The 62328-nt window shown below is 33.1% G+C and overlaps 3 protein-coding genes across 3 annotated transcripts; 2 read left to right on the forward strand and 1 right to left on the reverse strand.

The window, feature by feature from the left end:
• Positions 1 to 22532: 22532 nt before the first annotated feature.
• LOC133186077 (ganglioside GM2 activator-like) lies at positions 22533 to 27613 on the forward strand. Its single transcript, XM_061321358.1, has 4 exons — positions 22533 to 22609; positions 25531 to 25735; positions 25851 to 26028; positions 27469 to 27613. Exons 1-4 carry the CDS (start codon positions 22537 to 22539, stop codon positions 27580 to 27582), a joined length of 570 nt encoding a protein of 189 aa, XP_061177342.1. The 5' UTR covers positions 22533 to 22536; the 3' UTR covers positions 27583 to 27613.
• Positions 27614 to 31307: 3694 nt separating this feature from the next.
• Positions 31308 to 33461, reverse strand: LOC133185622 (toll-like receptor 4). The gene has a single exon (XM_061320934.1). It carries the CDS (start codon positions 33459 to 33461, stop codon positions 31308 to 31310), a length of 2154 nt encoding a protein of 717 aa, XP_061176918.1.
• Positions 33462 to 39391: 5930 nt separating this feature from the next.
• Positions 39392 to 47285, forward strand: LOC133185488 (low density lipoprotein receptor adapter protein 1-B-like). Its single transcript, XM_061320745.1, has 9 exons — positions 39392 to 39535; positions 40598 to 40755; positions 40885 to 40997; positions 42965 to 43079; positions 44146 to 44238; positions 45081 to 45150; positions 45667 to 45746; positions 46339 to 46385; positions 46849 to 47285. The coding sequence occupies exons 1-9, from the start codon at positions 39472 to 39474 to the stop codon at positions 47000 to 47002; spliced, it is 894 nt and encodes a 297-aa protein (XP_061176729.1). The 5' UTR covers positions 39392 to 39471; the 3' UTR covers positions 47003 to 47285.
• Positions 47286 to 62328: the final 15043 nt, after the last annotated feature.

Raw genomic sequence — 62328 nt, forward strand, 5'->3', positions numbered from 1 at the left:
AATGACTGCACTGAACCATAAACTTTGCTTAATTTCAGAAATATTTGATTTAAAATATATATAAAAAAAAATTCTGAGGAATTGTCAGAGAATGTACATGTACCATGATAGATTAATTTTGCTGGGAAATGAAAACAAAGACCAAAGGGCAAGGATTTTATTTTACAAACTAGATGTGTGTGGTAACACCACAAATGCCCCCGCAGACAGCCAAAATTTTAAATTGCAAATTGTAAATTGCACATTTGTAGCCAAGATAATGATTAGAAATTGCAAACTTGACCTGCATATTCCTATGACGTATCCATATATCAAATTTGAGTTGAATGTGTACAACTGTTGCCGAGATAATGAACAGAAATTCAATGATGACGGAATGACAGAATGACGGAACAGGGTAACACTATATGCCCCCCCCCAACCATTTTATGGCGGGGGCATAAAAATTCTGAAGATTAAGGGGTACCTATATTCTCCTACATTTTAGATGACAAGGAAAGTATTTCTATTCTGCTAAGGCAAATTTTCAAACTTCTAAAAAAAAAAAAAACAAGTTCAAGCTATAGAAGTGTTGCAATTATGACTTGGCAATCCATTATTATAATTTTTATTTGCATTTCACACAATAGAATTTGCATCAAAATCAAAGAATGTCTTGATCCCTTTCCTTTAGTGAGAGCAGAAAAAATTAAAATAAGACCCAACTAGATCGCAATGTGTAGCAACCTTGTTGGAGCGGAATAAAGATCTAATTTTAGTTAGACTGAATTTATTAATTTGTTAAATTTTTGTGCGATTTATTGAAGGATAATGACTAGTGCATATTATTGATCTTTGCAATCAATCAGAGTTCAGCTTATTGTATAAAAGACAAGAGACAAAATGTACATAAAATTAAACCACAGGTGCTTCGAGGGAACAGGAACACAACCCACCCCAACCCTCTAAAATTTTGGGCTTCCTAAATTATTTTTTGATCTATTTTTTTAAGCATATATGTTGATGTATAATGCACTATAAAAATTCACAATTAATGCATTAATAAGCTATGTATAAAAATATACCAATGATATAAATAGAGAGGTTATTTATATTTTTTTTTGGGGGGGGGGGGATACATCGGATACCAGAGACATATATATCTCTGGATACATATACATGTATAGCTTATTCATTTGCATCAATTGTGAATTTTTATAGTGCATTATACATCAACAAATGCTTTAAAAAAATCATGAAAAATATAATTCAGAGAGCCATTAATGTTTTTTGGAGAAGTTGCTATCCCCCCCCCCCTTTCGCCTTTTGAAATCGTTGCAACGGGCCTGATTGGGGGGGGGGGGGGGGGGGTCCCCAAGGACCTGGCATTAAACCGTGAGTATCTGAACATAATGGGGCTAATTGTAGAATTGCTGGTGGTTGGCAGTAATAAAATAAATGGGAGCAAATCTCCCCACTTTTCCCCCACAAAACAACATTAATTACGCCCAATAGAAATATTCAGCAAAAGTTCACTGTTCAACGGATTAGACCCCCCACCCGATTTCTCCAACTTGATTTCGACGAGGATGTTAATTAAAGTAGTCTTTAAATTTGACCTATTTTAAAATATAACTTAAATAAATATGACAAGTAATTCAGTGTTGTATAGATTTAAAATTAGAAACAGCTGATTATTTCAAAAGCTGAGAAAATTCGGTCCATCGCAGTTGAGATTATTGTCATCTCCCTCGGGAGATGACACATTAAGTTTGAATCACCGGAAGTAAAGTCCTAGTGTAAGCTGCCATTGATAAGCTGGCAAAGGGACTGACGATGACACGATTTCTAAATATAGAGATGTAAACCAAATTGACCAAAGTCTTCTTATTATTATTAAACAAAATGGTCCATCTTAAAGTTAAAGTAAAACTACACCAGTGTTCATTAAGAGTAATAGAGGTAGGATCACTTGGGTGGTGGTGGGTCTTCATTAACGGTTTATATACATAAACATTGCATCTAGGCTATTGCGTAAAACGATGGTCAGCGCGCGGGGATCAAAATACACAAAGCATGGCATATTGAATGTATAAGCCAAGGCGTGGATCCAAGATTTACTGACGAAAGAAAACAGTGAAAACATTGAAATAACAACTCACATTAAATGCATAAATACAATGGCAAAAACTTTACTTTTATGTGCACTTTAGTCAATCGATAATTAATGCCGTATATATGAAAAATAAAACAGAACTTATTCAAAAAAAAAAATAATAATTATTATAATAAAGTTCGAAGAAAAGAAATTTTGCCTAAAAACACAATTTAGGCAGAAACATAAATGCCTCTGATTTAAGTAACTCAGTGCTGCAGGCATTGGAATAAAGATCATAAAGAATCATTATATCATTTTATTTAAATTTACCGGCCCCTGTAGAAAAGTATTAGGAAAACATACAGTTTTCTTTACCTGGCTCGGATTTTAAGAGTTAATAAACAAAGCAACTGTTATCATTTTCTTTATGCAATTCTAATTTGCGTTTTTTGTCAATGAGAAAAGGTAAAAAAAAAAATCACTCCTCGTATTCTTGAAATAAAGCCAAAACAGCTGAAACAGCCTATAAAATCGATGTTGGTAGATTGGGGTTCTTTTCGATGTGTTAATACTTAATTTTAAATGGTAACGTTTCAATTTTATTACCTTTCTATGCATGATTTTTTTCCCAGGAGCCTATACATGTACATGTACTTATATTATACACAATATAGCGTTAACACATGAATCTGCATATTGGCAGCAGAAGGACATGATGCAGGAGTGTCTCAATTTTCCCCTTGATATTCAAAGTGGCTCGATAATCAATCAAATCCCAGTGGCTCGATGGCCAAGTCACTTCAGACGATACGATTAAGGAAAATAAGGAAAGTCTTGGAATTAATTCAGGTTCAGATTAATTTAAGTTGGCGCTTTAAAACTTCTTTGCTGCCGTAGTAGGCGGCTAAGAACTAAAGTCAAAAGGAACGCTAAGTTTATATCCATCTTCTTTCGGAATAATTGTTAAAGCTATATATGGCGTATCTGAGCTAAAAAATAAAAATACGAGATTGGGTGTAGCTAAACATGATATATGTTATTTACGTTGAAATTAAATTTTTCACCGATTTTGAATTTGAATAACCTCATGTTTCCATAGTTCGACTGATTAAAAAAAAAATTAAACTGTGTCTGTTAATTAAAATCTGAATCGGTAAATAAATCGGTTTTTGCTTTAAATTTCTAATATCTTTGAAACGTGATTGATTTAAATTGTGTAATTTACAGGAAAGTCCTATTTTTATATAAAGTAATAAAACAAATAGAAAGATCTTTTTAACTTAGGTAGTCTGAACTTATTTTTTTTTTTAAAAAAAACCGTAATATATGACTTTAAATAATTCTTACGAATATTTCTCAGTGGTTAGAATTTTTTACAGACATGATACAAAATATATTTAACCTGAATAAAGCATATTTACAACAGGTAAAATAATACAGGCACATAGCACCAGGAGGGCCGTCCCCTTCAACTTTTTTCCCCAAACATTGAAAAGGCGCACCCTTGACCCCTCTTCCACCTTTTGTTGCAGTATGGTACGTCAAATCATCCCATGAGAATGTATTATAATATAAAATATGTTTGTCGGAAAAGTTGTAATCCCTCCTTCCAAGAAAAAAAATGTTGAGTTTGGATAGCCCCCTTTTCTCCTTGTCAAAGATTGTTCAGCTAAATCGTCGATTTTTTTTTTTTGTCCTCCACCCCCCATTTTTTCAAAAGCGATACTACTGCTTGTAATAGCTGAGAAAATAATATAACATTCCACTGTTTATTCTGTGACATTAATGAAGCCAAAGAGATGACATTTCAGGCTTTCTGGAAAGCCAAACTTGTTGCTAGCCTACTTTCGCTTTCCTGAATATAAAGACTTTAGCATGTTTATCAACAAAGTAGTCATTATACTTTTGTTGTTTTAAACAAGGGATTTAGAATTTCTTTCTACATACTTCATTCTGGGATTGGGCATGCTGAATCTATTCCAGAGGCAGAGATCTACCGTATATATGATCATCAAACATTACACTTCCTGCCATGTGGTGTCTAGCCTCGCTTTCGTATTATAAGGGAGGAATAATTATTTCATTTTAAGGATAACTTGAAAAGAGATATCTCTTTCATTAAGAGAGATATCTCTTTAACTTAGAAAGATATCTCTTTTTGAAAATCTAAAGAGATATCTCTCTAACTTAGAAAGATATCTCTTTTAACCTTGTTAAAGAGATATCTCTCTAACTTTAAGAGATATCTCTCTCGCTTTAAGAGATATCTCTCTAGCTTTAAAAGATATCTCTCTAGGTTATAAAGATATCTCTTTTAGTCAAAGAGATATCTCTTTTAGTTAAAGAGATATCTTTATAGGCTAAAGAGATATCTCTCTAAGCTAAAGAGATATCTCTCTTATTGAAGGAAAAAATTATTTTACGAATAAATAGTAAAAGGGCTTGCCATAATTGTCCTTGAGATATTATGTAAATACTGCATGTAGTAGAATGTAACATTGAAAATTTTCACCCCTCGAAAACCATTGTTTACCCAAGTGCAGCCGAAGTTGACAATGGCTTTCGAGGGTAAAATTTTCAATGTTAATTTCTGCTACATGCAATATTTATTATATTATACTAAATGTTTTCTACATATACATATTACAGTGAACCTTGCGCGAATAATATCTGCGCAGGCAATATTTTTTGGAATATCATCTGCCGTCAATCAATGTTGACTGTTGCTACGTTTGAGGGTGTGAATTCATTATTCAGCGGGTAATAGTTTTTTTTATTAAAAATATTTCCCAAAGAATCAGATTCAACAAATTTACATGAAAATATAATATAAGTTAATATAATGTGATGTCATATTCGTAAAGTACATTATTTAAAAATGTTTTATTGTGCAACGAACTGTTTCATACTTTATAAGAATTCGAAAATAAAAAAACAGAAACTGTTTGTGGTAATATGTGGTACTCACGGCATTTTCCACAGAATCGTTGACACATCTCTGAGAAACAGGCATCACTACAGACATCTATTGTGTTGTTCAATCCTTTGCAAGCATTAGTATTTACATCATCACATGAATCAGCAGCACCGGCTAATGCCAACAAAATAATAAAAAAGCTCGGAATGTATGTGGAAATCATCTGCAAATAGATTGACATTAAAATAAAGAAATCGCCTTGAGAATCAGAAGGTCAAACAATGTTCAGATGCCATATTCAGAAATGGCGTATGCTGTGAGATGCTTTTTCCCATTTTGACCCTGAAAAAAACTCTGGTACTTCAGTCTTTTAAAATCTTACTTATATGAACTGAAAAAAAAACGGATGCACTGAGATATTAGATATATACAATAGGAATACATTAAGATTTACCTATTATTTTCAAATATCTATAATAAATGGGGAAAGAGTAAATAAGTACGCTATACTTTGGCCTTCTGATATAAAACCTTCTTGAATATTAAACGTTATAAGCAAATTAAAATAAGCTATAATAAATACAATTTTGAATGTCAGTGAAACATTAAAGTTACAATCCCCTCCCCCGCCCAAAAATTGTTTCCAAAAGATAGTCTGTGTACATGTTTATTTGATAAAATGAATATTAAAAACCCTTATACTGATTTCGCAACCAACCGTTAATATAAATATGCAGATTTATCTTACTGAAGTACACTACATCAATGATTTTATATATACCAATTATACCTGAATACCTCTGCTTTGTGTAATGGATCCTAGATTTTGTCTGCTAAACAACATTAACACGCCATTATATGTTGCCGAACTATAAAAATATAAGGTACAGGAATTCAGGTAAAATCCTTTTCTTATCTAAAACTACAAGCTACTATCGTTCTATTTTGGATTATACCAGGAAAGGTTATACATGTAAGTGTTGTTACCTATCCTATCCATAAAGATACGTAATTTTAGTTTATAGCAGGTTTATCTAAAGTGCAGACATCTTTTAGCATGCTAAACACAAATTGGTCACTTATGATATGTTGGATTCAAAAATTATAAAATGTTTCTGGAACCATATAAAATAATTCATCACTAAATTCTTAATAATTTATAAAATTCACATAATCGCTACGTGGAAACTGTATAATATGACCAATACACTGTGTTTTGTTTGTTTGACTGATTGATTGATTGTATGTTGTTTTACGTCTCATTCAATTTTGTTTTACTTATACAGAGACGTCACCATATACCAATGAAGGGCTTCAAATTTTGACCTTTACTCGGTACTTAGGGACATAAAGCAGGAAGGCTTCTTTATCGCGCCAAAACCTACCTGACAGATTAAGAGGACTTCGATTGTTTTTTAGGTTACGTCCAAAAGACCCGTTACTTTTACTTTTAGTGTCGGGCAGTTGACGAAGAAACAGTCACTATACCAATGTTTACGTCTTAGGTTTTACGCGGCGCCGGGTTCAAGAATCGAACCTGTGAACCCCCCTCCACCCCCACCGGCTACCGCGTGTGTTTTGTTTGACTGTATACATGTAATTTCAAAGACAACTCACCTCTTTTGTGTTAGGATGTGATATTGTGGCAATCTTGTAGTCTTTTAAATAGAAAAGAGCTTTAAAGAACGGATTTGAACACCATATGTAATTCTGTGTAGCCAATCATTTTTAAATAAAATACACCGCACAGCACAAGGTGATCACCACCATATGATATGGTAAATGAAATACAATAAGTGTTACGGTGAAATATACCTTATGAAAGTTTTGCATTGCCAAAAAAAAAAAGATCAAAATGACTGCCTTAATTGAGATCCATCTGTGTGGAAGCACAATTTTGTCAAACATAATTATTTTTCTTATCCCTTTAAATATACAAATAAATTCATCGTGTAACTTACTTTCACCAAAGTTTGGCGATTGCTAGTATTAATTTTCTACCATCAACCAGATAAACTGTGTTTTCTTTGTACCTCGATAATTCTAAACATTCCAGTCATTTATTTTCTAAAACAAAATACTAAAACGTATTAGAGGTATATATATATATATACATATTTACAACACTTTAGAAGAGTAAAAATTATAACTATTGAAGAAAACAATGTCTTAAATTTTGGTAATACATGCATAGAGCTTTCTTAAAAATGCAAGATCGTTACAAAATTTTGTAGCCTCTGGGAGCAAATAACATTTTTAGAAACCTTTTCTCCCAAATATTACACATTACATTGCATTCAAATCAGGTAGAGAAGGTATTGAAATTCATCTCCAATTTGATCATTATTTCATGAATAAGATTCTTCAATTCTTTGACCATTATTCCATCTAGCCTCCTTTACTGTAAGGCGGTGGTTACTAGTTCTAAAATTTCATTGTTACCTTGAGTCAGTGAGAAAAAGCACTTATTTACATGTATTTGATATCATTATTTATTAATACTTTTATGATCAAAATTAAGTATAAGTCTCTGTAAAAATCATGCAAAATGTGTCTCATTTATTTTGAGTTCAAGTGGCTATCTCGAATCAACGAGGGAATTAAAATGAATTTTGTTGATTGATAAAATTGTCGACATATCTAAATATATCCTCGCAATACCAGGGGTCCTGAGTCAATACGTTGCCTGAGACCCCTGGCCAATTTCATTCAATATGTCAAGGGTTGACAGTAGCGACGTCTTTCGGGAAAATTTCAAATCTTGACTGCTTTTCTTATTTCTCAACCAATCACATTAAGCCATGTAGCAACCGCTAATGATAAAACGCCGCTTAATGATAGAAATATCATTAAGCGTTGCAATGCAACGCTTAATAGCATAATTTTTTGCATTAATTGTTGACATTCTCAACCGCTTATTTAATGATATACATGTAATTCTTTCATTAAGCGTCGATTTGACATTAGCAGTTGAGAATGTCAACAATTAATGTAATAATGTATGGCATTAAGCTTTGCAATTGCAACGCTTAATAATATTTCTATTATTAAGCGGCATTTTATCATTTTCGGGTGCTACAAAGCCATTCTATGATAAACAACTTGTAACACGTGTATTTGACATCCCCTGCCGTGAGCTCTATGCATAGATTCGTAGTCAAATTCAGTAATAAAAGCAAAGGCCTAACAATTGGTATGATATACGTCAGGCAACATACAGCCCAAAGACAGGTTATATTTTCTAACAAGGTCATTATAACGACAATAGAATTTACGAAATGCTGACTTTAAACGAGGTTGCTGAAATCCCTGTAACATCAACTTATCTATCAGTAGCCTGCTTCGGTTTAAAAATTGATCGTACTCAGAGCATGCCCCTGAGTATTGGATAATTAGGAGAAGTAAACACAATAAGCAGGTGATAGGGGAATATTACTACATAAATAGGAAAGTTGATTTTGGAAAAGCTGAGGTCATCTCGTTTGTCATACGATTGAGTTGTTAGTTTGCCTTTATCGTCTATATATTTAGTAAAATATCCAAATATTAAACAGATGTGGTAGACTCTGTGATGTCTTTTATATCAAGTTCACTGGGATATATCGAGTCGACATACGTTATAATACGTAGTCGGTATATCAAAATGTTGATGTTAAACGGTGCAGTAAGTGTTTTCTTCTTCTCGTGTAAAAGATTTTGATAAATTTTGTTTCATAGGAATATAAAATCAAGTCTTCTAATAAAGGAGCACAATTAGTGCCCATCGAAATTCCAACAGTTATTGGAAGAACTCGTTTCCGAAGACTACATAAATGTGTCGATGAGGAACTCCAGCATCCTTTTAATATCTTTAATATAATTATGTTCAGAATCAGAGTGATTTTAACAAAGTAATTTTGTTGATGAATCACAAGATATCGCAAGATATTGCATCAATCGTCTTCTGAATTCTTTAACTCCTTCTCTTTTCTCTCTATCTTTTCACACGACAACTTGGTTTTTCTTTAGGATCCAAATTGCTCACAAGATGTTTACCTTTTGTGACTATCTTCTCTTCTTTTGGCCTAGTTACATTCTTACTCTCATCAGTGTTCTTGATTGTCATTAACATTTCCACGTCAACTGGTATTAACCCGAGGTTGTCATATTACCCGATGTTGACATGTTTAACTTTTATCTCATGTTCATTTCATTTCTGTCGAGACACGGTCACTCTTTTGTGGGGAGGTCATGTTGCACGATTAATTTCAAATCTTGTGATGTCGTTCATTGTTCAAGGAACAACAAAATCAAAATAAATATAGTTTAACAGCCTTTTACTCTTTTCAAATTTTGGCTTGCATTCTTTATGAAGAATTAAACAATAAAGGGATTATCAGCTTATATTGATTTGGAGATTTTTTAAAGTACTTTGATGCCTTTTTGCTTGAAACTATTTTTTACATAGAACTTGTACACCAGTGAATGTTTCAGCCGTTCCTTGAATTGTCTGCTTCTTCCACATACCATCATATTTGTTCGTCACTTCATATACTAGGACGACTTCAACCTCTTTTGGGTGCTATTTTATACATCAAGTGAATGTTCTATGCCTTTCAAATATGTAATTTTACAATCAAGTATACTATACTTACATTAACAAATATTGGCGTATTTTAATGTGTTCTTTTTTAAAGTTTACCTTTTCCTTACTGTGCCAACTTTCATTATACTTTTAAAGAGAAATACCTTCGGAATCCTCGTGAAACAGGAAAACTATAATTTTTATATGGATAGTTATATATACAGAGTATATTATATATATATATATATATATATATATATATATATATATATATATATATATATATATATATATATATATATATATATATATATATATATATATATATATATATATATATATATATATATATATATATATATATATATAAGGGATGTCATAATGTTTATATTCTTTAGTGGAATCTTCGATTGCATTATTCGAACGAAAGTCGAATATATAGTTAAAACTGCCATAGCGACCCACTGTATTAAGCGACTCACTGTCATATGTATATATAATATAAAAGCATTTAGAGTTGAGCAGTACCTATAAAATACATTCCACATACACGTGTAATATTTTCAGCATTGTATATTTGAACACTGCTGATAAATAATCAACCTGTATTAAGAGACCACCTGTCATATGTGACCTTTTTTCCTTTCTCCGTTGGAGGGTCTCTTAATACAGGTTTGACCGTATTCGAAACATTTTGGAAAATAAAATTTAATCTCAAACTTCATTCGTACATGACGTATCTAACCCCAAAACCCCTTTTCTCAAATTTATTGAAAAATAACAACAAATTTTTCACACAGAATTTATTAAAAAGTAACAACAGATGTTCTACACAGATGTTCACAAGCACCTAAAATGCAGATAGTGTGTTTATATTAACTAAATATAGACCGCTAATTTCTCCAAAAGTGTATTATTTCCCCGTCAACTATGTCCATAAATCGGTCTGTAAAGACGTTTTTCTAGTAAGCATAAACAATGACAGTACTATATACAAAAGTTCCTTGACAAGTCAATCTCTGTAATATTTTCTACTCCGAATAGAGGTCCGATAAACTGGTAAATGATATTATCCTGTAGGAATAATCGTCGAATCTTGTTTTCATGAATACCAAAGGCGGAAGCTCTAAAGAAAATTCTGCTAGAGTTGAGGTATAAAGTGTGCAGATTTGGTGGAGCAGAATATGTTACATTAAAGTGGTGTGATGGTTTAGTATTTGACTTTACACTTTGCAGGCAAGAGGAGTAAATTCTTCTTTGTCGAAATTTTCCCTACAGCTCGACACTGATTCATAAAAATGAGGTGGGTGGTTCCTTAGGCATGCATTGATTACTTGCACGTTTTCCAGGGTGTGGAACTCATATTCAACAGAACTCAACAGAAAAAAAATAATATATCGATCGAATCTAGTTTGAAGGCCAAGGTATTTATACATTTTGAGATATGAGGCGAAAAGTGAGGTCCTTGGTACCGTGGGACAGACTATAGAGTATTATGTAATACAAATGTATCAAATAAAATAACATGTGAATATACAAATGTATAATGTTTGTAATTTACAAACACCAATACCGTCTATTATAGTGAGTCTTAACTTAAAAAAACCCCGAAATTATGACTTACATAATTATGATAATAAAATGTATAAAATGTAAAACTTTCAGAATTAGGAGAAGGTTGTAATGAAAACAAAGAGGCTGTTAGAGATGGAATCACCTTTTACATGAAATATCTTGGATCCACCCTTGTGGAGGAGGCAGAGGAGAGTCAGAGTTATGGAGACGGAGTCATCACCAAGGCATTACAAAGCATCATCACTATGGTAACATCTATTCCCTATTAAGCTATTGATATGAGCTAAGCAATAATGATGGGTTTTTTAATGATGATGATGATGAAAAATTATGATTACCCGAAAAAATGATAATTACAAAGAAAATACCTGGTTGGCTACAGACAAAATCATCTGGAAAGAAATTAAAAAGGGTTGCATTGACAGGTTCTCCAAAGGGGATCCAGATAACTGATATGGCAAATAACCAGCTGATTGAAAAAATCTCAATATACAAGTTAGTCCTCCATGCTGTCAACATTTGTGAAAGCTTTTCTAAACTTACCTTTACATGTACAGTCAAATCTCGTTATGTCGAACTCGTTTGGACCGAGAAAAAACTTCTAGATATCCAAGGGTTTGAGATAACAAGGGTAAATACTTATAAAATACGAGGTTAGGACTTCCCAATCACTTCGACATATCCATGGTATTCGAGATATCCGTGTTCGAGGTACTGAAGTTACGGGTTCGAATCCCACTGTGGGACGTGGAGACCGGTCCTTCGGATGAGACCGTATAAACCGAGGTCCCGTGTCGCAGTAGGTGCTGGCACGAAAAAGATCCCTTACTGCTCAATGGCCGTAAGTGCCGAGTATAGGACAAAATTTGAAGCTCTCCACCGACAAGTGGTGGCGTCTCCATAGAGGTGAAAAATTTTCGAGAGGGATGTTAAACAACAAACAAACAAAAACAATGAGTGTTGTGTCCTTGGAGAAAAGACAACTTATTTTTGTCTGCCATTGTAGCAAATAATAGTTGCTTCTCCCTGTCTGTTTGTCTGTGATTCTGTGACTCATTACTTTGCTTCAGGAATACTTCATTATTGGTCAGGCAGCATGAATAAGTAATCTGTCTTAAGATGAGACAATGCATGTAGATAGGTACAGCTTTAACCCATATGAAAATTGTCAGTGGAGAGAGAGAGAGAGAAAGAAACCTTTACTAGTTTTCCAGTTGTTTACAGTTTCGTTTATGTCTATGAAATGTTTTGACAAAAAAAATGTTGTTTTAAGATTATGAAATTGAACTTTTTTTGAAAAGAAAAAAATTAATTTCCATCTTAATGAATCCGAAGATAAGAGTAATCTGTTTTTATTATCTATATATATGTACATACAATTAGCTGTTATCTCCAACTTGTTTGCCTTTTCTACTCAACATAATTTCATGTCACTTAAAATACCACGTGCATTTGAGACAATGAGAGTTCTGTGGAGTAGAATTTTAAATGAAACACAAACCTAAATATTCTTATTTTGAATCCTTTGTTTTGATCATTTATGATGTATTTATTAATAGATATGTTTTACACTTCCTGTTGAATTCTAAAAAGAACTTGAAAAATAAGTGTTTGAAGAATTTTGTAAGTAAAGTTAACTATAGTTTGTTTGTTTGTTGTTAGACGTCCTCTCGAGAATTTTTCACTTATATGGAGACGCCACCACTTGCCGGTGGAGAGTTGCAAATTTTGACCTTAACTCGGCATTCAGTGCCATTGAGCAGTGAGGAATCTTTTTCGCGCCAACATCTACTGGGACACGAGACCCCGGTTTATACGGTCTCATCCCAAGGACCGGTCTCCATGTCCCACAGTGGGATTCGAACCCGCGACATAAGGATCAACTCCTTACTCCGCGACTCTAGAGCGCTCTACCACTGCGCCACGCGGGCGACAGTTAACAGTAAACTATAGTTGACTATTAGTACAATATAGTAAACTATAGTTAACTATGAAATATGAAGATAACAAACAATATTCAATCCAAAGAAAAGATACAAATCTGGAGCAGACCTCAAAATTTAGAGGTGGGATCAGGTACCATGGAGGAGTGAGCATCCCCTGCCGACCGGTCACACCCGCCGTGTGCTCCTTGTCATATTCGGAAAAAACCCGAAAAAATCCATAGACAGTTCAGTGTATAAATAGTGGCCTAACAATTAGTATGAAAAATATCAGTCAGCATTTGACTCAATGATATGTTGTATGTGCTGACAAAACCATTGTACCGACCGTAAAACTTGCGAAACTGGTACACATGGGAATTCCAACAGATTGTTTGAAGACCTGATCTCCAAAAACTACATAAATATTGTCAATCAGAAACTCAAGCATCTTTTTAATATCAACTTCAGAGTACTTGTGTGTACAATCAGAATAGATTTTAACAAAATAATTTTGCAAATGACCAATGACAAGGTAAGTATATTTACGAGTTCCATTTTTATTGAAAAAGCATCTGTCTATGATGTCAAAAAGCCTGGACTTCAGTTTAGGGGAATGGTTGTATAAAGTGTTGAAAAGTCGTACTTTTTCGTTATTGATTTTAGTAAAATTTTGTGATTTCAAATTTTCTAAAAGTTCTTTGGAGTTTTTACGTATCCACTTCTGATTTACACCACTTCTCGAATATACTGTTGTACAGTACTCCTGAAGTTTCTCCATTACAGTAAATATTTTAGTGAGGAGTAAAGAAAGAGGCTTGGTAGAACATTTACTGGAACCCGCTATGTATCTTTGTTTGTAAGGATTTTTATGAAGTTTAGGAACCCTGTAAAGGTATGTAATTCAAATTCATTTTGATTGTTGGGAATATTAAGAATATCTAAAACGGACATATGATTTTGAAGAATTTTCTCCTTTGAAAGGGAGCTCCGGGTTTAAGTTGGATTTCCACCTGCAGAATTAAATCCTAGTTCCTCTTAAATACAATTCAAATAATCAGCCTTACAAACAAAGACTATGTTGTTACAAGCTGGAACCAGTACATACTGATCGTGTAATCTATCTAATTCCTTTTTCACTTCTGAATTATTAAAGACAGAAGGATAAATAGTTTTCACACAACCCTCAATAGCTTAATGCGAGATTTCAACATCCATCTGATGCTCTTAATTCATTCTGACAAGGTCTTCTTTTTCGTGTTTGGCCCATCGCCTGTCGTAATCTCCCACAGAATTCATAATATTTATAAAATTATGACGCCAGTTGAAAGAACGGGGTTCCTAAATTTCGGCCCTTTTAAAATAAGGGATTTAAGGTCGTCATGATTAACTATGTTTATATCACCAGTAATGATGTGTTCAGCAGGACTATAGTTGTAGGGTTAAGAAGAACATGAACACGTAGGAGGATTATGTATCAGATGTCCGATATCTAGGCTTTGTAAATTTTTTTTTCAATTAAAAAGTTTGGAAGCAATAGTCGATGTATATTTATAAGAAATACAAGGTGTGGTATTCAACTTGAAATATGGTGGAATACAAGACCGGACCCTTTTGTGATTAAGAATATTACTAATATTAACTGCGTCGATTCCTTTGTTTGCAAAGTAAAGTTTAAGGGGTAAACGGGTTGTTGAAGCAGTATTATCTTCCGTAAAACGTGGCGGTTTAAAAAGCCGATGATTTGCTATATCCATAATCACAGATCCAAGCCTGTATCCTGGTGTCGGAGAATCCAAATATGGACTCTCCTTGACCTTTGTTAAATAGACCATATAGACCTTTCAAAGGGACAGAGTAAAGTTTGGTGCGAATGCGATGGAGACCTAACTGTTTATTTTCAGTAAGGTAGTAGTGAATCAAAAGAAACATCGTGTATACATGTAATAGGTTTCTTGTATGACCGATGTAGATGACTACGCTTACGTCTCTGAGTATTGTTAAAAAGTCCCATCACATTCATATTACTACACTGTGGACTTGAAAGATTCCCAATACTATCGACATTGCCATTGCTTCCATATGGAAAGGCTGTGCCCAGTTTCCTAATCCAGTATTCTTCTCGTTGTCTGCGGAAAGGTGTACTCAATGATGGACTATTAGTATGATGGTAAATCTTTTCTAGAATTCTAACCTTCATTGATATATAGAATGATCAAGTAAATTCAAGTTCTTGTAGAGAAGCTGCTGGCCGCCAATGTTTATTTGAAATCCGTGACCCGATATTCTTTTATGAAGTGAACCCTTGGTTTCACCAACACAAATAAGCTCACAAAGGTTACATTCTATTCCGTAGACAACATCTGCAGATTTGCAGTTCAGATTTTCCCAAGTTTTGGTATAGAAGCTATGTCTTGTCAAATTGCTTGTAAAAGAACAGTTTGTAATTTAAGCAGAACATTTTGAAATAGATGCCATTGGAACGGAAAAGGGTTCATCAAATACATCATTAAGAGAAACTTTACATTCCTTCTATTTTGTATACGGACTGTTGTTTTTATACCAAAACTTGGAGTCCAAAGATTGTATAAAGTTCAAATTTTTAATATCCCTAAGTATTATAGTCGATTGTAGATTGAAGTCGATGTATTTGTTTTTATAGGGCAGGAATGAAAATCAAAGATGGAACATGTATAAAGCACATGGATTAATTGCACTGTATATCTGCATGATCAAGTTTTTTTTTTAAGCCATTCCTTTGCGGTTTTCTGGTGTTTAATGGATGTTAAAATTGCTTGTATCTCCACTTTTATTTGCCGTATACAATAGATAATTAAATGTACTCAATGATGGACTATTAGTATGATGGTAAATCTTTTCTAAAATTCTAACCTTCATTGATAAAATAGAATGATCAGGTAAATTAAAGTTCTTGTGATGAGTACATGAATAATTACAACTGCAAATAAGTAGGATAAGAAGCATCTTAGGCCAAGAAAGCAACAAAATGGGAAATATCACTTAATTAGTCAAGTACTCATTGGCAATTGAGAATTGTTAATTAATGAAAGACAGATAGACATTATAAATAATTCTCTCTCTCTGATATATATATTTTTAAAAATCTTCTTAAAAACAATGATGCATTTGTCAAATCAAAATGTAAGCATTTCCACATAATGTAGATTGAAGTCGATTGATACTGTCAACTTATCATAAAAGATAGAATTTTTTTTTCGAAAGATTTAATGAGACCAACATATCCCTGTATCTTCATTTTACGTATACCTCAGGTGAGCATTTTGGTCTACAAACCTTTTGATTTATAATTCTTTTCAATCAAAAAGAAAAATACATATATATCCCTAACAAAATCTATAAGGGGTCTTTAATCTATGGGGGTCATTTTTCTTCAAGAAGGATATGCAAATTTTAAGGATAATGCCACTTTTTCTACAGGCAAAAGGGCCACTTTTCGACGTCGACAAATGACCCCCGGTCATTATTTTATGGAAGTCATGACTCGTCTTTACAAAAAGCAATAAATAGGTGATCACACTTAGATTTATTTGCATTTGTAACGATGCTATAAAGAAGGCGACACAATAGTTCCTTGCAACATTCTAATAAGGCATAATGTAATAATTAAGGTTGTGTTTCCTTTAATGTCTACTCATGAAAAACAAGGTGAAGGAAAAGTGTGTATATTGAGTGATATTAATTAACCATATGGTGGCACGAGAGATTACATAGACGTACGTTATGTCTACATAGACACTTAGAGGGGTAATACGGAAACATATGGGTCCTTGAAAAAAATTGGACAATATCATGTCAATAGGCAGCACGGTGTACAGTATTCTTCTCGACCAATGAAATTTTCAAGATTTTTATCAGAGGCAGGATAAGATATGAATTCTCGTGCTATCGATCTTACTATCACGTGTAATCTATATGGTTACACTAAAGTAACAGACCTGCCCTGCCTGCACATCAGTAATATCATCAAAGAGTATGATAAATCTGAAGAATTCATTTATTTTACAAAATAAACTGTAAACAATTAGAATTCCCAAAAATTTTCAATTGAGAGAACTACCATTCTCATTCCTTAATGTAGAGGAAGCCGTTCACAAAAAAATACGACTATTTAGAAAATACATAAAAAAATATATATCCATTTTAAAAATAAAAAGAGCTAGAACATAGCAGATGTAGCTTGTATACTTCACAAAAAACTTTTATCACTTTTTTTCAGCTTTGTGCTCTTTGGAATGATAAGTTATTAAATGATACAAATAATTAACCTTTAGTCTGGTTCTGAGTTTCAAAAAGAAGGCTAGAAGCAGTTTTAACGGCAAAAAAATTATAATGATTATTTGGTCCAACATAGTTTTTAAACCTTATTCGAGTACTCTGAATGTGAAAAAAAGGTATGCTGGTAATCTTGAAAATGGCGTTAATTGGGTCAAAATGGCGATTTAAAATGGTAAACATATGAATTTATCAAAATACTTATACGACTTAATTCTGAGTCGTTTACGGAAAAGAAAAGAAAACAAACAACTGTTTATGTTTTAAAATGAAGAAAGTGATGATTAAATTTTCAATTTATCCATTTTACATATTGTTACAGACATATTTTTTTACGACACGAATCTTTGTTTTATGAATTCTATGACCAACTTTTGACGACATCTATCAGAAAACTAAACCCATTACCCATGCCACCATGCTTCTGAGTGTACAATCATTGATGTTTTTGATGTCAATACGATGACTTAGCTATATGTAGAGTACAATATTCACCGAGCCCGAACTGCTACTAAGATATCTTTTTGATGTCAATACGATGACTTAGCTATATGTAGAGTACAATATTCACCGAACCCGAACTGCTACTAAGATATCTTTTAGTAAAGTACAAACCATTTTCGTGTCATTATGTTTCTGGGCATACAAAATATTAATATTATACAATTTTTACTGTTTTAGAGGTCAATGCGATGATTTAGCTACCTGACTAGTACAATAGCCAAACAACGAGGTGAATAGTGTACTCCTCAGGTAGCTAAATTATTGTCCTTAAAAAGAGTAATAATTGGTTTACTGTTTGATTCAATGATTAAATGATACAAATTCGATAAACAAACCTTGTCATCTTTTTTGGTGTTTATATTTTTTGAAGTCCTAATCCAACACAGTGAGAGAAGTGGGAATACAGTGTATTACTAGTATATTGGAATGTCTTGATCTATTTTTAGTTCGATTAGGGAAAAAAAATAAATGCTACATTTACCTGGAAGTCAGGTGCTGGTGAAAAAAAAAAACTTTTCTAAGCCAATTGTAACAATGTGAAATTTCTCGGTCCATTTTTAGTCTATTGTAGAAAAAATAAATGTTAAAGTTCACCTGGAAGGACTAATGCAGGTGACATACTTTACTATGGTTTCTAGCATGTTGGATCTCAACGACACAGCGAGTTAAATATTATTAAATCATATGAAAAAAAAATTGAATGTAATATCTATGAATACAATTAATGACTATCAAAACCTATATAATATACATTAAGCATAAATATTCTTGACTGGAAAGCTCATAAAATCACTGCCCAGCTCTCTGATTTTGCGTCCCTGCATTTTGTTATTCATATCCAACAAAAATGTGAATCATTCAAAAATATGGAATGATGTTATAAAGAGACAGACATACATTGCTGGATCTAAATTCGTGCAACTACAGAATGTCCTGTTTAAGGAATGAATATTGTCCTATTTCAAAACAGTTTTGATGGTCATACATGAATTTGGACTTGGTGACTTTTCTTTTGGAATTCACAAAATCAGAAAGAGATTAAAAAAAAATCCTTGCTGATTGTCACAAGTTGCCTTGTGAGGTTCTTAAAGAGTTCCGACAAGGAAATGTTGTTGTTAAGGGAAGTGTTTGAACAATTAAATTCAGATCAAAGTCAAGAATGGCTGAACACTACAGGTAAAAATGTCGAGTAATTGGAATCACGAGGACTCAGTAGGGTCTCCTTCCTATAATTCAAGATTGCATATTCAAGTTTACTTGACAAAAATGCGCATGATGTGATTCCAAATGATAAAGTTTGAGAAATAAGTTGCTGATGCAATGAAAAGTGAGCTTTCTTACAAAAAAGATAAACTAATCAACATGATCAAAAAAGAAAAATTTCTGGTCTTATAAGAGATTTATTCTTCACTCAGCGCATTGGTTACACAGACAGTTGAGGGTTTGCTACAGATCGTCTAATTGAAAACTAAGAAATAGGTATCCTAAAACCTCCTTTATATTATTGTTTGGGGAAAAAACTGTCCATTAATACTTGAACACGTATGTGTTGTTCCTTAAGCTGTTAAGAAATTAGCGATTGAACTGAAACATATTGCATATAAAGCTGGAATGGGGGTGGTTGTGGGGTAAAAACTGAGCTCCTATCAGGGCTTATATCAATAGCTTGTACATTGTAGACTGAAAAGAAATCAGTTATGTTGGGTGGTGTGCTGAGGGATGTTGATGTTGTGTTCTTGAGTATCCGCTTGCACCTCAGCTGTCCTCTTAGCTTCTTATATCGATGTATCATTGCTACTACTAGAAGGTAGGTGGAACCTTTCTAAAGCCTGCAATTATTCCTTTTTATATTATTGTGGTGGAACATTTCTCTTTTCCAGAGATTCAGACACATTTGATTACACTTCACGCATTGATATGATGTGACACTACATGTGCATGTGACCTGTATATCACTCAAGGTGTACAGAGACAACTATGAGCTTATAGAGGGTTAAGGAAGAGGAAAAATTAACTTATCAAACATACAGAATTTAAGTTGTATTACCAAGACACACTATCTTAGACGCTTCGAAAAGTATTATTTATGAAATCAAAAAGCCCTGAGAAGTAAAGATTTTATATGCATACTAAGCGAGCAAAATATAAACATTAATATGGAGATTGACAATAGTGGCAGGTCCACAATATAACGTTCAACTGAGAAGGGATGGAAGTTGAATAATGGTCGTTTGGCAAAGCCATTCCAGAAGTTTGCCTAGATTCTATAATTTTCAACAGCACCATCACTTGTAGAAAAGTGAGGTGTGAATGAAAACATGCCAATCTGCAGTGTATGGACATTTTCAAATGTAAAATCCTTAGGAAAGAAGAATATAGGAATACTAGGTAGGGGAAAAAGGAGAAAATTCCCATTTCTGTTGGGAAATACCAAATTTTTGAAGCAAAGTAATGATTTAAGTATTCCCTTATCATTTGTTCGCTGCATTGTTGTCATTAAAATTATTCATGAAATTTTTCTCCCATGTTTGCTTGAAATTGACCCAGTAATTCTGGAGAAGAAGATGAAATTGTGAAAAGTTTACAACGACGACGACAACGACAGACAACGGACAAATTTTAATCAGAAAAGCTCACTTGAGCCTTTGGCTCAGGTGAGCTAAAAATTGATTGTCAAAGATTTTGAATCGCCATTTTGACCTATTCAAAGCCATTTTCATGAAGACAAGCATATTTTTCGGACTGAGCATACTCAAATTAGGTTGTAAAAAGCACACTGGACCAAAAACTAATTATTTTCCGTTAAAGTATTATTCTGTAAATCCGACCAGACTATTTAGTTTAAATAAGTCTAGTTTATGTACCAGTAATTTTATTGAGTCGATACGTATGTATTGCGTGTTTGTACATGTAATATGTGTTTAAATGAATTTACTGTAGCTTGTGAAACTTGAAAAAAAAGAACTCACTATTTCAGATTAAATTTTCTCATATTATTTTCCACTAACAAAGTATTACTTAGTATTTTAAGAATGAAAAGTTGATTTTGAATGATTTTAATGGTCCCTTGATACATTTTGGTTAGTTACAGATTACCATAAGATGTACTCATATTGAATCTAATAAAGACGTTCAGGAAAGGTAATGCTTTGAAAATAATTTTGCAATTTTGTTGTCATTGGAAAAAAAATAAATAAAAAGCGGGATGAAATATTTATTACTCATTTAAACAGCACTTCGTCTGAGCCACCCCACCTCCTCTCACACACACCCTCTCACATTCCTAACCAACCCACCCACCCACACATATAAAATTCAAATTTTCAAAGTCTCACTATTCAATACAATCTTGAAATAACGTTTTTTCCCTCTTCAGTCATTATGTCTAACTTTGTTTGAAACTTAAATGTTACTGCAAAAATAATTACAATACATCTGAAAAAGATGCCTGTGACAAAACGCATATTTCGATTGAGAGATAGGGTTAAGCGGCATAGTGTACCAGGAAGAAACTCTCCAATAACTTTTGAGAAGAGAAATTGTGTTTGGAAATAAATGGTGAGAAAACATATTCTCAATGTATTTCAAAGAAGTGTTATTTTTGGTTAAAAAAAAATAAATACAGTAAAACTCGTTTAGTACGAACACGGCTTTTTCGAATTCACGGATATAGCGTTATCTTGGATCCCCAGCTATACTGCCAGTAAATTTAACGATTTCCTTATACGGATATAATGAATTACGGATATAGCGAAGTAAGAACTACGCACGGTAACTCCCGATTCCCGCCTACATTTTACAACCATTTAATTCAATATTGATGACAATTTGGCCAAAAAATCTTTGTTTAATACAAAGAACAGTTCAATGGTAATTGATTAATTACTGTAATTCCAGTGCTAAATAGTGAAATATCCCTAATTCCAGCTCTTGAAATAAGGGGGGTAGACGATTTCTTCCACTGAAATCGGGCTATAAAGCATCACCATATTCTGAAATAGTCTTGGATATGAATAAATGTTTCTTAAATCTTTTCTTATGTTTTATGCATATAAAATTAAGCATATATATTAGTAAAATATAATGTTTCAGTTGTAAAGCACCTGGAAATTGCTGAAAAAATAAGCATTTTTGTCGTTTTTTTGTATATAAACATATGTCCCCCCCGTGAAACACAAAAAGCTTTGGTATGAATGTGTGAAATGACAGTCCATATTACCCGTAAAAAGGAATTTTTGTTTCACGGGGGGGGGGGGGGGGATGTTGTAAAAATGTTTTCCGTTTTCCGTTGATTTCTAACACGAGTTTTACCAAAATTTTAGAGATATCTCTCGTTGTTTTCCCAAAAGAAGTAATGTTTTATGAAAATCCCTAATATAAATATCAATATAAATATTAAAAATCATTCGAATATCTTCACTTTTGAAAATTGACTTGGAGGTAGGCGGGAGAACAATACTATCGTTCGCAGTTCTTTCATAAGTCCCAGTGACCTCGTTATAACCGAGTTTTACTGTATATAAAGCTTGATTTGAATTGGCCAAAATAATCCCAGATTTTATCTTCTTACCTAATGGATCAAGTGTCATTGTCGTCATGAAGTTTTCAAGATAAAAACAAGTAAACTGCCCGACTGCAAGAGAAAAGATTAGAAACAGTCGTCATGCAAGTTGCCCTAATTGTAACTGTACTTTTTATTTCAGAAGCAAGTGCATATAAATGGCATGACTGCGTCCGTAAGTATTTATATTTTGCTAGTCTAAATCAACTGAAACACTCAATTGATATTTTTATGGTATATGGTAAAGTAATCGGTAAAAATGAGATACTGTTGAAAAGTTCAGAGAAAGCATTCCAAAGGAGGGTTGGAGACTCGATACATTGATGTTTTCTCTATGCATGATTAAAACCGGGATAATTCGGAAAAAACGAAAGTAGAAAATAAATCAGAAACGTAACGGACAAGATTTGAAATTCAGGAAAATAGAGTAAAAGTAGGCCTATTTCATTTCTCTTTCACAAAGTAATCTGGAAGCGGGAAATTGCATCCCCCTTTGCTAAACAAGTCAGATCGTCTGCAATATGACAACAATGCAGTTGCGGGAAAGAAGAAAACAAATCATGATACAATGTACGTATGTTAATTAAATGTTTTGTCTTTGAGGTACCTGGTATGAACAATAGAACTGTGAAGAAATGTTTTTATGCTACCAAAGCGGGGATATGCCGTTAATATGTAAATAATTCTAGGAAACGAATGCACGAGAAAAAGAAACTAGACCTAATTGAGGACGGAATTCAGTCGGATTGATTCTATGTTGTTTTACGTCCCATTCGAGAATTTTTCACTCATATAGAGACGTCACCATATACCGGTGAAGGGCTTCAAATTTTGATCTATTCTCGGCATTTAGAGCCATTGAGCAGTGAGGGATCTTTATCGTGCCAACGCCTGCCGTGACACGGGACCTTGGTTTTTAAGGTCTCATCCGAAGGACCCTAAACGCAACAAACTCTTCTAGCATGTTGTGTTATGCATGGACAAATTGTGATAGGTACATGTATTTATATGCTCGTTTGAAATTCAGATGAAAAGATGCGCAAATGAAATACAAAACTCCTGTGACCTAGAGAGAGTTGTTAGTGTTATATTTGAGTAGCTTCCCTTTACATTTACGAACCTAAAGATATCAGTTTACCGGGGAAAATATATCCATTGTATTGTCAGAAAGAGCTGGGAATGACACGACAATATTTGAGAACGTTGTTTCTTCGTTATTAAGAGGCCTACTCTGCGTCTGAAAATTCGGGTAGCCTAACTAATGTAGGCCTATATGTTGGGCAGTCATTCGTTCTCAAGTAAAATCTATCATTGAAAGATAAATATTAAATGATAAGAAATAAATCTTTTAATTTTTTCTTTGATCGATGTATCAACGAAAACTTGGACGGAAAATTTCATCAATGCTCGTAGATCTGTACATTCAGCTATTTTGAATTTCAGCAACGTTGAACATTGTGATGTGTTCCTACGCACTGTCTTTGATGCGTTTTAAAGTTTCATTTTATTATTTTTAAATCATAATTAAATGATAAGAAATAAAAGTAATATTTTTTTCTTTGACCGAAGTATCAAAGAAAAATTTGGACGGAAAAGGTTTCAATCAATGCGCTACGTGCATTGATGACGCTTTCCGCCCAAATTTTTCTTTGATAAGAAAAAAAGATAATTACATTCATAATCATAAGCTTATTATTGTTATGACATTAGATATTTTACACCGTCTTATGTATCTTTCAACACATGAACATATTTATACGTGCCAACATTTTTTTTGTGGTTATACAAGTAAAATCAATGTTTTTTATTGTATGTCCAATATTTCACATTATTAGAACAGCATGTTACTCTATCTTACATTAAAATAGCCAAAAGAGGGTTTAAGATTTGAGACGACTCAGTAGAGTTTTCTACATGTAACTTGTTAAGTGGCGCTGGATCCGGATCGGAAAGCTGCCTATAAGAGCTCTGCACTGCACTTAGCGTTTAAGGTATTCCGATCCCAATGTTCTGAAACTCAGCAGTTAAACAATTGAAAATGGACACAAAAATGTCTGTGAATTCACAAAGTAATTTGTATTTACCCATGGTATTTCTTCAAAGTTCAATTTTTAAAGTCAAACATAATATAAGGAAAATTATCAAATCTCAAATATGTTTTCAGGAAACCCAAATAAAAGCACCAGCTATGCATTTTCTAATTGGAAGTATATTTAAGGACAAAACACGTTAATTCCCAAGGCATTTCGGGAAAATTTAATGTTTTTCCCACTTGAAGAGTATAATTGTAGTTCTTCAATTAACGTTAACTGATACAAAATACATAGTGTAAAAAAAGCTTGTGCTTTCATTACAAGACATCACAGATCACTTCCAATTTCATATCATGCTAAAAAGCATCGGTATCTAAGGCTAGATTAACTGAAATTTGATTTCCTCAAAAATATATTTTTGTACCTTTATTGGGTACAAATTCGGTCTTTTGAGTAGACCGTTTCTAAGAGTTCAAAGAGCCTTGAATCATATTGAATTGCATAAAATGAAAATTGTTGCACGAAACTTCATCTTTAGACCTTTTCAATTAAATAGTAATTTTAAGAGTTATTATTCCTGACTGAAGAGAGGATATCATTAAAATCGGATCACCAATCAAATTCTGTTCGATCATATAAGCGTTCTAATGCTGATCATATGTTGGAAGCAAATGATACTGTGAAAAGGTGTAATTATTTATAAATCTGTTCAATATACACATTTTGGTCTGGTAAAAAAAAAATAAATGGCAACTTAATTCTATCCACGGTGTTGATTTTGATACCTTTGTAATACCGTATACTATTTGATGGATATTCAAGAATTGAATAGATAACCATTCAACTACTTCAGAATGGATTAGTATAAGTAATGAATATTTGACAAATTAGTATAACTAATGAATATTTAACAACAAAAGATGACGTCACTTAAGTTTTTAAGCTTAAAATATATTGTATACGTGTCAACAGAGACAGACTTGACTGCTAGTATTTAACTATATTAAAGAATGTATTGATATGATTTACAAAAAAACAAAGAGCTGTGTCATTGGTTTTACAGCCTCTACAACTGCCCATCCATGGGTTACCGTGAACTCTATTTCCATTTCACCCGATCCGGCAGTACTTCCTGGTAATCTCACCATTGGTATTACTGGAACTGTCAATCATCCCTTTGGCACTGATGTTAAAATGAATGTTTATATGGATAAACAACTGCTCGGAGTCTGGACGAAAGTTCCCTGCGCCAACAATGTTGGATCGTGGTAAATGCAAATTTTCTAAATAAGGATTATAAACTTTTATTAGTTTATAAAAACTATTGAAATATTCACTCAGGACATACATGATCTACCATTCGTTATATGGTTTTCTATTCAGTAACTACGATAATCCATGTGAGTTCCTGTCTGCCTTTAAGACTTCTGGAACCTGTCCACAACAGCTGACAGATCATGGTCTTCCCTGCACATGTCCATTCAATCCCGACAGCATAAACCTGCCTCCTTCTGTCTTCCAGGTCACAAACATAGCCCCCAGTTGGGAATGGTTGGCCACTGTAAGTACAAAATTTCCTTTAAAACTTCTTAGCTGTTACTTATACACCAAGATAAGGTTTTTTCCCTTTGGAACATTAAAATTGTCTTTCCCGATACAGTGCATGCATTTCTATCACCTGAATTCTTAGGGCACATCACCAAACAGGATAACCTCTCTTCATTTACAGTTACGTGTATCTGAGTAATTAATGACATGACTGCAAATTCAAAAAGCAAAACGATTTAAACGTCTTATTTCCTGTCAGGAAGGCACGGTTGATTTGGAGATCATCATTTTGGGTGAAATTCATGCTTTTTCTTCTACTTTACTTTAGAAATACCTCGAGGAAATTCGTGGACTATCCCAATCTTCGTTATACTATCTTCAATAAATTTAAAATGAGCACATTATCATATGTAAAAGTATTTATTTTGTTTAAATGCGAACCCTAACAAAAAATACTATAGTTAACTATAGTTTACAATAGTTAACTATAGTCAACTATAGTGATAACATTGACACTATGAAAACTTTGATTTACTATAGTGATAACTCTGACACTTTGATTCACTATGGTGATAACTTTGACACTTTGATTTACTAAAGTGATAACTATGAAAACTTTGATTTACTATAGTGACCACTATGACACTAACTATGACTAATCAAAATTTGATTTACTATAGTGATAACTTTGACACTATAGTGATCACTTTGAAAACTTTGATTAACTATAGTGATCACTATGACACTATAGTGATCACTTTGAAAACTTTGATTTACTATAGTGATCACTTTGAAAACTTTGATTTACTATAGTAAACTATAGTTAACTATAGTATATTTTTGTTAGGGAAGTTTCATTCCATGTGATTTAATAGTGGTTTACTAGAATTCATGCAATTTAATTTTAAAATCAACACGTTTTAATGAGTGCACTTAGTAAATCACCATAGTCTTTTCAACAAAGCAAAATATTAAGTCGTAATTTGGAATCAGAAACGATGAAACAATTCTTAATTTGAACGTGTAGAATTTGTCCGTTTTTGTGTCATTTTACAGAAGATATGACTTCAGACATTTTTTAGTGTCTTGATTGTAAATTGTAAATTGTAAATTGAAAAATTTTGACCAGCTCCGTGATCCAATTTTTGCATTTTTTAAGTCTAAATAAGCTTGAAATAAACCAAAATATTTTTAAAAATTTTAATACACATCATTTAAATTTACTGTTTCTTCCAAATTTGGATATAATATGACGTTAAGTAAAAATGTTATAATGGTAGTCCACGAACTTTCCGAACAACCTTCGTATTTACATGTATTAGCAAATATGGAAGCAGCGAGATAAAAGCATACAATTTCGAATTTATTTCAAAGGAAATCTAAAAACAAATGAATAATCTATTATGTTTTTCAGTTTTTAACCTACATGTTTGAATTTTAATTTTATTTCCAGGGCCATTTCCGTGTGAGAGCTGAAATGATCCATAATCATGCAGTTGTTGGATGCTTCGAGCTAGAATTGGAAATTCAACGTAAAGGCAAAAGTCGTCGGTTTATTTTTGGTTGATTAAACTGTACAAAATTATTGCTCAAAAATGTTTTGCTGTTAAGTATTATTTTGAAGAAAAGGAAATTTTTTTAGTTTGAGTGTTTCACAATCAACAGTTTGTAATTATTTATTCTAAAGAAAACGAAAATACTTCAATTCATTATTGACCACTCTTTTTACCATTGAAACATAATCTGCAATTGAAACCAATCTGAGATAATTATTTCAACGTTTAAAGTTTAAAGATTTTGAATTCTGAATAGGGTCTTTTTCATTGAGTTGTTGGAAAAGAAAAAAAGCATAATGGAGCCAATCGCATACAATTGAAAATTGACTGTTGAATTTAAATTACCCAAAGCTGTATGTATGGTTTGTCAAGAAGGATGCTAAAAAGTACTGATAAACATATTTTATATCTTATCTTTGAACCCTTACAAAGATTTTGCCCATTGAAAAAAAAAAATAATAATAATAAATAAAATTAATTGGCACAACAAGAAGGATTGTGGCAACGCACTTTGAAAAAATTACGCACTTTGAAGAATTTTTTCAAAGTGCGTTAAAATTGGGACAAAATCAACGCACTTTGAAAAAAATTTTCAAAGTGCGTTAAATTTTGGACAAAATCAACGCACTTTGAAAAAATTTTTCAAAGTGCGTTAAGAGTGTACATCAACATTTTCTACCATGGAGACACTTAACGCACTTTGAAAAAATACGTATAAAACAAAAAATCTGGACTTAGATTTTAATAAAAGACAGCATTAATTTGTTATATTTCTTCCGAAAAACTGATGAATTGATCTACCCTCATCGAGAACCAGGAGAAGACAGGTAGAGAGTCCCTCAGCCCAACTCTCTATCTTTCCTACATAAATATATGTATTTACGTAACTGGTATGACATTGATATTATTTCTCTCAATAAATTTGAGTTAACGTAAAATAGATGAAAAAATTGAGATAAGCTTTCCTGAAAAAAAAAAAATTACGCACCCTATTATATTAAAGAAGAGAGCCGCATAACCTTTATTCAAAATGTATCCACAATGATTCCTCAGAAAAAATGCATTTACATGGTAATTAAAACATGCTATTTGACATGTCTAGCGTTTTTATGATATCAAATTACAGATTTAGAAGTAATACTGAGGTCAATAAGAAAAAGTAATGAGAAAAAGTTATTAGTGAACAAGGTAAAAATTTCAGTCGAGTGAGTAATGTGGCTAAGGTTTATTTTCATACTATCAAATAAATGAGTCAACCATTGTTTCAGATATGTTCACAAAAGATAGTTAGATGAATATGATAGAAAAATTAATGAGAGAGAGAGAAAGAATTTTAATGGTATGGAAAAAACATAAATGCTCCCTTTTCCCTAAGAAAAATGCGATGCTTTTAGTCACTTATTGACACCTACATCTACCAAGCTTATTAGAGACTGGAGGAAAAAAAGAAACGAAACTGTGCTATTAAACAATCATTCCTACATTATTTCTAAGACCCATTTCCCTTTTATAACAGTTACGAGAACCTTTGGAAACAAGACAACTCCTAAAAATCTTTAAAACGTCTATATCTCAGATCCCGACGTCATCACCGAAAAGTTATCCAACCAGGTTCAAATAATTATTTATCATACCTAAAATTTGCAAGCATATTGACCAAGCCATGCACATTTTTTTTCAAAGTGCGTTAATATGGTCGATATTAACGCACTTTGAAAAGAAATATTTTTTTTTCAAAGTGCGTTAACGTGGTCCCAAAATTAACGCACTTTGAGAAATTTTTTCAAAGTGCGTAATTTTTCAAAGTGCGTTGTAACAAGAATGCTAAGAAGTACTGATAAGCTTATTTTATATCGGATCTTTGAACCCTTATAAAGATTTTGCCAATTACAAAAAAAAATAAAATTGGCACAACTACAATTTAAAAAGATAAAGAAGGCTTACGGAGGATATCGTGTACTCAGTGCATCTTATTCCTAGCTGAAATTGATCTTGTGTTCAAGAGATTCGGATGTCCAGTGCACATGCTTAAGAAAATGAACAAGTAGACGTAAGTTTAATAACTGTCTATGTACTGAACATTAAAGAATTCTAATAATACGGATTTTTATGCAGTTAGAGTGATCTTACTAAAATAAAATAAACTGTAATCAATTCAAGCATTAGACCGATACAAACGTGTTATTCTTTTTATTTCACTTCCGTACAAATCACGTTTAGAATAAATCTCTTTCATTTTCTTTCATAAAAATCATGCACTGTATAAAAGTATTTAGTAAAATGAAGTCAATATCAGTCCAACCATGTTCAATAGAGATCCCTTTTCATTAAATGAATTACACACATGTACACGTAAAATGTGAAGATATATAACAAACTGTGCTCAATTTCATAAAAATATAATAAACAAAAAGAATAGTGAATAGGGCAAAAACATGTTCCCCTGGAAAACCAGAGGTGGGCTCCGGTGCCTGTCAGATCACACCCGCAGTAAGCTAAATGGTTTTGATCACGTATACGGAATACCCCGCAATCAAATTGTAAAAGTAATGGCCTATAACAAATGGTATCAAACACGCCAGACAAAATGCAATCCAATATGTTCCAGATACACTGTAGACCTTCGTCTTTGCGAAGGCTGTAAGAAGCAGCTGAAGTAGATGATTTACAAACCACTTAATTTATAGGCTTCAAAGATGGTAGATTTCTGCAATAATTATGAAGGAATCAACAATCTTCTATTAAATCACTTTTTTTACAATAATGGTTGACAGTTATAATCCGTGTAGTTCATACTGAAGTACTAATACAACAAACTTAAATTTCATTGATTATTTTACATCCAGCCAAAGCACGTGTAGCCTCGTATTCACTTCCTTTCTGTTGAGGCTTGGTCACTTTCTTTGTGAGGAGATCAAGTCGCTAGATCAGTTTCAGAAGTGATGATGTCGTTCATTCTCGAAGAAAAGAATTTAGTTCTTCAAAATAATTTCAGGTTTTACGGCCTTTTCAACTTATTTCAAGTTTCGACATACCTGGTACATTCTTTATATACAATCAAATAATGAAAGGATTTTAACTTTACTTTGTTCTGGAAATATCTTCACATCTTATTTATGCCATTTTACTCGATATTGTTTTATATATAGAATTTGTATACCAATGGATTACTCAGAAGTTCCTGAATTGTCTGGTCCTTCCAAATATACTATTAAACGTATCTGTTCGTTATGTCATCCACATGTACATTTACGACTTCAGCCTCATTTAGTTGCTATTTTACACATTGCGTGTGCTGTATGTCGTCATTATACTTGCTTAAATGCTGTAATGAATTTACATACAATTAAAATATAAACTTTACAAATATTGGCATATGATTGTTTGCATGGGTTTTTTTAAGTTTACTTTTTCCTTGTTGTGCCACTTCATCATACTAAAGGAAATACCTTCAAAATGGACATGTAAAAGGAAAACCTTTTTATTTCTAAAAATATGAGCATGAAAAATCATTTTAAATTTAGAATCTAAAGAGTCATTTCTTTTCTCGAATTTTGATTCTCATTGTGAATAAATAACTCAGACATATCTACATGGTCCTTTGATGAGAAGCTGATATTACTTTTTTAATAATTGAAAAATTGCTTTGAGAATGGAACATTCTGCATGCAGTGCAACATCAAAGTATAGAATCATCCATCTTCTTTACAACAATGGTCTTAAATCTTATTTCTTGTCAGGTTTCAATATTTTCTCTTAAATTGTCACACAGATTTTGCCAGAATTCTTTGTAGCCCGCTGGGTCGTCTGGATATTCAATGAAACAATTTTTCTTCAAAAAATCCGAAATCTTTTTTAGATAGTCACTATTCTGAACCTCAGGAAGAAGGATTAAAATGACGTATCTGAGTGTTTTCCTTGCCTCTATTCCTTCCACCCTTGCCATGTTCAGCTCATATTCCCTCCAACTGGATTTCAAAAAACGTTTCGAAACTACGCATATGGTCCTCTTACTTTCCTGAATAGATCGTACTATCTGGTGAGATTTTGAATCCCCTGGCACAAATGATCTATCACGGATAAGAAGCCGAAATCCATTGATTTGTTCCAAGTGTTTAATCATTTCTTTCGTCACAAATTCTCTATCTTTGCTGGCATATGATACAAAAGCGTCGTACATGAATGGGTCATCAGTTTTATTGTTTAGTCTTATATATCTATTGCAGAATCTCTGTTTTGCTGTGTATCTGAGGTAACGGATTTTCCAACGATTTTTATAAATACTCACACTAATGACAAAACTCAAAAGTAAAGACAATGTTGTAGAGCCTAAAACATAATAAAACGTGTTCGACTGGCATTCGGATTGAAGCCTAATTAGGGATTTTTCAAGATCCTTAAAGGAGAACAAATCCTTGTGTGTTTTAGAACAGGAATATGAAGAATAATTTCTGAAATGTTCTCTATATTTGGAGAACCATCTCAAGAAATCTATTGTGTCGCAAGAACAAATCAATCTATTACCTTTCAGGTTGATTGTCAAGTTTGAGTCCCCAAAGAGTTGTGTAATTTCTTTCATTCCATTTTTTGAGATCGCCCCTAACCTATTATTAGATAAATCTAGATACGATAGATTCATCATATGAGACATTTTCACGTTCCATTCCGAAATCTGATTGTTTGAAATGTCAAGCAACGAGAGACTGACCAGATTTTTCAAAAATAAAAAAGATAGTCCATGGATTCTATTATACGATATATCAAGATAGTATAGTTTGCTTTGTTTTTCAAAAATGGAACCCGAAATATCGCTTTTAAATGTTTCTCCGAGATTATTTTGTTTAAGTTTAAGTATGCGCAATTTAGGCAAACTATGAGTAAATGACTTAGTCATTTTGTAACAAAAGTTCCTTGACAAGTCAATCTCTGTAATATTTTCTACTCCGAATAGAGGTCCGATAAACTGGTAAATGATATTATCCTGTAGGAATAATCGTCGAATCTTGTTTTCATGAATACCAAAGGCGGTAGCTCTAAAGAAAATTCTGCTAGAGTTGAGGTATAAAGTGTGCAGATTTGGTGGAACAGAATATGTTACATTAAAGTGGTGTGATGGTTTAGTATTTGACTTCACACTTTGCAGGCAAGTCTTTCTAAGAGGAGTAAATTCTTCTTTGTCGAAATTTTCCCTACAGCTCGACACTGATTCATAAAAATGAGGAGGACGGTTCCTTAGACTTGCATTGATTACTTGCACGTTTTCCAGGGTGTGGAACTCGAAAGCATACATCCCTGCACTAAAACGGTTGGCTGCAAAGGACATTTTCTTCATGGTCTTTGGTAGATGAGATAGCACACATGGTTCAAACAAATCTATCCTATTGCTAGATGTACTGAGCTCCTCTAGTGACGTATTTTTCAGATTATGCAAATGATGCTGACGTAGAACGGTGCCTCTCCCTCCCATACAGGTGATCTGGTCAAATTTCAATACTTTGATATTGGTTTTATTCAAATTGTGCGTTACATTAGGGAGAACAGCAAATCCAAGATTGTTGTTGTATGAAATATCAAGATACTGTAGCATTTTTAAACCTCCAAACGCTCCTTCGTGAATCGTCTTTAGTATATTCCCAGATAAATCAAGAGTGTGTAATCTATGCAGGCCTTGAAAAGAACTATATGCTATTAGACTAATTTTGTTTTCTCTCAGAAAAATGCAAGTGACGTTTGTCACAAACTTTGGAATCTCCGTTAGTTTTTTACGCGAACAGTCCACAAGAACATCACAATCTTTTGTTGAAGAATGCGGGCATCTTTTTTTACTTCTAGCACAGATAAAGCTATTTGTGGTAAAGCAACAGAAGAATAAAACTGTAAAATACTTCATATTACTTGTAGTCACTAAAATCGAAATGTGAAATTCATTTTAATTTTAAAAATACTTATTTCAAAGTGAGATAAATATAAATTAGACTGTGTCCATGAATAATTTCCTTTTCACATAATTTCGTTCATTACGAAATGTATATTTCCTGGTTAAGCTAATTTCGTTTAAAGTACCATAGTCATTGTACTTTGATTGGTGGTTGAGGACTTAAGATTCATGATCGATAGCCAATGTCATTGACCAGCAGTCCAAGAGGATATGTTATTTGATCGTCTAAAAAGGAATAATTTCTTCTCAATAAAAATTTATCATACATTTTTTTATAAAACCAAGATATGTATACCATTTTATTTCCATTCTTAAAATATTTTCAAAAAAAATGTATGATAAATTTTGATTAAAAAGGAAATATTCACATGCTTTTATTTTATGGAAAAAAATCATTCGAGTTAAATATATTTCAATGATCCATAAACATATAATATTTCTTTCACTTGGACCTCTGTTAGTGAAAGTTTTTTTCCCAAAAAGATAAAATTTTATTTATCACCAGAATCAATGTGAACTGCGATTACAGACGAGTGTTTCACAAATTATGCTTTTAAGTTTGCTATATAATGAATACCGGATATATCTTTTCACTCTTTTGAAGTATACAATAGAATGATTTTACACTTTTTAATCCATTTCTTACTCAGCTTAAATTTACTATTTTTAGTTCACTTTTCCTATATATTCCAATCTAATTAAGAGATGTAGGTTGCAGCCGGATGTTGAATTTAATTGTCAAGCATTTTCTCACGAAGTGTCAATTATTTAAAAATGGAATGAAAATTATCGTCCTATCAGCGAGTGCAAATGACTGTGGGTATTTCTCGAGATTTGAAGAGCTAGTGGAAACTTAGCGTACAGTTATACTAGAATAATTACGTCTTGAATAGCATTCCACGGGGTTATTTTGTTTTGTTGTTTTTTCTATCACTCCTTTTTTCCATAAAATCAATGTGAAATCTTATTCATTAGGTGTTATTTTATTAAATTTACATGCAAGATAATGATGGTAAAATGTAGTTTATTAAAGTCAATATGCAATATAGGTAGAAAAACTTATATGCGCTGATTTCCAAATTGAAAATATAAGTATCTTAAATTATACTTATTCGCAAAAGTCACGCAACAAGCAGTAAGTATAAAAATCTTAATAATTTAATCTAACGATGTTTATAATTTAACACAGGTTTTATCAGTAGCAAAAAATCAACTTGATTGAATCATTGGAGATTTGCTTGAAGCCTGTATTGTTATCTTTTAACTTAAGAAATTAAAAATCGAATTATAGCAGGTATGTCCACCATGCATAAAAGTTGCTGCTCGGATTCTTCATCAGTCACCTGATTTTTAGCCAAAGAATTATTCTTCCAGTGTTTAGAAGTGCCTGTTTCTCAGAAGCTGAAGTTGAATTCTTCGATCCTGGCGTAGTAACCATTTGTCTACCATTCCAAGGAATATCAGTCAGGCTATAGTGAGACATATGCTCATGTAGAGGCATTATCCGTCCAAGGAATATCAGTCAGGCTAGTGAGACATATGCTCATGTAGAGGCATTACCAGTCCAAGGAATATCAGTCAGGCTATAGTGAGACATATGCTCATGTAGGGGCATTACCAGTCCAAGGAATATCAGTCAGGCTAATGAGACATATGCTCATGTAGAGGCATTACCAGTCCAAGGAATAACAGTCAGGCTAGTGAGACATATGCTCATGTAGAGGCATTACCAGTCCAAGGAATATCAGTCAGGCTATAGTGAGACATATGCTCATGTAGAGGCATTATCCGTCCAAGGAATATCAGTCAGGCTAGTGAGACATATGCTCATGTAGAGGCATTACCAGTCCAAGGAATATCAGTCAGGCTATAGTGAGACATATGCTCATGTAGAGGCATTACCAGTCCAAGGAATATCAGTCAGGCTATAGTGAGACATATGCTCATGTAGAGACATTACCAGTCCAAGGAATATCAGTCAGGCTATAGTGAGACATATGCTCATGTAGAGGCATTACCAGTCCAAGGAATATCAGTCATGCAGGCTATAGTGAGACATATGCTCATGTAGAGGCATTACCAGTCCAAGGAATATCAGTCAGGCTATAGTGAGACATATGCTCATGTAGAGGCATTACAGATTGCATCTTTGCATCTGCATCACACTTTCAACTTCATTTTGAGAATTTCACGCTAGAACAATTGGCATGCAAGTTTAGTCATTTCCAGGAAACCTTGGCATCACTTAGAAAAAAGAAGCAAGAACATATTTGTGAAGTTTTTAGTTTTTTGTGAACAAAAGCAAACTTTTGTAAACCCAAATGTTAGAAAAAAAATTATTAAACGAACGTGCAATTTAAGATTTCCATCAGATCGGGCTGGGATTTTGGTCCGGAAAGGAGATGAAAATAATTCAACAGTTAAATTATCGACTACATAAAGTTGAAGCTGTCCTTATTTTTAAAGTACATAATTATACCATACATGAAATTTGGATATAACGAAAAGTATTCAAGCTCAAAGTCCATTTAAAATACAAATGGGGAGCAGAGCAAACACGGACCTCCAAAAACATCAGAGGTGGGATCAGGTGCCATAAAGGAGTGAGCATTCCATGCCGACCGGTCACACCCGTCGTGTGCTCCTTGTCATAATCGGGGAAAAACGGGAAAATCCGAAGACAATTCAGTGTGTAATTAATGGCCTAACAATTAGTATGAAAAAAGTGCGTCAACATTTGACTTAATGATTAGGTTGTATTTGCTGACAAGGTCATTGTATCGACCATAAAACTTGCGAAATGATGACTTCATACTGGACTGTAGATATCCGTATTTCATCAACAATAGCTTGCCTCGTTTTAGAAATAGTTTATACGTTGAGTGATCTTGCGTATCGAATCAACTGGGAGACAAAAATCCAATAAGCAGGGGATAAGGGTATATTGATACATAAGTAAGGGAAATTGACTATTAAAATATTGAAGTCATCACGTTTATCATAAAGTTTTATTGTTAGGTTACCATTAACGTCTTTTTCTAGTAAAATATCCAAATATAAAACAGAAGTATCAGACTCTGTGGTATCTTTTATTTCAAGCTCATTGGGATATATCGAATCGACATATGAATGGAAGTAACTACTGTTTATTGAAAATATTGTCAATATATTTAAATGTCGAGTTTAAGGCCACAACAAATGTTTTCCACTTCTCATGTAGAAGTTTTTTTTTTAAATAAAATCTGCTTCATATGAATACAAAAATAGGTTGATAATAAGGGGGCGCAATTGGTACCCATGGAAATTCCAACAGATTGTTGGAACACCTGACCTCCAAAAACGACAAATTAAAATATTGTCAATCAGAAACTCAAGCATCTTTTTAATTATCAACTTCAGAGTACTTGTACAATCAGAATGTTTTTAAAAATAATTGTGTATTTAATCCCCCCCCCCAAATGGATGTTCCGTTTTTTTTTAAGTATTGCAGCGCTTACGATCGGGTTCTTTTCCTCTGTCTCAGTTAATGATAATATAAATAAACAAGTGTAAATAAGGAACAGTGAACAATCTCAAAAAAAAAATCTACAAACAGTGCAAATCTGTGAACAGGACATAAAATACGGACCTCTGGAAATTCCCGTGGTGGGATCAGGTGCCTATGAGGAATAAGCATCCCCTATCGAGTGCTCACATCCGCTTTGAGCCCTAAATATTGATCAGGTAGACGGAATATTCCGTAGACAAATTTATTTTAAAAACAAAGGCCTAACAATTGGTATGAAACAGTCGTCCAAAATACAACTTAATGATAGACTCTTTTTGCTAACAAGGTAATTATATATATAAGACCATGGAATTTACGAAATGCTGACGAGGTTGTTGAAATTCCTGTAACATCAACTTATTGTTAGTAGCCTGTCTCGGTTTAAAAATTGATCGTACTCAGAACATGCTCTTGAGTATAGAAAAAGTACGGAGACGTTAGCAACATTGCAGGTGATATCGGTATATTTCTACATAAATAAGAAATGTTGACGATGGAAAAGCTGAAATCATATCCGAGTCGACATAGGAAAGGAAGTAACTACAGTATTGTTAATTGAAAACACGTAATCGATGCATCTGAATGTTTAGTTGAAGGCCAAGGCAAGTGTTTTCTTTTCATGCTGAGTTTTTGGGTAAATTCTGTTCATGGGAATATAAAAACAGGTCGAATAATAAAGAGCACAGTAAGTGACCATGGAAATTCCAACGGTTTTTTGGAGAACCTGGTCTCCAAAGACGACATAAATCTTGTCAATGATCGAGAAACTCTAGCATCCTTTTAATATCAATTTCAGAGTACCTGCATGCCAGTAGAATCAGAGGGATTTTTAACAGAGTTATTTTGTTGAAGACCAGGCAAAAGTAATGAAAATTTCCGAGTTCCGTTTTTATTAAAAAAAAAAGCAGTCGTCTATGGTATAATTTTATTATAATTGTATAAATTGTAGAAAAGTTCTACGTTTTGATGTTTTGAAACATCTGGTGAATTTCATCCTTAGAAAGTGAACTGTAAGTATATATTGTCTGTCCGTACGTCCGTCCGTCTGTCACATATTTGGTCATGTATTGTTTGGCACGAAAGCTTTTGTAAAATACCATGGTCACCGACCTCATGGCCCTTCAACTTGACATTTGACCTACTTTTCAAAATAGTTAATAATGCCGATTTACAGCATCTTTTTGGACATTTGAGAGGTAAGTAATACGGGGTGCATTTGTCCATCTTATACTGATTCTGGGTCAACCGTGAGTTTTCCTCTTATTTTTGAACCCTGATTCATAAAATCTCAAAGACACCAACACTCGATCCTTATAATTTATGTACTTTTATATAAAATTATTACTGGTACTTATTCTGGGCCAACCCTTATTGTTGAACCATGCAAGATTCATAAAAACCTCAAAACACAAACACGAGTAACATTTTTTCAGCTTTTATATGGAATTAGCATGGAATAAACTTTTACATGAGTTTGGGATGTATCATCATGTATAAGCACCGAAGGTCTGATTCCAACCGACTATAATTTTTAACAATAAAAAATACATACTGTACAAAGATAGAACAAAATAAAAGGATTAACAAGAAAGTACAAGGTATAAAGAAATCAAGTATCACACAAATATTTAGATAGTAAAACTAACAACAAGCAGTCGATTAATTATTTGATGAAACATCATAAGTAAATTATTCAATCAAAACATGATTTAAGTGATAGTGAAGAAATAAATTGTGTTAGCTGTTTAGAAAACAAAATGCGCAAATCGTTTTCCTAAGTCCCCGATCTTAGTCTTACTGTGAATTTCTAGAACGTCAGGTGACACGATGTTACAAAGAAAACTGAAAAAAAAACATAAGTTTTTCTTTCATTCACACATTGAATAAAAACGCAACGCTTCGTAACAGCCTGATATATTTGTTAACTTCGGGGTGTATTGGCCTCCGGGGGGGGGGGGGGGGGGCGTGTTGAAGGATGAAAGCAGACATATAAAATGTCACTGATGAAAGCAAATAACTGTGACTCTAACTACATGTAGCTAGTAAAATGGGTTGAGAGCTATTTTAAATTAATTGTTTTATTCAAAACATATTAGACGTAAAAAATATTAAATCTGTTTCAAAAAATCTCTAAAGGTGGAGCATTGATATATTTTGCATGGAAAAAAGAAGAAAATTTTTATCGGGATCGGAAATCACGTAATTTGTTAGCGTCTTAACTACTCTTTACAATTAACACACCTGTACGTAGATGCAAGCTTGTAAATCACTCGGATTATGTGTCATTTGGGTCGCGACGGTGTTGAACTGCAGTAAAAGCAGAGGAAAAGTGTATATTTTTTGTTATATTTAATTTGAGGACAAATTTTTGAATGGAAACATATTCTTAACAAACCTGCTGTTTAAGCGGAGAACATGGAGAAACTCAGGAAGGCCATGAGACGCAGTCCAAATACTACAAAGGAAAGCAAACATGAGAGTAAGTTGGAGTTATCATATGATCAGGTGATGTTTGTGGTTCTTTTGAAATCGCATTTCTTTTGTCTTAGACAATAAGTACTTTAACATTGAAAGATCGAGTCAGTTTTCATACTTCGATGTCATTTTCTGATCATAATTCATAATGCAGCTAGATAAGCCCCTCCCTTTTTCCCCCTGCAGTTTTTTTTCATACATTGACTAGTCACCTATGGTGATTAGGTTTGGGGAACCAGAAAATGTTAGAATTTTTTATATTCACACAATTCAAGTGGTTTCAATCAATAATACTTGAGATTGATATAAAAAGTGTCAAAATTTGCTATTATTATGTGATTAACAATGAGATATTTCTACAGGTTGTATGGATTTGAATAAATACTTTATTTTCAGTCACAGAAAAGAATTCCTAGATTTCCCTTTTCTTCCTGCAAAGAAGTTGGAAGGGGAAGAATTTGCAATTCTTTTAGATTTTCACTGTGACAGAATATTATGTACAATACAATTGCAAATGTTATTTTGATATATAAAAAAAAAACAAATATGTCAACAGTGCAGTCAATTTAGATTTAACTCTTTTGTAGACATAAAACAAAATGAGAATTCCTGAATGTTTTACTGCCATTCATGTTTTTGTAAACATGATTTGGTTTTGAGTGAATGAAGAATTTTTTTAATGTACTTACCAATTTCTTATTCTCCATTCTGCTTTCATATTCTCATGCCATTCCTTCAGGGTTTAATCATTGTTCACCGGGCATTCATTTATGATTTGTTCGGTGTTGATTTAGGACTTTCAAAGTGGTGAATCTAAGCTGTGCTTTTTAAAAATTTTTGTTCATTTTACTATGTTCTGAAGGCCCTGTTTGCTTACAGAGATGGAATAGGTATTTCTTAATTACAAACATTGTACATTTGTATATTCACATATACCTTTGTATTACATAATATTCTAGTTATTCTAGTAAGTCTTAACTCGAAAAAAAAAAACAGTATTTCAAGCTGACTTTACAACTTACATATTAATCATGCAAGTAAATTGTACGAAATGTAAAACTTTCAGAATTAGGAGAAGGTTGGAATGAAAACAAAGAGGCTGTTCGAGATGGAATCACCTTTTACATGAAATATCTTGGATCCACCCTTGTGGAGGAGGCAGAGGAGAGTCAGAGTTATGGTGACGGTGTCATCACCAAGGCATTACAAAGCATCATCGCTATGGTAACATTTATTCCTATTAAGCTATTGATATGAGTAAAACAATAACATTGGGTTTTTAATGATGATGATGAAAAATTATGATTACCAGAAAAAATGATTATTACAAAGAAAATACCTGTTTCGTTACAGGCAAAATCATCTGGGAAGAAATTAAAAAGGGTTGCATTGACAGCTTCTCCAAAGGGGATCCAGATAACTGATATGGCAAACAACCAGCTGATTGAGGAAATCTCAATATACAGGTTAGCTGACCATAATGTCAGTGTCAGGGAAAGCTTTTCTAAACTTGTTTCTGCCTAGGGAAATCAAATATATATCTGACAGTTAATCAGTTTTAGAGTGACATAACCCCACCATGGTCAGTGAGTGTTGTGTCCTTGGAGAAGAGACATCTTATCGTAGTCTGTCATTGTAGCAAAATTAAAGTGGTTGCTGTCTGTCTGTGATTCTATGACTCATTACTTTACACCAGTAATACTTACATTACTGGTCAGGCAGCATGAATAAGTAATCTGTCTTAAGATGAGTCTATTCATGTAGATAGAATACAGCATTAAATCATATGATGATTTTCATTGGAAAGAGAGACCTTTATTTGTTTTCCAGTTGTTTACAGTTTTATTTGTCCATAAAATGATAATAATTTCATAAATTGACAATAAAAAAATTAAGATTGTGAAATTGAACTTCTTTTGAAAAGTTAAAAAACAAATTTCAGTTTCCATCTATATGAATCCAAAGACTAGAGTAATCTTTTTTTATTATTTATATATATATATGTACGTGCATTTAGCTGTTATCTCCAACTTGTTCGCCTTTTCTACTTAACATAATTTCATGTCACTTAAAATACCAAGTGCATTTGCACAAAAATCTCTATTGTACATGAAGTGTGGACTTAAATTATGCTAAAGAGTGTATCTGAGAAACTGAGAGTTCTTTGTAGAAGAATTTTAAATGAAACACACCACTAAATATTCTTATTTTGAATCCTTTGTTTTAATCATATATGATGTATTTATTTATAGAGATGTTTTACATCTCCTGTTGAATTCTAAAAAGAACTTGAGAAATAAGTGTTTGAAGCATTTGGAATTTCCTAATTTCTCAGTCCTCAAATGTCAAGAATTTGTGCATAATCAAAAAAGAATCAGATAATCAGATGTTTGAAGGAAATCATAAAGCATCTTTCCTCTAATATGTAGCTGAGAGATTTACATAAAAGGACTTGAAATCTTGTTGCAAAGTAACATAACATTACTTGGTACCAACTCTCGATTTGTGAGAAATATATTTTATCTAAATGTTATTTTCACAATGTAAGTACAATATTTTCACTCATTAAAAATCTCTTAATGTGTACTTGGGAGACAACATCACAGAAGTTTGATACTCCCTGTCTGAGAGATCTTCATACTTCCTTATCTTGACAGACTGTTTATTCTCATATTTCATTTTTTTTATCCTTGTGCCTTATGGCAAAGTACACAGAGAAGATTAATGTATCAGATAGAAACAAAAAGAGCCCCCCCCCCCCCAAAAAAAAATAAAAACATTCATGCACAGAGATTAACAAATATATCTATTTACAAACATGATGAGGAGTAATGTAACCAATATACATGAATTAGTAGTTGCACATGATTATAGTACAGAACCCATCTCTATGATGGCAAATTTTCTAATCCTTAATTAATTCCAGGCACTAAACGTGCTAAAAAAAGTCGGATAATTTAATAAGGTTTATTATTCCTTCACAAGTTGGAGGGGGTATAGTAACACACTTGGGTGTGTGTTGGTTAGTAGGTGAAAAAGTACATGTGTTACACAAGTAATAATTTATATCGGGATCAATACACTCTTTTGTGAGGAGATGCTCCGCTTTGCAGTGCCCAAGTTGTTATACTAATGCTTCTTCTGATCTTCTCATTCTGATTAAATCTATAAATGTTTTTTGGATGTTTTAGTAGTAAAGGAACTAATTGGTATCAACATCACCTTAATTACCCTTTACACATATTCTGAAACTTCTTTCTTTTCTGTACCTTCTTTGTTCAATCCAAATAATGTGTCTAAATAGCCTCAAGTTTGTGATGCATTGTGTTTGGTTTTTGTAAATAATATTTTATGCTCAAGATGTCCACTAAATATTGATATGGTATCTTCTTTGCATAGAATGTTTTTTAACAAAAACTTTATAATTTTTCAGGATTTCCTTCTGTTCAGCTGATAAAAACTTTGACAAAGTATTTGCTTTCATGGCCAGAAATTCTGTGAATGAGACTATGGAGTGTCATGCTTATCTCTGTGATAAACCCAAAATTGTAAGTGAACATTTCTGGATATTATATGTGTGCAAACTGCAGGTGCACATTTATAGATGAATTCAGTGTTAACTACCTAGCATATTCTTACATGGATATATATGCACAATTTACATGTAGTTGCCATTTACATATATGTACAGTAAAACATGCTTATATTGAACATGCTTATAATGAATTGTCCCTTATGTTAATTTACAATTCATTACAGCAAAGTGATATTCATTCCCAGTGGCTTTAAAATATATTTTGAAGTTAACAGATGTAATTAATTATGGTTATAAGAAAGTAAAATCATTTGTCCCTGGCACTTACCCATCAAGTCTATGGTTTATAAATTCCCTACATGCATGTACACAGACTATCTGACATAAAGTTAATAAAAGGGTGGCAGCTTTTTATATACTCTGAGAGATACATACCCCATGTATCAAGAAAGGTTCGAAAAATTAATTTTTGCATTTTAACTTCACACTCTTATAGAAATTTTGATAGAAATTTATAGAATAAATGTAAGGAGACATTTTAGCTTGAACTGTGATATGGACCTTCCCTTAAAGTGATCAGTAACCTTGTATCTATTTCTATAGGGAAAAAACATGGAGTAAACAAGTTCATTTTCTGTTCTCAGCAAAAATCGTGGGACTTCTGAAAATTGCAAAATCTAAACCTCAGGATCTCAGTGTGAAAAGGGAAATTATATATAATTATAACATTTCATAAATGTCATGGGAGAAGGAAATTGAGAGAGAAAATTTTGGTTGGTCTGTTTTAGGAGATTTATGGCTCTTAGTACATGTACATTGTTCAATGAATTGAAAACTAGTTACCTTAATTATCATTTTGCTACAAATTTAAAATAAAACCCATAATATATTCAAAGTTCAGAAACAAAAGGTAACTATTCCCAGGGAAAACACAGGATGAAAGTAACTAAGATTTCAAAAACTTTTCCTGCTTTTTTTTTAAAGGAGAATGAGATGAAATGGAGGAGGAAAAATAGCAAAATAAAAGGTTCATTAAATTCAGATTTATGATTTATGACTTCCTCTCTTAATCATGGCAGGCACAAGCTGTAACTCTCACAGTGTCTAAGGCATTTGAATTGGCTACAGATTTACACAACATTGAAGTCAGTGCTAGTCCTAAAAAAGAAATAGTAAGTATATCAGTATTATGTTACATGAGATAAATTTAATGTTACATATAGTATTTTTAGCAAAATTTCATCTTGTTATTGCCTACACAACAACTCTTATTTATGATTGTAAAATGTCTCTTTAAACATTGGTCCTTTACTGCTTAATTAGTATTGTCAGTGGCGTATATTCCATATATAGGCAAAAAGGCTGTAGCCTACAAATACCAAAAAAGAATTCTTAGCAATTCGCACTTTTATACCTATCCAATGTAAATGTAAAAATGCTTTTTTCAGCCCAAATTCAAGTGTTATATTAAGTCTTATCAGACAATTTCAGAACCATCGACAGCAACAGGATTAGTGCAGGAAGTGAAATTGATAACTGGAAATATTTTTGGTTAGCAGGAAATTAAACGTATTGTTCGTATTTGGATTATTCATTAAGGAAGTTTCCATATTTTTTAAGCAAATCAGAGTAAAAGGATTTTAAGAGTTCTCAATTTTGTTAAGTGGTCTTCATACCATGATATAAACTGAAAATATGTTTACAATATCATTTTCACTGGTCAAATTAAAATGTCTTCGAATTTGCAAAAATGCTCCCTTTGACTCCCCCCCCCCCCCCCCCCCCCCAAATAACTATCGAGAGGGGGTTCCTTGCCTACCCACACTTTGCGCCTCAGGTTAAATTTGTGACTTCACGCTAGCCTAAACATCAGCAGAAAGGAATATACTCGCCACTGATTGTTGAAGGTACTTGTAATCATATATATATATATATATATATATATATATATATATATATATATATATATATATATATATATATATAATAAACTATATGTCTTATTTGTTTGTAGAGCGGAGGTCTAGAGAAGACAGAAACACGGGCAAATAATGTTAAAAACTCAGAAAATAAATTATCTGTTGGTAAGAACTTCTAATTACCCTATTCTTACATAGAATTTGTCAGAGAATCAATGTTAGTGATAAAAATGCACATTTTTAATTATTTTTCATTAAAGGCAACTCTTCATGACTTTTTTGGCATTAATATGAAACTAGAATTTACTATTTTTTACAATGTCCCAATTAAAAATTAAGTACAATGCAATATTTACATACAGATAAATGTTTTGGAGTAAAACTGCCTTCTAATGAAATTATATAATCTAATGTATCTAATGTAAATATTACTAATATTTAATTTATACTGTACACACACAGATAACTTACAGAATGCATCTAGAGTACATTATGTATATTATTAGTGTACATAATGTATACATGTATTATTAGTTTTATTGTGGGTACGGGATAATGTGTAATTACTGAAGACAATAGTATTATAGACTGTTAATTAGCCTGCTGATCAGCTTTAATTTTGAAATAATTGCAAATATGATTTAAAATAATGCCTTTTTTTGCCTCTGACATTTTTTATAGATCAACCAATCCCAAAACTCTCTAGTCCCAAGTCTAGTCAGGAAATCTTGAGTAACAAGTCACAAAGAAGTCAAAAATGGGTGAGTTTTTTGTGTACCAAATTGTAGTTAGGCAGAATTCAGTAATTCACTTTACTGGAAGCTAATCACAGGTAAATTGGCCAGATCCCTAGTCAAATAAGTTACGTAATATGTTCATGTTTGCTTTTATTTTAATAGCCAAAAAAAAAAAAAATAAACTAAAATTAAATAAAATAAAGAGGAATTATATAATTATCTTATTACAGTTAAGTGAATATACATAGGAATGTCTGAATAATGAATAAAATAATGAATAAAATTTAACAATTATCAGCATCAGCATTGTTTTAAGTATGTACACATGTACACGTATAAATAACAAAATACATTGCCAAATTGAAATGGAAATCAGGAAACAATTTTACACTAATTCACATCAAACAACATTTGAAAAATATTTTTTTAATTTCATGATAAGGAAAGTCAGAAAGAAAAGTGAATAACAAAAAATAAAAAATTATTAGTCTCTACCAACATTGTATGTACAAAGTTCACGTAGGAAATTATATGATATTTTAGAATTATTGAGAATTCTGAGGAGTTACTGTATATAATAAATGAAATATTATTTCATAAATTTTCAATTTTCCAGCAAAGTTTTGAAGATGAGAATTTGGATGAAGAAGATTGTTTTTCAATGTAAGTTTAATTTTTTTCTAACTGCTGTTCTAATTTATAATGATTTTATTTCATTTTTTTTCATACAAGGCATTGGGTTTCCCATGTCATATGAGGTATCAATGATTATATGCATACAATGTAACACATAAAAAATAGTTACATACACAAAGGAAAAATAAATTTTCCATGTTTAGTTTCCTTAGATAATCTGTTAATTTCTATAGGTAAATAATGAGGAAAAACAGAATTGAGAATTGTGAAATTATATGAATACTTCATTGAGAAAAAGTTGCACTTGGAGCACTGGTTGAATATTTTGTCTCCCGAAAAGACTAGTGATTTTGCATTCAATATCTAACAAAAACACTTAGGTGCCCAAATATACTCACAGTGATTGTGAGTTGAATGAAGCAAATGATAGAAATTCTCTAATGTTAATTTAGGCTCAGTGTAATACTGAATAATGTGTATGAATTTACAGGCTAGCAGTAAACAGAAGTAAAGGCATAAAGGGATTAAGAACAGATCTCATACAAGAAGATATAGATGAAAGTGTTACACAATACATGAACAATAACAGGTGCTTGGAAGAATTCTCTAAATCATCATCTATGGAGGATCTCCTGTGTTTGTGAGATTAAAAACTTATTTAGTTGAGGACCTCCTGGGGTCCTTAAAAGAGGACCTCTCAGTGTCCTCCTAAGGTCCTCAAAATAACCTCATCTGAGGACCATAGCATGCATTTCCTTTGTCTGCTGATTCTCCTGTTGCTGTGAGTAAAGTGTCTTTTATGTCTATATAAATTGATATTCAGTTGCTGATAAAAAGGGTAAATAGATTGAGAATATACATTGTATTATAATTATGATGATAGTTGATGAATGATGCAAACATTTTTTTATAGACAATTCAAGAATTATGTTTTTTGCATTTAGTTAATCCATTTTTTTTAACTTTCAAATATTCAAGGGTGATGATCATTTTTATGTTCTTTTATTTAACAACACTGGAATGAATTAATATAAAGAATCTCTAGTTAACTTTTATCCTTACTGTTAAATTAAATGAATTCTGCCCTGAGGAACATATTGGTAAAATTGCTTGATCACTATTTTGAGTATTTTGTTTAAGACACTTTTTTAGATGACTAATCGTGCAAAGGTATACAAAGACAAGTTATTTAGAATTCTTCATCTAATGTTGGGTGCAAAGACTACTTGATAAGATAAATTATGTCAACTTGTATTAACTCAGAAATAATATTGACTAATGTTTGTGATGAAAGAATTTTGTCTTAACTTGCCTTTTTAGCTCAAGTAAGCTTTTCTGATCACCGTTTGTCCATAATCTGTGCATCTGTAAATTTTCCACATTTTTGAATTCTTTTTAAGAACCACTGACTGGGCCAATTTCAACCAGCCTTGGGTAAAGGGGATTCTAAATTTTTCAAATGAAGGGTCAAGCCCCTTGCAAAGGGGATATAATCAAGAAAATGAAAAAATAGGGTGGGGTGATCAAAAAATTTAATTATTTGAAAGCTTCCTGAGGTGTTGTAGATTCTAAATTGTTCAAATCATGGGTAGGATGGGGCCACAATATATATGGGTTCAAAGTTGTACATTGGATAATATAAGAAATAAAATTAAAATTTTCCCCAAGAACCACAGTAAAACCGTTTATTTTCAAACATTTCCAAGTTGTGTGGATTCATTTTTTTTCTTCAAATTATGGATGCCAATTTAGAGTTGGTTAAAATGAGTGTCAAATTTTACATGATGCATGTGTACAAGAAAAGAATTTTCTTTTCCATAGCTGCAAGGCCATGTGAGTCATATTGTTCTTGAAGCATTCCCTTGTGTGCATTCAGAGATCCCTTAGAGTTAATGAGGGGCCATAATATGGGTCACAATTTATCATGGGAATATATAAATCTGATGAATAAAATTGAAAAAAGTTACTCAAGTGAGCATTGTGCCAATGGGCCTCTTTTTTTTTTTTTGGTTGAAGATTTGAATTGCTTAAAATGTTTGATGTTTATCTGTATACCATGTCAGATGCAAGTATGTGTATTATATTTTCAACAGAAGTGCTATGATTGAGTAAATTTAGATTTTATATGCTTAAGAGAAATTTAGTTTTAGATTCTGTGATGAGGAACAGATACGAGGGTTGTTCGGTAAAATCGTGGACAAGTTGTCTAGAGAGAAAAATAATCATCACTGCATTCTAAGCTTTTCACTACACTTTAGTACATTTTTCATCAATATACATAGCAAATTTCAAATAGATATATGCATAAATAAACACATTATGAAATATTATGTTATGTGTGGTATCGCCTTTGGCGCACTGATGATAACGTCAAATTGTATGAAGCAGCGTCACGTTTCCTCTTTGCTAAAAAAAGAAAGGTTGGATAAGCCCCACTTTAGTTCGGAAATTTCCAGGCGCGTAGCCAGAATTGAAATGATGTGTATGCAGAGAACGGCAAGGGGTTGGGTAGTGGGGTCTTGAGCCTAATTCAACTAAATAGGCTATCTTTTATCAACATGTCTACAGTGACAGCGTCTTTAGCTATTGCCAGTAGCTGTTTGTCTGAATGTTTTGTTCTACACGGGGACTTGATCAAAAAGATTCATTTAGAAAACACCCATTTCACTTGTATACTAAAATTCTATTGTTTTTTTCAATTTTTTTTTTCTTCTGTAGTTATTTAAAGTCTCTAAGGGCGTCATTACTACCTCTAAATCAAACTAAATTGCTCTCTGGTGCACCGTAACGTCATTAAATGTCGCCATTTTTCATGTGCTGTGTTTACCACTTTCCGATTTCAAATGCTGAGGAAACTGCCTAAAATTAAGCAAATGCCTTGAAATTTTCCAAAGGAAGACATAATAGATAGTGGATTAAAAATAGGATAATTTTTACCCCAATGTCATCTATTTAATACTTTTATTTTGAATTAATACTCGAATATTCCCTGATAAACCCCCGATTTTTTGGTCATGCGCCATACCCTGTGCACATTCAAGTATAATAAAATCCACATTTTTGAATATAATTTACGAAAAATATTAAGATATTCTTAAATATGATTAGTTAACATTTGCTGAAAATTTCAGCTTAGTGCGCCCATTATTTTTCGATACATACGCTTTCTCCACGATTTTACCAGACAACCCTCATAAAAGCCCTGCTAGCAAATTCAATATTTTCACAAAACATACATGTATTTCTCATTGAATGGCTATTCTCTTGGGATCTCATTAAAACTTATATATGTATTATTTACTTTCATATATTTTTTTTGTGGTTGACTTTTTTTTTTTATAATTTCAATTAGCATTAAGATATTCATATTAAAGATAAAGCATAAAGTAAACATCTCACAAATTATTATGATATGCTCTTTAAACCCATTTGTAGAAGACAAGAAATAAAAGCATTTACTGTAGACTTACTTTTTTCCATATGGGACTAATTCATACTATGTACAAGGTCACAAATTTTCTGTGGAAATTGTCACAGCGTTCTTAAAATGCATTGAAGAAATACAGTGGTGATCCAAGAAATCCATATAATTTTCTAAATTATAGAGAGAAATTCAGATTCCAGGGAATTATGACCCCGTGGAAAAAAGTATGTTAACAGTACATGTATTAATGTTGTGAAATTTAGAAGAAAATGGCCCTGTTTGATTATTATTGTGTAGTTATTTGGCTCAATGAAGCTTTATGCATTTCTTTGTTTAAAGGGAACAATTAATCAAGTATGTTCAGTATATGAATATACTGGTATACATATTCTGTTCAAAATATGCAAAGGATCACTATACTAAACAGAAATAAATTATATAAACTTTTTGTGAAGTTTGAACACTTACAAAAATTAAAAACAAACAAAATAAAAGTGGGATGGTTTAGGACTTTGATTCAAAAGTATAATCTCAAAATTTTTTGCAAGTTTTCAAACTTTACAAAAGAAAAAAATGTTAATCTTTCATTATAATTATACTGAATTACATTGTAGTGAAGTCACAGATGTAGAGATCTCCCTTATAATAAAATTTAATGCATTCTTTAATGCAATTGCAATGTGATAGATTTGCTTCAATATGAAATATTTGTAACCATTTGAAGTTGCTGCTGGTGCTATTGTTATTTAGTAGTGTATAACAACTTACTAACTTTGATTTGTTTTCTTGCAGATCTGATTTTATTTGAATGTGTATGATAAATTTGGCTTCAAGATGTGTTTTTAAAAGAATAAATAGACAGTTTAGGTCACTTATTTTATTAATGCATGTATATAAATGAATGCATTAAAATATAATAAATCATAAAATCAATATTGCGATTTTTTGGGGATCTGAAATTTACGTAATTTTTTTTTTTAGCTCACCTGAGCTGAAAGCTCAAGTGAGCTTTTCTGATCACATTTTGTCTGTAGTCCGTCTGTCTGTCCGTCTGTCTGTCCGTCTGTCCGTCCGTCTGTAAACTTTTCACATTTTCAACTTCTTCTCAAGAACCACTGGGCCAATTTCAACCAAACTTGCCACAAAGTATCCTTGGGTAAAGGGGATTCAAGTTTGTTCAAATGAAGGGTCACGCCCTCTTTCAAGGGGAGATAATTAGGAATTACTGAAAAAATAATGGCATCATTTAAAAATCTTCTTCTCAAGAACCATAGGGCCAGGAAAGATGAAACTCATGTGGAAGCATCCTTAGGTAGTGTACATTCAAGTTTGTTCAAATCATGACCCCAGGGTGTAGGGCGGGGCTGCAATGGAGGATCAAAGTTTTACATAGAAATATAAAGGAAAAATCTTTAAAAATCTTCTTCTCAAGAACAGCAAAGCCATGATTGGTCATATTTATATGGAAGCATCCTCAGGTAGTGTAAATTCAAGTTTGTTCAAATCAAGACCCCCGGGGGTAGGGCGGGGTCCAATGGAGGATCAAAGTTTTACATAAAAATATATAGGAAAAATCTTTAAAAATCTTCTTCTCAAGAACAGCAAAGCCATGATAAGTCATATTTATATGGAAGCATCCTGAGGTAGGGTAGATTCAAATTTGTTCAAATCATGACCCCCGGGGGTAGGGCGGGGCCGCAATGGAGGATCAAAGTTTTACATAGAAATATAAAGGAAAAATCTTTAAAAATCTTCTTCTCAAGAACAGCAAAGCCATGATGAGTCATATTTATATGGAAGCATCCTGAGGTAGTGTAGATTCAAGTTTGTTCAAATCATGACCCCCGGGGGTAGGGCGGGGCTGCAATGGAGGATCAAAGTTTTACATAGAAATATATAGGAAACATCTTTAAAAATCTTCTTCTCAAGAACAGCAAAGCCATGATGAGTCATATTTATATGGAAGCATCCTGAGGTAGTGTAGATTCAAGTTTGTTCAAATCATGACCCCCGGGGGTAGGGCGGGGCCGCAATGGAGGATCAAAGTTTTACATAGAAATATAAAGGAAAAATCTTTAAAAATCTTCTTCTCAAGAACAGCAAGCCATGATGAGTCATATTGATATGGAAGCATCATCAGGTAGTGTAGATTCAAATTTGATCAAACCATGGCCTCTGGGGGTAGGGCGGGGCCGCAATGGAGAATCAAAGTTTTACATAGAAATATATAGGAAAAATCTTTAAAAATCTTCTTCTCAAGAACAGCAAAGTCATGATGAGTCATATTTATATGGAAGCATCCTCAGGTAGTGTAGATTCAAGTTTGTTCAAACCATGACCCCCGGGGGTAGGGCGGGGCTGCAATGGAGGATCAAAGTTTTGCATAGAAATATAAAGGAAAATGTCTTCTTCTGAAGAACTGCAAACCATGATTAGTCATTTTGATATGGAAGCATCCTCAGGTAGTGTAGATTCAATTTTGTTCAAATGATGACCCCCAGGGGTAGGGTGGGGCCCAATGGGGGATGGAAAGTTTTACATAAGAACATATAGAAAAAATATTTCTTCTCAAGAACAGAAAAGCTATGTTTAGTCATATTGATATGGAAGCATCCTCGGGTAGTGTAGATTCAAGTTTGTTCAAACCATGACCCCCGGGGTAGGGCGGAGCCACAATGGAGGATCAAAGTTTTACATAGAAATATAAAGGAAAATATCTTCTTCTGAAGAACAGAAAAGCTATGTTTAGTCATATTGATATGGAAGCATCCTCAGGTAGTGTAGATTCAAGTTTGTTCAAATGATGACCCCTGGGATAGGGAGGAGCCACAATGAGGGATCAAATTTTTACAAAGGAATATATGGGAATTTTTTAAAAAAAATCTTCTCAAGTACAACAAAGCCATTTGTTATATTGACATGGAAGCATCATCAGGTAGTTTAAAATTCAAGCCATTTAAGCCCCCCCCCCCCCCCCCCCCCCCCGGTCTTTTCAATACTGAACTGATTGTGCTTTTGCCTAGCCAATGTGCTCAGGTGAGCGATGTGGCCCATGGGCCTCTTGTTAAGTTTATATACCCACTTACTCTGTTTTACCAGTAATAGTGCCACTGATTTTTCAAGAATAGTGCTAGTATTTGACAAAACTGTTCAATAGTCAACATTAAGGATCCTCTATATGCTGCAAACCAAAGAGCTCTAATTCCATGATATTTTTTTGCAGTTAGAGTGATCTGCCTTTAGATCTAAATATCTAAAACTTAATAAATTTAATCAACAGCATTTTACTCTTATTAAGTATTTCTTACATTTTATTAGGCCAAAATAAATTAATTGAACACTTTTTTGCTTGTATTTTCCCCATTTAAGTAAGCAACAGTGATTTTTGTTCATCAAAACTATGTTGTCTTTGAAAATTTTCCTGAGGGTAAATGGCAGGTTTTATATATTGAAAATAAAACAATAGTCTAGACTCAGTATTTACACCTTTATGTGAAATAATTTTCTCAATGCCCAAAAACATTTATCATTAGTGTATAGAGGATCCTTAAATGCCTTTGTTTCTACCTCACATTTCATGCTTTCTTACTGTACGTCCAATAAAATGTTCATGTGACTAACTTGAGGGAAGTGAAACAGTATAATTTAGTTGGTATTGAAGAATTATTTTTTATGAAGATCTTTGGGTTTATGTCTAAACTCTGCAATGAAATCCCATTACATGTAAAATTAAGCTTATGTTACTTTCTGCTGAAATGTTAGTATTTAGTAATTAATATTCTCTTGTAGTGTGTATTAATGATCTATATAATGATCATTCAACTGTATTTAATGATGACATTAAAGTTTTGTTTTACTGTATGTGGTTTACTGTATTACTTCAGAGTGGTTTACTTGAATCTATGGTAGCTGGAAGAACCGTTTTCTTGAGAAGTGGCAGTGAGAAGAACTTGAGAATTTAAAAAAATTCAACTAACAATTAATTAAAAGTATAAATATCTGTTTTGTAGTCAGACATTTTTCTGATGTCCGGAAAATTGGAAAAAAAAAGTAATAATATGTTACCAGTAAATATCATTCAATTATTTATATATCGGATTAGGTCTCACATCTGTCAAAATGAAGGACGTCATTTTTATCCATTAATTAATATTATTAAATGATATTTGAATTCCAGATGGGACGCATGTTTGCACCATTTATGTCCTTCTGTCAAGGTAGACGTCATGTTTAAACCATTGTCTGAATGTCTCAATAGACACCATGTTTACATCGTTTGCCTTTCTATCCTTATGAGTTATATTAACACCAATGTTTTTCTGTCTCTCTTGTCAAAAAGATGTTGTGTATACACCATTGTTTATTTCTCCAGATGGTGTTTACACCATTGTTTGTCTTCTGTTTAGACAGATGCCATGTTTACTACAGTTGTTGGTCTGTCTTGACAGATGCCATGTTTACACAGTTTTTGTCTGCCTTTCTGTCTAGATAGTCGCCATATTTACAAAATCAATTGTCTTTCTGTCCAGATGGATGTCATCTGTGTCTAGATGGACTTCATGTTCACACCATTGTTTGTTTGTCTGTCTGTCTACAGAGAGAGAAGTCATAGTTACACCATTGTTTGTCTGTCTGTCTAGAGAGAGAGGCCATGTTTACACCATTGTTTATCTGTCTGTCTGTCTATATGGACTACATGTTTACACCATTTTTTGTCTGTTGAGAGAGGGGCCATGTTTACACCTTTGTCTTTCTGTGTAGATGGATGTCATGTTTACACCATTATCTGTCTAGCTGGACGTCATGTTTACACCATTGTTTGTCTGTCTGTCTGTCTACAGAGTGGTCATGTTAACTCCTTTGTTTGTCTGTCAGTGCATGTAGATAGACTCCATATTTGCACCTTTGTCTGTTTTCCAGATGGACATCATGTTTACACCTTTGCCTGTCTGTGTAAGTTAAATCTTATTTACACCATTGTTTGGCTCTCAGTTGACAAACACCATGTTTACACCGTTGTCTGTTAAGATGGATGTCATGTTTACACCATTGTTTGTCTGTCTGTGTGTCTGTCCATAACAAATTTTGGTCGCAGTTTTCTCAGCAATTACTCATCGTAGATGCTTGAAATTTTAGCACACTCTTTGCATAGGCATGTCATATGGTGGGATTCGTTTTTAGCTCACCTGAGCTGAAAGCTCAAGTGAGCTATTCTGATCACCCGTTGTCCGTCGTCCGTCTGTCTGTCTCTCCGTCCGTCCATCCGTCTGTAAACTTTTCACATTTTCATCTTCTTCTCAAGAACCACTGGGCCAATTTTAACCAAACTTGGTACAAAGCATCCTTGGGTGAAGGGGAGTTTAAATTGTTAAAATGAAGGGCCAAACCCCCTTCAAAGGGGAGATAATCAAGAAAAGACAAAAATTGAGTGGGGTCATTAAAAAATCTTCTTCTCAAGAACCACTGGGCCAGAAAGGCTGAAACTTATGTGGAAGCATCCTGGGGAAGTGTAGATTCTAAATTGTTCAAATCATGACCCCCGGGGGTAGGGCGGGGCCACAATAGGGAATCCACGTTTTACATTGAAATATGTAGAAAAAAATCTTTAAAAATCTTCTTCTCAAGAACCACTGGGCCAGAAAAGCTGAAACTTATGTAGAAATAACCTGGGATAGTGTAGATTCTAAATTGTTCAAATCATGACCCCAGGGGTAGGGCGGGGCCACAATAGGAAATCCAAGTTTTACATTGAAATATGTAGAAAAAATCTTCTCAAGAACCACTGGGCTGGAAAAGCTGAAACTTATGTGGAAGCATCCTGGGGTAGTGTAGATTCTAAATTGTTCAAATCATGACCCCTGGGGGTAGGGCGGTGCCACAATAGGAAATCCAAGTTTTACATTGAAATAGATAGGAAAAATCTTTAAAAATCTTTAAAAATCTTCTTCTCAAGAACCACTGGGCTGGAAAAGCTGACACTTATGTGGAAGCATCCTTGGGTAGTGTAGATTCTAAATTGTTCAAATCATGACCCCCGGGGGTAGGGCGGGGCCACAATAGGGAATCCAAGTTTTACATTGAAATATGTAGAAAAAATCTTTAAAAATCTTCTTCTCAAGTACCACTGGGCCAGAAAGGCTGAAACTTATGTAGAAACATTCTGGGGTAGTGTAGATTTTAAATTGTTCAAATCATGACTCCCGGGGGAAGGGCGGGGCCACAATAGGGAATCCAAGTTTTACATTGAAATATGTAGAAAAAATCTTTAAAAATCTTCTTCTCAAGAACCACTGGGCCAGAAAAGCTGAAACTTACGTAGAAACATCCTGGGGTAGCGTAGATTCTAAATTGTTCAAATCATGACCCCGGGGGGTAAGGCGGGGCCATAATAGGGAATCCGAGTTTTACATTGAAATATGTAGAAAAAAATCTTTAAAAATCTTCTTCTCAAGAACCACTGGGCCAGAAAATCTTAAACCTATGTAGAAACACCCTGGGGTAGTGTAGATTTTAAATTGTTCAAATCATGACCTCCGGGGGTAGGGAGGGGCCACAATAGGAAATCCAAGTTTTACATTGAAATATGTACATGTAGTAAAAATCTTCTTCTAAAGAACCACTGGGCCAGAAAAGCTGAAACTTATGTGGAAGCATTCTTGGGTAATGTAGATTCTAAATGTTCAAATCATGACCCCTGGGGGTAGGGCGGGGCCACAATAAGTACTACAAGGGGGGGGGGGATCAGTTGAAAAACAGCAAGGCCAAAATTACTCAGGTGAGCGTTGTGGCCCATGGGCCTCTTGTTGTACAAATCTGATGTCAACTTCCTGTTTATCCGTGCGTCTGTCAGTACCATAGATTACAAATTTTGGTCGAACTTCTCTCAGCAATTACCCATCGCAGATGATTGAAAGTTTAGCACACTCTTTCTTTAGGCATGCCATATGGTGGGATTCATTTTTGTATGAATCCGATGTCAACTTCCTGTTTATTTCTGTATCTGTCCATAAATGAACTTGTGTATCCACATTAGAACGGGGGTATTATTAGTGAATATTGGCTTACAGACTTCTTGTTAGTCTTGTCTGTCTGTGTAGATGGACGTCATGTTTACACCTTTGTCTATCTGTGTAGATAAATTCACAGTCACACCATTGTTTGCCACTCCTAATGGACGTCATGTGTATACCCTTAATTCTGTTCGGTTAAAATATTTGTTGCATATTTTTTTCAGCAAACTTGTGTTTTATCCTGATCATTTATTGTCAAAATATGAAAGGGATAAACGATCAAAATTCCACAGCCCTGCTTACTGTTACTAAAACCATTGTTATGATAATATTAAAAAAAGATAACGATGCTAAGTTAAAACAAGATATGTTTGTGAAACACTTATGCCCCTGTATGGCAGCTTTTTGTGAAGGTTAAAGTTTCTCAAATGCAATTTAAACTCCAAGGTCAAAAGATCAAACATGTTGTTAGTTGTTACCCAAAGAAAGGACTTGTGTCAGTGAATATACTTGTGAAATATGAAAGCCCAAGCACCAACCATTCAAAAGTTATGACCAAGGTTAAAGCTTTTTAAATGTGGGTCAAACTGCTAGGTCAACGGGTCAAAATTAATGGTACCCTTGGGCAGGCCTTGTCTTAAGAAAAACATGTGTAAAAAATATAAGCTCTAGCACCAACTGTTGAAAAATTATGGCAAAGGTTAAAGTTTTTCAAAAGTAGGTCAAACTCCTAGGTCAAGGTCAGAATTGTTGGTATCCAAGGGAAGGAAAGGAATACGCATGTGAAAGATGAAAAACCTAGTACAAACTGTTTTAAAGTTAAGACCAAGGTTAAAGTTTTTAAAATTGGGTCAAACTCTAAGGTCAAAAGGTAAAATAAATTAAACCAACGGAAAGGTCTTGTCACAATAAATGGACATGTGAAGTATGAAAGCCCGATCGCCAACTTTTTAAAAGTTATGGCCAAGGTTAAATTCAAAGGTCAAGGTCAAGAGGTCAAATATGTTGTTTCCAAAAGGAAGGTCTTGTCACAAGGAATACGAAAGCCAAAGCTCCAACCAATAAAAAGTTATGACCAAGGTTAATGTTTTTGCGGACAAACAGACAGGTGGACGAACAGGGCAAAAGTATATACTACATGTATATGCTAAACTATATACACAGTACCCCCCGAATCTTCAATTATAGGGGGATAAAAATACCCAACCATTTAAGGGACTCGAAATATTGGACAATAATGCCTGACAACTGATGAGGATTTTCCTTCTTTTACCTTGATCTCCTTTACCCCAGAGTCAAATTGTTGGTTTTCGGTTTTGAGAAGCTCTATCTCAGACTGAAGTTCAGAAATTCTGTTTCTGATTTTTTTTTTTCATTTCTGTTTCCATAGATTCCTTCAACGTCAGCATGTCTTTTACTAGGGAGTGGACATTATTCGCTAAATTCATTCAAATAAGCGTTTTTCTTGATTAAGAAGCTGACGGATAATATTTGTATTTTTAGAATTATTATCAGTCACAAAATTTTGGGACATACTTCCATTACTTTGGTCTGACTGCGATAAGAAAGCAACTAAAACTGACTCAAGGTACAAAATACGCAAATTATTAGGAAATACAGCATATTTTCAGGCTTCTGTGTCATATTCTGTATCTATTTAGTCTTCAAGAGAAAAAAAAATACAATGTCTTAAATATATAGCCCTGATGTTCTACTTGATTCATTGCTCCTCAATTGTCTGAATATGTTCGTTTAAGAAAAAATCATACCTATCTAATAGTGTCGTTCAGAACCTGTTACTTTTGTATTATTCATTTAAACGTACTGGATTTACTTCAGTAAATAAATTACAACTTTTAAAAATTCAAATACATGTAATTGACTACTTTTTTTCAAGAAATCAAGGGGTCCTAAATGGAAATCTTAATTTCTGGGTTGAAGTTATATTTTGGCTGATTAATATTGCAAAGCGGAAGACATTTTACTTTCAGTCTATTTGTAAAGTAAATGTGTATCTTTTTATTTGCCAAAAGATTGTAAATGAAATATAGAGGTAAAGAACAGTGATCAAAATCAAATCCGCAGACAATTCAGTGTGTAAATAATGGTTCAACAATTCGTTTGAAAAACGTCAGTCAGCATTCGACTTAATGATAGATTGTATTCGGTGACAAGGTCATTGTATTGATCATAGAATTTGCGAAACTCTGAATTTAAACGAGACTGTAGATATCTCTACTTCATCAACTCTTTTGTCAGTAGCTTGCCTCGTTTCAAAAACTTCGCACGAAGAGTATGCTCTTGCAAATACAGTAAAATCCCCGCCATATATTAATCACTCTGTAGCCTAACGGAAAAAAGTGAAAAGGCTGTATAAGTTACAGAAAATGAAGAAAACAGAACAAAACAAAAAAAGGAAAATCGGGAGCAGAGCAAACACAAACTTCTAAAAAAACATCAGAGGTGGGATCGATACCATGAAAGAGTAAACATCTCCTTTCGACGGGTCACATCCGCCGTATGCTCCTTGTCATGATGAGCAAACAGAAAAACCCGTGAAGAATTCAGTAGGTAAATAATAGCCTGACAATTTGTATGAAAACGTCAGTCAGCTTTCGTTTTAATGATAAATTGTATTTGCTGATAAGGTCATTGTATCGACCATTGAATTCGTTGATATTTTTGTTTTATCAACATGTTTATCAATAGCTTGCCACTGTTTGAAATCGAATCAACTGGGAGACAGAAACTCCATATACAGGTGATAAGGATATATTGCTGCATTAATACTTAACTGAAGTTGACGATAGAAAAGTTTATCATAGTTTTATTGTAAGGTTACCGTTAACGTCTTTTGCTAGTAAAATATCCAAACATTAAACAAATATATCAGACAATGTGGTACCTCTTATTTCGAGTTCAAAGGGATATATCGAATTAACGTAGGAATAAAAATTAATATTGTTAATTGATAAAACGTCGTCGATATATCTAATTGCTGAATTGAAGGCCACAGCAAGAGTCTTCTTTTTTCATGAAGTAGTTTTTGGACAATTTCTTCATACGAATACAAAAAATGGGTCTGCTGATAACGGGGCGCAATCGGTTCCCATGAGAATTCCAAGAGATTGTTGGAGACTTTATCTCCAAATACTCCACAGATACTGCCAATCAAAAACTCAAGCATTTTTTTAATATTAAGGATATTGAGCTTGATTACTGTTCATTATCTTTATATTTCATGCAAAATTCAGGAAAGTCTGCAAGCATGATATTTGGGGACTCAAAATACAGTAATATTTACTCAAGGATTGTAAGGACTAAAGCACTTCAAAGCAAATTTAAAAAAACACTTTTACAATTTACCAACTTTGATATATATTTTCGTGGATATAATTTTATTTAAATGTGTTTGGCTTTAAGATGTATCGTGAAAGATTGACTGATTGTGTGTTGTTTTACGTCCCGTTCGAGAATCTTTCACTCATATAGAGTCGTCAACATACACTGGTGAAGGGCTTCAAATTTAGATCTTTACTCGGCACTCAGGGCAATTGAGCAGTCAGAGTTCTTTATCGTGCCAACGCCTACCGTGACATGGGACTTCGGTTTTTAAGGTCTCATCCGAAAGACCCGCAACTTTCACTCCGATGTGCCGAGCAATTGGCGAAGGAACAGTTGCTACTTATTTTTGTCGACTCAGGTCAGTTGCGGTCCTGATTCGAACACACGACCTTCCGATCACGGAGCGAGCGCTCTATCAATTGAGCTACCGTGACGGTATATGGTGAAAGAAAGAAGCAGAGATATTTTTAAACAATAATTTTATTAATGCTGCATAGACATGAATGCATAAGGATGTTATATATATATATATATATATATATATATATATATATATATATATATATATATATATATATATATATATATATATAATAATAATAATAATAATAAAAAATAATAATAATATAATTTACCTATATATTATTATATATATTAGGGATGTCAACGAGTACCCGGTTAACCGGGTACTCGCTCGAACGTCCGAGTATCGAATACTAAAAATGGTACTCGGTTACTCGGGTGTGTATTTTTTCTTATTTCAAAGTACAATTTTTTATCAAAAACTTATCAAAAAATAACTTAAATATGCATAATTTGCGTGTCGTCATCTACACCTGTAAAACACCCGTTATCGCCTGTGGCTGTGTATATACAGTAATTAGTGACCAATCACTCAGCTGTTCTCACCTATTGTGGTCCTTAATTTTTGGATGGCTTCAATGATTGTTTTCAATGAACATCGATGGTCTTTATCTTTAAATCATTTTAAAATTATTTACTTAATATACGGCAGCGAAATCGGACATGCATAGAAATGCCGCTACCCACTTCAAAAGTGAAGAATAGAAATTATAACTAAAGATTAAAAAAAATGTTGAAAGTCAGTTTGCGTAGTAAGTTTAGTGTATACAGGGGAAACAATCAACATATGAAAAAATATTAGACTAGCGATCCCTACAACTGCCGTTCCTTCTCTTTCGCTAGTCTAATCATCACAAACCTGCGTAACAGATTGTCCTCCTTTTGATGAAATAGATCCTAAACGTCAAGAACTGTAAACCATTTGTAATTTTTGGTGTATTAATTGTGTCTTTTGTGTTTGAAAAATTTCCGTTGAAATCGATGTTTACATATATTTATAAACGTGATAAAACAGCTTTGGGGTTTAACAGAGCTTAACGGGGCTCAAGAAAATCAAAACACTTGTCTTTACATTTTTTACCGAGTACCCGGGTACTCGATCGGAAAAACGTCCGAGTAACCGATTATCAAAAATTGACCGATTTGACATCCCTAATATATATATGATAATTAGATGACCTGAAATAAATATAATAATAAATTGAAGTTTTTATACATAATGCTTTGCCATTGATGGTAAAACTGATCTTTAAGAAAATGCTAGTTGAGACCAAAACTGTAAAATGAAGAACAATAAACGTTTTTGTTTTCTGTCTCATTTTCTCACTCCATACGTACACTGTAATTCAGGTTGCACTCAGAATAAAACTGTGAAAGAAGAGGTTTATTTAACAATAAAATGCTTTCTTTGGTTTTTAGCATTATAGTTAACGTTGCAGCTGTTGCACAAAAAATCCATGTAAATGTATTTTTTTTCTGCAATAGCTGCAACGTTAATTCCCAAATACATAAAGCAAAGAAAGCAAAACATTTAATTGTTTATATTTATATCTGTACAAATAATCATCTACAATAGAATTAAGTAGAATAAATATTGTATTGTTGATATGTACGTAATTGTACGTTTCATTGATGGAAGAGCCATATTGCTCAAGAAATTTGTAAAAGTGATTTGCTTAGCGGTGTTTACTAATTGATAAACGACAATGGTTTTCTAAAAAAAAAAAAATAAAGGAAAAAATATTTAGTGGATATGAGTATCGGCAGAATTTCCCATTTACCCAATCATGATAACGAGCATACGGAAGATGTAACTGTTCGACAGGGG

Source organism: Saccostrea echinata, unplaced genomic scaffold (assembly GCF_033153115.1).
Source record: "Saccostrea echinata isolate AGI-Se365-2 ecotype Australia unplaced genomic scaffold, CSIRO_AGI_Sech_v1 ptg000012l, whole genome shotgun sequence".
Classification (NCBI taxonomy): Eukaryota; Metazoa; Mollusca; class Bivalvia; order Ostreida; family Ostreidae; genus Saccostrea; species Saccostrea echinata.

What these genes read in the sequence shown, in the direction of transcription:
- LOC133186077 (XM_061321358.1), top strand. Translation starts at nt 22,537, where the DNA reads ATGCAAGTTGCCCTAATTGTAACTGTACTTTTTATTTCAGAAGCAAGT. An exon ending in TAAATGGCATGACTGCGTCC is followed by an intron (nt 22,610 to 25,530) that starts GTAAGTATTTAT and finishes TTGGTTTTACAG; the next exon opens with CCTCTACAACTGCCCATCCA. An exon ending in GTTGGGAATGGTTGGCCACT is followed by an intron (nt 26,029 to 27,468) that starts GTAAGTACAAAA and finishes TTTTATTTCCAG; the next exon opens with GGCCATTTCCGTGTGAGAGC.
- LOC133185488 (XM_061320745.1), top strand. Translation starts at nt 39,472, where the DNA reads ATGGAGAAACTCAGGAAGGCCATGAGACGCAGTCCAAATACTACAAAG. An exon ending in TACAAAGCATCATCGCTATG is followed by an intron (nt 40,756 to 40,884) that starts GTAACATTTATT and finishes GTTTCGTTACAG; the next exon opens with GCAAAATCATCTGGGAAGAA. An exon ending in TCTGTGATAAACCCAAAATT is followed by an intron (nt 43,080 to 44,145) that starts GTAAGTGAACAT and finishes TAATCATGGCAG; the next exon opens with GCACAAGCTGTAACTCTCAC.
- LOC133185622 (XM_061320934.1), bottom strand. Translation starts at nt 33,461, where the DNA reads ATGAAGTATTTTACAGTTTTATTCTTCTGTTGCTTTACCACAAATAGC.